Below are 72,089 nucleotides of genomic sequence, written 5' to 3' on the forward strand. Positions count from 1 at the left end.
TACAGATGTGGCCTCTGCTCTTATAGTCCTTACAGTCTATTAGGGGAGATAGACAAGTACACAATCTGCATAGAATAAATTATGATGAGTGTTACCAGGGGGAATATGGAGTGTGCCGTGAACACCCATGGTGGAAGCCACTTGTCTGTAGGGAGTTAGGGAAGGTTTCACAGAGGAAACATGCTTTAGGATTGACGTGCTGGGTGAATGGGGAAGAGAAAGAACTTTCTGAACATCTGGAGCAGCACCAGCAGTATTCTGGAGGCAGAAAAGAACGTGGCTGTTTTTCATGGAAATTCAGTATGGCTGGACACTAAGGTTTTGAGAGGAGGACGTGGGAATACGCCTAAGAATACAATCTGAACTCAGATGCTCAAGGAGGTTTTAGAGCTCCTAAAAGAGTTTGGACTTTATTTTAAAGAGAATGGGACATCCTCTGGTGGTTTTAGTGAGGGAAATGGCATAAACAAATCTGTGTCATAGACATATTTCTCTGTGTGAGGGCAGTGTTAGGGTACACAATACGGGAGGTGAGGTTGGAAGGCTGTTTTAATAACCCAGCAAGACGTCATGGTGTTCTGAACAAGGCCACAGGCAGGACACTATGGACGTGAACGTATGGCAGAAAGTGTTAGGTGCCAATATCCAAAGACTTTAGAGGATAAATAGACATAAGAAGTGGAGAAAAATGCAGAGTTAAGAGTAAGTCTGAGTTGCGTGGTTTGGGTTACTGGCTGGATGTTGTTGTTAATCACTAATATATGGGACTCGGGAGAACTTTGTTGAGCATAACTCTTTCTCATTTTTTCAGCATGTTAGGTTTATGGTATTGAAATGATTTCAAGATGTACTTTTCCTTAACTTGTTGAATGGAAGTACTCAGAGCCCAAGAGAGAGGTCAGGACTAAAGATTCATTTGTTAGCCACCCGGTATGGATATATTTGGACACAAAAGAATTAGATGATATTGTGCAGGGAGGATGTGTGGTGCGATGCAAAAGATAAATGAATGCAAGATAGAATTCTGAAGAACATCAAGTGTTCCCGCACTAAAGAACAAAACAAAAATGATTTTTGTCTACTGCATTAGCTTTCTACTGCTGATATATATATATATATATATATATATATGTGTGTGTGTGTGTGTATATATATGTGTGTGTGTATATATATATCTATATATGTGTATATATATATATACACACACACACACACACACAAAATATATATATATTATATATATATTTTATATATATATATAAAATACCATAAACTTGGTGGCGTGAAACAATAATTTGTACAGTTCTGAAGACCAAAAGTCTGAAATCAGTATCACCGGGCTACAATCAATAGTGTGGTAGGGTCATACACCCTTTAGAGGCTCTGTGGGACAACCCATTCCTTACCTCTTCCAGATTCGTGAGGCTTCCAGCATTTCCTGACTAAAGGCTGCGTGACTCCAATCTCCCTGGTCACGTTGCTTTTCTCTTCTGTATGGTCAAATATCCCTCTGCTTTCTTCTTATAAAAGGCATATGTGATTGTATTTAGGGCCCACCCAGATAATCCAGGTTAATATGCCTATCTTAACGTCCTTAGCTCAACACATCTGCAATGTTTTTGTGTCTGATCAGATAATATTCACAGGTCCAGGGTTTACAATGTGGATTAGTTTGGGTGCCCATTATTCAGCCTATCACACCTACTAAGAAAATTATACTTTGTCTATATGGAGTTCATAAAGAAGATTGAGACAAAAATGAAATTAATTCATGGCAAGTAGTATCAAATGCCATTTAAATTATGCTTAATAATTTAGTGAAATAGAAATGTGATTTTTTTTTAACGTTTATTTATTTTTGACAGAGAGAGAGACAGAGCATGAGCTGGGGAGGGGCAGAGAGAGAAGGAGACACAGATTCCGAAGCAGGCTCCAGGCTCTGAGCTGTCAGCACAGAGCCCAAAGTGGGGCTCAAACTCACAGACCGCGGGATCATGACCTCAGCTGAAGTCAGACGCTCACCCGACTGAGCCACCCAGGTACCCCAAGTGAAATAGAAATGTAAAGACAGAAGGACACTATCTGATTTAAGGATTATAGAAATAGCCCTACATCAAAAAGGCACAAGAGAAGAATATTTTCTTTTTTCTTTTTTAAAATTTTTAAAAAAATTTTTGAGATAGACGGAGAGTGCAAGAGAAGGAGGGGCAGAGAGAGGGTGACAGAGGATCCCAAATGGGCTCTGTGCGGAGAGCAGAGAACCCGATGTGGAGCTCAAACTCACAAACTGTGAGATCATGACCTTGACCGAAGTCGGATGCTTAACGGACTGAGCCACCCAGGCACCCCGATTGAGCCTGCTTGGAATTATCTTATCTCCCTGTCTTTCTGTCCCCCACCTCATGTTCTCTTTCTCTCTCAAAATTAATAACAATAAACTTAAAACGCTAGAATTGCCATAGGATCCAGCAATCCCTCTTCTGGGTATATAAGCAAAATATTTGAAAGCAAAGCCTTGAAGAGATATTTGTATGCCCACATTCACAGCAGTATTATTCACAATAGCTAAAACATACCAATAATACAAGCTTCTGTCAGTGGATGAATAGATAAGCCAAACTCTGTACCACATAAAATGGAATATCAATCAGCTTTGGAAAGAAGGAGAGTCTGTAATATGCTATGACATGGATATGTATGCATGGATAAACTTTGAGGACATTATCCTAAGTGAAATAGTCCAGTAGTAAAAAGACAAATGTGGGGTGCCTGGGTGGCTCAGTTGGTTAAGAGACAGACTGGTTTTTTAAGTGTTTATTTCTTTTTAAGAGAGAGGTAGAGTGCGAGCAGGGGCAGAAAGAGAGGGAGGCACAGATTCTGAAGTAGTCTCCAGGCTCTGAGCTGTCAGCACAGAGCCCAACGCGGGGCTTGAACTCATGAACCGTGAGATCAGGGCCTGAGCTGAAGTCAGATGCTTAACCGACTGAGCCACCCAGACACCCTTAGTGACCGATTCTTGATTTCAGTTCAGGTGGTGCTATTGGGGTCATGAGCTTGAGCCCCGAGATAGGCTCCATGTTGGGTGTGGAGACTGCTTGAGGTTCTTTCTCTTCCTCACCCTCTGCCCCTCCCCTGCTTGTACCCTCTTGCTTACTGTCTCTCAAAAAAGGTACATAAATAAAGTAAAATACCAAATGTATAATTTCACTTATAGGAGGGTCTTACAGTAGATCGTAGAGTCAGAAAGTGGAGCAGTGGTTGCTAGGAGGTGGGTGGAGGAGAAAATAGGTATTATTTAGTACATTTTGCGTTTTATAAGATGAAAAGAGTTATGAAGATGGATGGTGGTGATGATTGCATAACATAATGAACATATTTAATAACATTTAAAAGTGAATTACACATTTAAAAGTGGCTATGATGGCAAATGTTGTTGTGTGTATTTTAACCAAATAAAATTGTATACAATAATTAGGGTTAGTATTTTTAGAGCAGCATGTATGAATTTGTAGCACCATTTATGAATTTCACCTACAAGTGTGCAAAAATATTTCAACTAAATATTTTGTTTGGCCTTGAAAACAGATTTCCCCACTTCAAATGATCTTTTTTCACATTTCCAAGATAAAGAAAAAAATTGCTACTTTATGGAAAGCACACACACACACACACACACACACACCTTTCATAAATGTCTCTCCCTATTTTTACAGCGGTAACCTCTTTTTGAAGGAAGTCTAGAAGGTAAAGTAGCATGATATATGGCTTTATATGATGGCTATGAACATGTACTATTTATTGCATGTATTAAAATCAAAAACAAGAATGACTTTTGCACAATTCCATATAGGATTCAACCAAACAATACGTATCTAGTGAGCACCTATATTGTTCAAAAATTTAAGCCCAGTGCTAAAAAGGATTTCAGGGAATTTAGTACCTATCCTCATGTAGTCTACAGTATTTTTTTGAATGTTTATTTTTGAAAGAAAGAGAGAGCAGGGGAGGGGCAGAGAGACAAAATCCCGAGCAGGCTCTGTAGTGTCAGCACAGAGCTCGATGCAGGGCTTGAACTCCCAAACCATGAGATCATGACCTCAGACAAACCATGAGGCAGATTCTTAACCAACTGAACCACTCAAGTGCCCTGAGTCTACAGTATTTTTTTTTAAACAAGTCATACACACCTCACATTTTGCACATCAATATATAAAAATTTAAGAATTTTGCAATTATTTTTAGAGATCAAAAACCGTAGCTTCAAAAAATTTAAATGGAAGGACTGAATTTCAACCCATGTAGCAAGACTTGTCTTCCGGGACTTTATACAATAGCATGCCTTTGCCAAGTGCTACAGGACATAAATAGTATGATAATAAAGAGTGAAATGCACTTATTCGAGTGAGCACTGATATTCACGGACTTCCTGGAAGAAGTGGGAATCATAACCTGTCATGAGGAAAACAGCAATTACATAGGACAAGAAAAAAAAAAAGGAAGAAAGCAGGGAGAAACAATGAGTTTAGATTGGAGAAATAAGGTAAAGATTCTTATTTATTTTTTTAATTATTTTATTTATTTATTTTTTTTTTTGAAGGAGAGAGAGAGAGACAGAGCATGAGCGGGGGGAGGAGCAGAGAGAGAGGGACACACAGAATTCGAAGCAGGCTCCAGGCTCTATGCTATCAGCACGGAGCCTGACACGGGGCTTGAACTCACAACCGTGAGATCGTGACCTGAGCCGAAGTCAGACGCTCAACCGACTGAGCCACCCAGGCGCCCCTAAAGATTATTTTTTAGAAGCAGCAGCATTTAAGCTACAGAAAATAAAGAAAACAAGACAAAATTGATTAATCACCCTCAGTATAAAGGGCACAGCATCTTATTAAATTTTCTGTGGAAAATAAGGTCTGAATATGGTTACTAAAATGTAACAGATATTCTTTCTCGAATTCATACTTTTCTATTAAATTGATAACCAATGAGCATTCTTAAAGAATGCTGTAAAATAATACTGTATTTGAAATTAAAGATTAAAGTTCATAAATATCAACTCAATATCAATATCATTTCATTATTTTTTAAAATAAAATATTCTCTTTATTCATGAGAAATCTAGCATTTGTAGCAAAAAACATATTGCTAGCTAGACTTTTATTTGGATTCTAGAAAGATAAGCTGTGAGTTCTATGGGGGAGAAAAACAATTTTCCCTTTACTTTTCTGGGTTCTTGGTGGAGATTATCTTGTAATAAAAGACAGATTAACAGAAGAAAATAAAACAGAAGTTTAATAACATGTATACCTCCTGTATACGTGAAAGAATCCAGGGAAACAAAGCAACTTCTGGAAATGGCCCAAACCACCCCTTTAAATACCATCTCTAACTAAAAGTAACTGTTCGAGAAGGAAGAGGCCAATTATGAAACCTACCAAGCAAAGCACAGAAGCGAGGGTATGGTTATTAGGTGGATTTAAGTCTGTAACTCCTCCAATGATAAGAGTTTCTAGAGATTTAAACACCTTCCTCTTTCTGGGACAGAGGGAGCCATGCTTACAAATGGAGATTTTATTTTATATATATATAAATGTAAATTTCTCTTACAAAAGGGTAATTTCTACTGGATTTTCAGAGATTTTCTTGTTTCTGATTTTCTCTGAAATAATCCTTACACCAAATAGATATGTTTCTGGGTAATATATTCTGTCCCACTTCAGTTCAATGCTCCCCTGAACTCATGGTTCCTGAACAGATTCTCTGCTAGAGCTTGTGTTATTTCTCTACTTGGTTCCATGAGAGCATACAGAGACATTATTGGCATCTGATGATATGTCTTTTCGTGCCAACGTTTTATCTTGGTTGACCTTAGGTTTTGTAGTTTATTTATTTTTTATTTTTTTTTTCCTTTTTTGCCCATCAAATGCAGTGTCAAAATGTGTTAATGGCCACCTGAAGATGTTGGACAATTATTTTAGTTTACTTCTGAAGTCTTAGAAATGTAACGACCTCTAAAAATGTATTTAGAATCAGTAGGGGAAAAAGAAGACAAAGAAATAATCTGAGGAAGAGAGGTTTAGATGGTAGAAGGGCAGCAAAAGTGGTTGTCTGTTCTTGGTCGCCGGAGTACTGAATGGATAAGGGTTCAGGGAAACGGAAACCCAATTGAAAATAAAACATGAGAAGGAGAACTGCGAATGTAGGAAGAATGGATTTTCCCTTGAAATTAAACAGTAGAACTCATACTGCTGTTATATCTCTCTTCCTTACTAAATTTAGGGCTCCTTTCCTGGAGCCTCCTGGGCTTCCCCTACCTGCACTGAATGTTTTCCCCATTAAAACTCTCAGTCTGTTCAAGCTGTGGGGTGAAGGAGACTGTGTTATTACTCTACTGCTTAAAGGGAAATTAAATCTTCAGTGGCTTCCAGAAAAGGGGGAAAAAAAATCAAACCAAAGACTCTCCCGTCACAAATGAGAATCATACAAGTAAAGTAAGTCAGTATAAGATTGCTCTGAGCACAAACATCATTTTGCTGAAAGCTTCTTTTAAAAGCAACCATAAAAGAGCATTCGCTAGTCAATATTACAGTCTTTGGCAGTTAGGAATTGAAAGAGTTTGTACTGCTTACTATAATCAAGGAATCTAAACATAAAATGAGTTCTTAATAATCACTTAGTTTAATTCCATTTTTAATTTTTTTTAATGTTTATTTATTTTTAAGAGACAGGGAGAAACAGAGCATGAGCGGGGGAGGGACAGAGAGAGAAGGAGACACAGAATCCTAAGTAGGCTCCAGGCTCTGAGCTGTCCGCACAGAGCCTGACACAGGGCTTGAACTTACCAAGTGCAAGATCATGACCTAAGCCGAAGTGGGACGCCTAACCGACTGAGCCACCCAGGCACCCCAGTTTAATTCCATTTTTAACAAATATGTTCGAGCCATCCAAGGAAGATTAACTCTGACCTACCAGTTCTCAGTTCTATACTCTTTACTGCCTTGGCTATCATAATTTTTATTTTTTTGGATGTTTTACTTTAGACTGTTTCTCTGTCTAGCTAATTCCATAACTGATTCATATAATTTTCCGGATAGTTTTCATCTTTTGCAACGTTTAAGTATTTTATTCTCTCGGATGGTATGTTAATTGCATTATTCCTAACATACCACTGTGACAGGACAATTTATTGAGATATTAACTTGCATTGTGTTGTCCTCGTCCATTCTCCCTCTCCATTCTGAAGCAGTTGTGTCCCTTTGCCTTGAGAATATCTATGTTTCAGGGGCTCCTGGTTGACTCCGTCGGGTAAGTTCCAGACTATTGATTTCAGTACAGGCCGTGATCTCAAGGTTGTGAGATTGAGTCCCAGGTCAGGCTCAGCACTGACAGCATGGAGCCTGCTTGGGATGCTCTCTCCCCCTCTCTCCCACTCATGTTCTCTCTCTCTCTCAAAATAAATGCATAAACATTAAAAACAAAACAAAAAAAAGAATATCTGTGTTTCAAAAGCGGATTGTGACAGAAGGAACAGGCCTAAGGATTTCTGCATATAGTCGCATTAGCTGTCCAGTACACAAAGCTGCACTGTGTCATCCATAGGCTTGGTAATCTCTGTGTGTTACATGGCTTAGAGTCGTTTGGTGCCCAATATGCACCATTCTGTGATAGCCCTGCTACTTCTTCGTCTCTCTGTCTCTCTGTCTCTCTCTTTTTTTTTTTTTTTTTTAAACTTACTTGGTAAACTCAGTAGTATATAAGAATGATAGAGGGGCGCCTGGGTGGTTCAGTCGGTTAAGCGTCCGACTTCAGCTCAGGTCACGATCTCGCGGTCTGTGGGTTCGAGCCCCGCGTCCGGCTCTGGGCTGATGGCTCAGAGCCCGGAGCCTGCTTCCGATTCTGTGTCTCCCTCTCACTCTGCCCCTCCCCCGTTCGTGCTCTGTCTCTCTCTGTCTCAAAAATAAATAAACGTTATTAAAAAAAAAAAAAAAAAGAATGATACAGGAAATGACAGGACCCATGCAGATTGAGTGCAAATGTACACACATTCATTCTCTATAAAGAATATGCATGTAGCTCACATAAAGGTAAATATGGCAGTAAATATTTATCTCCAGGAGAGATTTTACTAGTTTTATGTTACTGGATCTACAGATTCCTCAAAAGAGTACAAAAATCTAGACATTTAAAAGTTGGTTCAATTGATATGACACCGAGATGGTCAAAATAAAATACAGACACAATCTGCAGAAGAAATCCAAAACATACACTTTGGGTTTGCACCCTTCAGCCTAGTCACTTTCCTTGTATCCCAACAGGCATGAGGAGACATAAAGAGGTGGTGAATGACTTTGAGGGAGGGAAGTAGAAGAAGTAAGATGTTAAAAGAAAAGGGTTAGCATCCCACTACTGAGCGCAAGATTAGGGTCCCGATGATTCCAGGAGGGGAGCCCTAGCCCATTACTTTACTGGGCCTCTAGAATGTAGCAAGACGTCTGAGAAGGATGTCTGCATGAGGCACTTTGCAAACTTGAGCCACAAGTGACAAGTCTGCTTTATCAAAGATCCATAGGGAAGTACTAAAGCCACAGAACACCATGCAGACTTGAAAAATATGTGTAAGGAAATGATGAATGTTGACAAAATCCAGAAAGTTCTTTATAAATTTTTTTAGTATCTCAAATCAGTTATGATATCCTGAATAGGATGGAAGAAGTCACCAATTATGAAGACAGAAGGATTTGTCTGTCACAATTGTGAGACATTCAATTTGTTAAGAAGTATACAGTGATGTCTAATGACCAATTGCAATTGTCTGCTAAGGTTGCCCTAACAAAATATCACAGACTGGGTAGCTTGCACCACGCAAATTTATTTTCTCAGTTGTATAGGCTGCAAATACAAGGTCAAAGTGCCAGCAGGACTGGTTTCTGGTAAGATCTCGCCCTTTGGTTTGCAGGCAGCCATCTTCTTTGGGTGTTTCCACATGACCTTTTCTCTGTCTCTTCCTCTTTTTATAAGAATGGCAGTCCTATTGGATTAGGACCTCGCACTTCTGAACTCATTTACCTTAATTTCTGTTTAAAGGTCGTATCTCCAAATACAGTCACATTGGGGTAAGGGCTTTGAACTGGATTTGGGGAAGACACAATCCAGGGCATGATCTCCATAAGCGCTTAAATGGCAGTGTCCACTTTTCTCTGCCCCACCCCCCTAATTTCAGAACTACGGTAATATGATAAAAACAAAACTATAAATCCAAAAAGAATAGAAGAATGTTATAGAGGTGTACTAGATGAGCAATGTCAGCAAAGCTAAAACTTGGAAAGGAGACGGATGTGTACTAGTCGAGTAACAGAGCATGAAATGATCAAGTTCAATGCAACAAGAAGTCTCAAAAGCCTCCAGATTTGGGGGGATCATTGCCTCTGAAGGTGCAAGAGCTGGGTTCAGGGAGACTGAAAAGAGTAGGGTTGACTGAAAGTGTACAATTTAATTAAACCTTCAAAACATTTTTCTCTTCTCATGATGTGAAATTCCTATCCCTCTTCTGACAAGGTAGGGGAGAAATTGATCTTTGGTTAATTTAAACTGGAGATATTTCAGACATGGGGTTATCTGGCGTTACCAAGAGCGACATTAATGCATGAAACCGAAACATAGGATTGTCTTCCAAATAATGGGATCCCCCATATTTTCCCCCCTTCTCATATTCCAGAACAATGACATACAATATTATGTCTATGATAGGAAACTAAAGAATATATTCGGGAGCAATGAATTGACTTAAGATAAATGATTAAAAAAAATCAGCTGACCTGTGCAGCCTGATGCAGGGCTCTATCCCACAAACAGTGAGATCATGACCTAAGCTGAAACCAAGAGTCGGATGCTTAACTGACTGAGCCATTCAGGCATCCCTCATTCAACTTTTAGATACTTTCTTAAATATGAATATATTACTAGACATTAGAGGGCAATTTACAGGAGCACTGTTTTTTTTTTTCTTCACCTTTCCTTATACTTCCTTCCTAGTGGAGAATTTCATTAAAATAGCACTTTGCTTTTCTGTTCCCTTTTTCTCACGTCTCTCCACAATAGGGGAGGTGGCTTTAACGAGTGATAAGTTGGAATAAGAAATTGTCAATGAAAATATTTTGCTCCCCATTTTCTTGGGAAGGAGAAATGGCATTCTTCCCTGGTATTTCGGGCTAGACAAGATTAGGGACCTTCAAGTATTGATGTACAGAACTATATTTGTTACTTTTTTTTTAATTGCAAAGCTGCTGATTTTTATGTGTGCTACAAAGCAGTGTAGGTTATTATTGTTAAGGCTGGTAATAAGCCCTACATCAGCTTCTGAAAATTAATTACTTTTCCCAATAGGCAGATTTCATCAGCCCAAACCATTCTATGGGAAAAGGTAGTAGAAATAGCCACTGTGGCACCATAGTGAAAATGTTTTCTCAGACTAGAGTGTGGATGCTATCTTATGAGACCATTCTAACAAAACAGGGATCTCATAGGACAAGTAGACCATGAGTTTTGCATCGGCTGTGTGGGAAAGACTGGCCCTGTAATAACACCTGGGGACTGTACTTTCAACCAGCAACACATTCTAAACTTTGCAGAAATGTACCAACAATGCAAATGTCACCTGACATTGAAGCTGTTTTTCTATGTAGTTACTCTACTCCACTCCACACCTTCCCAGAATGATATGGTAAATATAAAATGCCCTTAATCTCTCAATGAGAAAGTTCCACAACTAGGTTAAAATTTAAAGTCATGGGTTGTAGGCAACTGACATACATTTCTTGATATCTGCCGAAGCTGCAACCGACATTTTTTTTTCCATCTGCCTCCCTACACTCAGATATGACTGAATCATTGCTTCACATTTTATCAACTGTTAAGAACTGAGTTCTGACTATATAATTTTACTTTGAATAACTACTGTAAGAGCAAGGAATTTATTTGTTTTCTAAATGGATCGTATTAAGGCCAGTGCTTAATAGCATCATGTTAACGATTAACTGTTTCTACTATTTAAAAGTAAAGTTTGTGACAGACCATGTCTTGATTTAACAGGACATTGGCTTCCTTGAATTAACTGTGTCCTTTTCAGTGGAAAGAGTTGAAGTTGCACATCCTAGAGAAAGCCTATTTCTACCTGAGGGTTGAAAATCATTCTAAATGAGATTCTGTAAAATAGAAGTTGGGACAGATAGCTACTTTCTTTAATTTATTGAAATTCAGTTCTTAACCATGAGGTAATATGATTTAGGCATTCATTTTAGAGGCATTTATTTATTTGGGCTTTAATTTGCAACAGGATCTAATTTGTGAATTTTATTTTATTTTTTTCTGTATATCCCACAATGAGAGTAAGTTAATCTTCAAGTCTAAAACATCTTTATAATGTTGAAACTTTATCTCATTGCTTAACCTCTGATAGGCTATGTTGGAAAATGCAGCTGAATCTAATCAGGGCTGCATAGAAGAGTGAATTCTCAGATTTAGGTACAAGGTTGACGTGAAGTTGATTTATTTAATGCACGATCCTGATCTATTGCATAGGCTTTCGAGGGTAAAATCTATACTTCCAATCAGTTTCCTGGATGGGTACCCAAAGCAAATTTGTTGCAGAAGTAAATTTGTCATGAAGCATATAAAGCTTAATCTTAAGGGCTCCTCACTTGCATGGCCTCTTTCCAAGGCCTTGGGAGGGACCCAGCAGTGTGTTCACACGAACATATCTTTTGGCAGGATTTTCAATATTAAATATATTGCTTGCAATCAAGTAAGACTATTGTCTTTTTTCACTTTGACTTCACTTTCATCCCAGTTTCTCTCCTGTTAGATGGCTTTAAGGGTCTGCAGGTATTCCTTGAATCTAAATATAGAGAAAATGATTTGCGAATACATTTAATGTAAGTTTAGAGAGATTGCAGGTATGTGGTTCATAGTAATATTTGTGTTAAATTACTGCTAGCTGCCGTAGTAGAGAGGTGACCTCCAAGAATCCTGATGCTGCCCCCTGAAGTGACTTGCTAGGCATGGTAACAAACAGAGCCAGAGGTAATGCAATTCAAATGCTACCAATGGTGTCAAAACCGGAAGCGTGTGGGCAATGGAAGGGAAACAGAATCAAATGTATGGAACCGATAACCAGTGTAGACCACCTAATTATGAGACATTGTTGGGGGGGGATTTTCTTTGTATTACAGTTTATTCAGAATTAAAGTTTTCCCATGTCAGTAAATTATTTGATAATGAAAGACACTCAATTATAATAACATCATGTATTTTCCATTTTAAAATATAAATTAGACAAATAGATTTTATCAAAATTTATCTTTTTTTCTATAAAAATGATTACCTAAGGATATATTCCAGCTATATATTTCCAACCATGAAGCAAAAAAAAAAAAAAAAAAGAAAAGATACTTCCCATTATTTCTATAGAAAATTATACTACAATTGTAGACACAGACACAGGAAGGAAAAACCAAAGAGAACAAAAGAAAAATTCAGTACGAGAAATTATAACATGTCTTTAGAAATATGAGAGAATAGGAGCACCTTGGCGGCCCAGTTGGTTAATCATCCGACTCTTGATATAGGCTCAGGTCATGATCTCACAAATTGTGAGCTGGAGCCCTGCCTCAGGCTTTGTGCTGACAGTGTGGAGCCTGCTTGGGATTCTCTGCCTGTCTATCTATCTGCCCCTCATCCACTCATGTGCATGTGAGTTCTCTCTCTCTCTCTCTTTCTCTCTTTCTCTCTCTGTCAAAAATAAATAAACACAAAAAAGGAAATATAGACGAATATATTTCCAACATGAAGCAACAACAGGTTTTATTTATTCAGAAAATAAGATCTTAGAACTGTGCATCAGTAGAAACTTCTGAGGATTAAAAATATAATAGCAAAAACACAAATGGTAAAGGAATGTTTTAAACATGAGTTTCAGAAAAATCTCCAAGAAAACAAAACAAAAGCTAAATGTACACAATAGGATGGAAAATATTTTAAATATTTTAGTGTATTAAACTAGACTATCCAATTCCTCATTAACTGAAAAAGAGAACAGGAAAATGAAGAAAGAAAAGTATAAAAGAAATAATTCAAAATTTTTCCAGAATGGATAAACATACATTTTCATAATGAAAAAGGTTAACCAAAAAGTAATCATACTAAATGGGAAAAGTAAATTCAGTATGGCACAGTTTAGGAAAGTTTCAAACCTAAGGAATAAAAAGAATGGCCTTCTAAGGCACAAAAAGCTTCTGGAGAGAGATAGAGAACAAAAGGTTTCATACAAAGGAGCCAGCATCAAAATCACATCGAACTTTTCAATAAGGCTGGACACTGTTTTTCACAATCCTTAAAAAAAAAAAAAAAAAAAAAAAAAAGAAAGTATTTCCAAGCCAGAATTCTATATCCAGACAAATCCTCAGTCAACTTATTATGAAGGGTTGATCAAAATTATTCTCAGATAAACAGTTTCAAAAATAAGAATCCTCCAAGGTTACTCTCTCTCAGAAAGCTATTGAAAGACGCTCTCCACAAAAATGGAAGGACAAAAGGAAGTTCAGATGGTTTAGTAATGAAAAGTGATCATACTGTATTATGTATCTCAGTCATGAACACATGAAGTCTCTGTTGTCTCTGTTGTAACAAATCACCAAAAACTTACCAGTTCAAAACAACACCCATTTATTATCTAACAGTTTTGTAGATAGAAATGTATGATCTCAGTTGGCTTGTTTGAACCCTTAATCTGGAGGATGTGGGGGAGAATCTGTTTCCAAGTTCATTCAGATTGGTGGTCGAATCCAGTTCTCTACTGCTTGTTCGAGGTCATGATTTCTTACTGGCTTTTGGCCATGTCCATTCTGTTTCCACAGGCTACTTGCATCCTAATACTCTATGCTCAAAGCCAGCCTTGGTGGGTTGAGTCCTTCCTACACTTCAAATATCTCTGTCCTTTACTTTTTCCTCACTTCTCATGCCTTCTTTTCTGCCACATCACTGTGACTGAGTCTTCGGCCTTCTTCTTCTGGTTTTAAGGGCTCATGCAATTATATGTGGCTATGCAGATAATCCAGTAAAATCTTCCTACTTTAAGGTCAGCTGATTAGCAACCTTAATTTTGTGTACCACATCATTTCACAGCAGTAGCAAGATTAGTGTTTGAATGAATAACCAAAGGACAGGAATCTTGGGGAAACATCTTTATAATCTATTCTGTCTGCCACAGTGAATAATAGTTAATAATCATCATAATAATGTCAACACTGATTATTGACTTGACTAAAGTTTTACATGTAAAATTCTTGATGGGATTAAAGGGAGGGCATTTTTATGTAAATCTGTAATGGTTTTGTGGTAAAGTATAGGAGACTTAAAGTATTTTCTTATATAGAAATATCTTAATTTGAGTAAGCTTGGAATAGAAACAAATCATTTAGAAACATGGAGGTAAATACTAAGACAAATTGGCTAAATGCCTTAAAAGTGCATACTTCTAAAGCATGGGACAGTAATGATGGAACAGATGCTAATTTTTATAATTATAAACCATGTAATACTATTTTATTTTTGTCAATTGAGTCCTTTATTTTCTAAACTATGCTATTTATTACTTTAATAAAAATTAAAAGAAACAGAAGATACATTAGAAACTGTGTCAATTATTTCTTAAGTTACTGACCCATCTTTAAAGCATGATAAGTGGGTTTCTATTAAGAAATTATGGGTTATGTTTTGTCTTTTCTCTGATATCCATTTTGCTCATGAACATCGGTACGCATTAATAAAAAAGGGCGATGGGGGCCAAGTTTGTGTACAAAGTTAACACACTCAAATAAAGACTCAAATTTTGCTCTCATTAGCTTTCTTGTAAATGAGCTATAATCTAAATTGGGTGACTGAGTTTGAGAGCACCGAACTAATGAACCAAAGTAGTATATATGGTAGTTTACTTAAATAATACAATTTGCCTAAAATATATTGGAAGACATTTACCACTAATTGGCCAAAAATTTAACTCCTAGAACCAATTAGTGTTTATAAGTGTTAATGGCCACTATAGCTCCATGACAAGGAGGCCATGTCTCTCGAGGGAAATAAACCCAGTCCAGGCTCTATCATGAAACTCCTTTGTAAGAAAAGATGATTGCTATGGTACCTTTCTCAGAGTGAGAACTTTTTGACTAACTTACTAATTTGGAAGGTATAATCCTTTGAGTATCATAGTAAATGTTTTTAGAAAGTCACTATTTTACAAGGAAAACAGAAATGATTCTTTTCCAAGGTTATATATAAGAAGATACTTAAATATTTTTGAAAAGCATTGTTTTTATAGAGATAATGACATGTATTTTAACATACATTTTTATTTATCTAAAATTGATTGAAGAATGTAATATGCCTTTTACTGACAGATCGTTCCATTCTAGGGTCATTCCATTCTAGGTTCATCTGTAGTATCAGAGTTATTATTCATGGTTCCAAATAAAATTTAAATTACTAAAGGTGGTGGAAATTCTTCAGGTGAATTTCTGCAATAAATATTTAATGCCTAAAAATGAGAAATTAGTCATATTTAGTAAAAGAAAACAGATGCAGTAATTAATTACTTTTTAAATGGGGATTGAAAGAGTAATGTAAAATTGTAGATGAGTTCCATTGTTTGGTATCTCAGTAATATAGGAACTATAAAAAATTCAGACTAAGCATTAATCTTTCATGGGGCAATTAATTTTAATTAAGGCAAGTACAGAATCCCATATGGTTTTAGACATCATCTATTCATTAATGCAAACAGTCTGAGAGGAGCCGTTTGGAACATTTTGGTTGACAGCAACGGTGGACAGCCCTGGAGGCACCTGGTTAAACATCTTCTAATTTTTATCCTGCTGCGCATCAGTGGGCAAGAATCCATGTTTAACAGTCTTTGGCAAGATGGAGTATGTGAGAGGAATTCATTGTGTCCGTTATTTCTTTGGAAATCCGATATCACACAAGGTGCTTTCTCCTTGGGAAGTAAGATGTGCTCACATCATACATTTTCCTGGTATGTGTCTCCTGATGTTGTTTTGAATGTGCATATATTTCTTTCCCTCCCCCCACCCGACGTATTCACAGGCGTATACACGCCAAACACATTTGTGTTAGTACCTGAATACTAGTGTACCTTTTTTTATATATGCTGTTCTGTGTGTATTAGTTCTTTGAAGGTTGAATCCAACTATATCACATGTTTTCTGTGTGTCAGGAATTCAAGAGCAGACTAATGGCTAGTTCTGGGCGAGGAGTCTCTCATGAGATAGAAGCTAAGATGCCAGCTGGAACCACAGACATCTGAAGGCTTAACTTTGGCTAGAGGAACTTCTTTTAAGGTTCAACTATGGTTGTGAGTAGGAGGCCTCCGTTTCTTACTGGACGTGGCCAAGAGGCTTCAGTCCATTGCCATGTAAATCTCCTTATAGGGTTGCTTTTGTGGATTCACAACATGGCAGCTGATTTCTCCTAGAGCGAGTGATCCCAAAGAGCAAAGTGAAGGTTATAATATCTTTAATAACCTAGCTTTGTCACATTTCTTGGTAGCGTATCCATAGGTAGTCAGTGTGGGAAGGAATTATACAAAGGCATGGATTCCAAAAGTTGAGAGAATAGGCCATGTTGGAGGCTGGTTACAGTGCTGAAGTGTATGGTGTTCCAGCAAGATCTTTAAAATTAGGAACCATATTTTATGCCTCTTTCTACCTCAGCATCTGTTAAACAAAAGCCTATAAATGAGGAACTCTTTAATAGTAAATGAGTTACTTGCAGTTATTATGCCAATATACACCCTTCTAAACTTCTGCATTCCATGTTAATAACAAATTTGATTATCTCAATATTAAACCTAAGAAGCATATTGAATAGGACACATTTTAAATGGTTATCATGCAAAAAGTACTAGATTTTGGCTCTAGCAGTCTAAAATGCATTGTTTTATTGAGACCTTGTTAGGTTTCCGAGGTATTGCTCAGTTATTATTTATTTTATCTGAAAGACACAAAAAATCGTCAACTTGAAAGAGCCAAACTTCTCAACAGAATAAGTGCACTGGAGAAACATTTTCTGATTTGTGTTGGCAAGGTTAAAAACACTTTAATATTAATCAATAGCTTTTTTTTTTCTTAATAAGCCATGTCTTAATAGAATTGATGTCAGCTTATCCTGCATATCAGTAAGCACTGTTAGCATTGCTTTGAGTGATATTCCTTTGAATTTGATTATTTCTGAGAGTTGAAAATTCAGCTCTAAAATTTCATAAATGCCATTTTTGCTTTTTAGTACTAGCTGTAGAAAGTGTCACTTTACAGTCATTGCCTTTATTTTCTCTGTCTCTTGTCTAAAGTGATTTTTTTTTTTTTATCTTAAAAGAAAGTAATTTACAAATGATATAATTCAATGATGGTTGAGGCCCTTTAAAGCATCGTAGCCATTTTGGTAACTTTTTGAATTTCCCTTTGGTTAGGCTTACTTCTTTCAAATGGTAATATAAAAATAATGTGCTAATTGAAACGACAACAAAATTTAGAGTTAGGGTTTTTTATGGGTCAACTGTAACAAGCAAATTATTTTGTCTGGATTAACCAGGTGGATTTTGATAGCACTAATTAGAATAGTTAAGAAAAGATGAAATTTTATTAAACAAAAATGAAAATAAAAATTACTAATTCTACCACCATTTTATAATGCATTTATTTCTTTTCTGCATTTAAAAAGAAAAAAAAATAATATTACTCTCGAAGAAATGAATCATTCGTTCAGTACACATTTGTTAACATTACCCAAGAAACATGTGGCTCCCTTGCCATAAGCTTTCTCTTTAGTTAGTATACGGGACTCTCTAGATCCATGATTTATCTTTGTTATACCGAATTTTAGTGTTTATGTGCATTGATACAGAAATTTTAACACTAATACAAGAATCTGTATCCTGATGTTGTTTATTTTTCTCAGTATAGTTTTATTAAGAGACACTATAAAGTTCTGGGGAAAAAAATCAATCCCTTTCTCCTAGTATCCTGGTTAATTTGATTCTGGTTAAAATTGGGTTTTATTGGGGTGCCTGAGTGGCTCAGTCGATTAAGAGTCTGACTTCAGCCCAGGTCATGATATGGTTCTCAGGTTTGGGCCCCCATCGGGCTCTGTGCTGACAGCTTGGAGCCTGGAGTCTGCTTTAGATTCTGTATCTCCTTTTCTTTCTGTCCCTCCCCTGCTTGCAGTCTGTCTCTCTCTCTCTCCCCAAAATAAATAAACAATAAAATATATATATTTAAAAACTTGAGTTTTTTAAATTTTCTAATAAGTTTCGTACTCATGATCAGAAAATTACATGTAAAATACTGACATTGTACTAGTAATCTATTGTTGTATAAAAACGTAACAAAAATTTAATGTATTAACAATTTTTTTTAAATATTTAATTTTTTTTTTAACGTTTATTCATTTTTGAGAGACAGAGAGGGACAGAGCATGAGCGGGGAAAGGGCAGAGAGGGAGGGAGACACAGAATCCGAAGCAGGCTCCAGGCTCTGAGCTGTCAACACAGAGCCTGACAAGGGCCTGGAATTCAGGAACTGTGAGATCATGACCTGAAGCAAAGTTGGAAGCTTCACTGACTGAGACAGCCAGGGCCCCTTAACACAAATTTTAGAGGCTTAAAAAGACATTGTCGGGTGGGGCTTCAATCATCTCAAGGTTTCACTGGGGCAAGATTCATTTCTAAGCTCACTCAGGATTCAGTTCCTCACAGTTTAGGAGACGGAGAACTTAGATCCTCACCGGTTGTTGTGCAGAAACTGTCTTCATTTCCCTGTCACATGGGATTCTCTGTAGGGTAGCTCACAATATGCCAGCTGGCTTTATCACACCAAAGAAGTGAGAAGAAAAAGAAAAGGATGATGAAAGATATCGGAAGTAAGTAATCCAGAGAAGTAGGTCCTGTGGAAAAATATGTCTTCTCCAGAAATAATAGATGACGCAAGACTCATTTCTCGAATGTACTGACTGTGAACGAGACGCACATCTTGTATTGGAGATAGGACTAATGACAGTGGAACCCTCACCAGAACATTCTTCAGGATAGTGTTGGCTGTCATTTCTGACAGTGTTGTTCTTTACAAGAGTTTTCAGCTATACCATCAATAACATAAACTTATTCAAATTCTTTCATGAATTCCACGTCTGCTTATATTATCCAAAGTCAGTTTGTATTGCCTGCAGCTAAGTGGCCTGATGAATACAGTTATTTTTCTTAGTCGTTATCTCCACATTCTTAAATAAGCAAGAGTTTTAACATAATGTGACTGTTAAAAATTAAGTCAGAAAGTCAGATTTACTTTTTCTTCACAACTAGTACCAATGTTCATAAGTTTTTATGTATTATTCTGTAGACAAAAAAATTAATTCAAATTATACATAACAGCTTATATTTATTACGTAGTCTTTCTATATGCCAAATGATGTTTTATGTCTTTCACAGGATTAATTTTTATAACTTTTCTTTGAGATATGTTGGACATCTTTAAGATTAAAAAAAAAAAAAAGTCAAATGTTGATAGCTTAAAAAACTCCCCCAGAGTGATAAAGCTGGCAAGTAGTAAAAGTAGGATTCAGATCCAGATGGTCAAAATCCCTGAGCCTTCCTCTTAGACACAACACTATTATGCTTTCTTTCAAAGTCCATATGAAACAGTAACAATATGGCACTATTCGAAGTGAGATGAACATATGACATAAGGCACAAAAGGACAAATAAATAGAAAAATAATTATTCATTGGACTAAAGTGAGAACCACTATTCATCAAAAGTCACCATGAAGCTGGGAATGCAAACCGGTGCATCCACTGTGGAAAACAGTATGGAGGTTCCTCAAAAAATTAAAACTAGGACTACCCTGTGATCCAGCAATCGCACTACTAGGTGTTTATAAAAGGGATACCAGGTGTGCTGTTTCGAAGGGGCACATGTACCCCAATGTTTATAGCAGCCCTATCAATAATAGCCAAAGTATGGAAAGAGCCCAAATGTCCATCTACAGATGAATGGTTAAAGAAGGTTTGGTATATATATACAATGGAATACTACTCGGTAATCAAAAAAATAATATCTTGCCATTTGCAGCAACATGGATGGAACTAGAGTGTATCATGCTAAGTGAAATTAGTCAGTCAGAGAAAGACAAATATCTTATGGCTTCACTCATATGTGGAATTTAAGATACAAAACAGGTGAACGTAAGGGAAGGGAAGCAAAACCAATATAAAAGCAGGGAGGGGGACAAAACACAAAAGACTCGTAAATGTAGAGAGCAAACTGAGTGTTGCTGGAGGGGTTGTGTGTGGGAGGATGGGCTAAATGGGCAAGGGGCATTAAGGAGGACACTCATTGGGATGAGCACTGGGGTGTTATATGTAGAGGATGAGCTATTTATTGGATCCTACTCCTGAAATCATTGTTGTACTCTATGCTAACTAACTTGGATGTAAACTAAAAAGTAACTAAAAAAAAAACGCTACCATGAAAAGAGTAAAAAATACAAATTTAGGGTGGACGTATGTGACAAAGACTCATCCTCATAAAAAAGAGCTTCTATAAATCAACAATAAAGACGATGATGACACTATCCAATAGAACAGAACAAGGATATGAAATGGCATTTCACAAAACAAGATACATGAATGTCAAATTGAAAAGTACCCAATTTTATATTTCATTAGGGAAATATAACTAAGACCACAAAGGGATACTACTATATACCTCTTCTCCAAGTAGCTAAAATCAACATAATTGACACTATTCGTAAAATGTGGAATATCTGAAGTGCTCATGTACTGCTGCTGGGGGTGTATATTTCTACTTTGGAAAAGTCTTTGTGAATATCATTCAAAGATAAATGCAAACCTTATGACACAGTAATTCAACTGTTAGATATATTAAAAGGAGAAATGCTTTCATAGCTTGACCAAAAGCATAAACGAAAATGTTTATCACATCACTGTTTTTAGGTGCAAACTATTGTTATTAAAAACAAACATGCAGGGGCGCCTGGGTGGCGCAGTCGGTTAAGCGTCCGACTTCAGCCAGGTCACGATCTCGCGGTCCGTGAGTTCGAGCCCCGCGTCAGGCTCTGGGCTGATGGCTCGGAGCCTGGAGCCTGTTTCCGATTCTGTGTCTCCCTTTCTCTCTGCCCCTCCCCCGTTCATGCTCTGTCTCTCTCTGTCCCAAAAATAAAAAAAAAAAAAAAAAAAAAAAAAACATGCAGAAAAGTACACAAATTGTCAGAGTTCAGAGTGCCAAATTTTTGCAGTGCAAACACATGGGAAACCAGCCCTGGATCAAGCCTTAGGGTGTACACAGAGCACCCACTCCTTGTGTCCTATCCTAGTCACTAACCCTCCAAAGGCCACTGTTATTTTGATTTGTACCAGAGTAGTGTCTCCCTTTTTGGAAAATTGTCTGCTCTCAATAAATACATGCTATTTTGTGTTTTGTTTTGTGGATAAACATTATGCTTGTGAAATTCTCTCACAAAGGCTATGTTTTCGTCTGGGGAGATTGTAAGGGGTAGTTTTTCAAACCAAGTCAAAGAATAGAAATCATATAAAGATCAATTGCTTAATTATATCAACATGATTAAACATTTGTATAAAGTTACCATTATTAAAATAAAACAAGTAGAAAAATAATGTACATCACATAAAACAGGCAAAAGATTAATATGGTAAATCCATAAAGAACTCCTGTAAAAGATATGTACTTCATCAAAATAGAAGTAAAGGATTTACCTGGCAATACATAGAAGATGAAATCTAGTTAGCCAAAAAAAAAAAAAAAAAATTACCATAGTTGTCCTTGGCTGTATAACTAATGATCACAAACTTAGCAATGGAAGACAATCTTTATTATCGCGTAGGTCCCATTGGTCAGGATTCTAGGTACAGTATGGCTGATTCCTCTGCTCAGACTCTCATAGGTTAAAATAAAAATCAGGTGAGCTACAGCTCTGGAGCTCAGGGTACTCTTCCATTATTCGTTTTGTTTAAAAGAATTCAGTTCCGTGCAGGAAAGTCCCTGCTTTCTTACTGGTTGTCACCTGGAGGTCATTCTCAGCTTCCAGAGAGTGCCCTCTGATTTTTGTCTCAAGACTCCCTGCTCTCACAACATGGCAGTTTATGTGCCTCTAGAAGAGCACATGGCAGGGGAGGACCATCTCTGACTTTGAATCTCTTCTTTCTAGAGAGCTCCCACCTAATTAAGTCACAGACAGATAACCTTCCTAACTCAATGTCAGTTAAGGACCTTAATTATCTATACCAAAAATTCCAAACCTTAATTATACCTACAAACTTCTTTTTTGCCAATAGAATGTTGTAAGTCATATTTGAGCACATTCACAATTCTCATCCATACCACAGGCATTATTTAGGGCAAATATACCAAGAAATGGGACTCTTTTGAGTCATTTTAGAATCATGTCTATTACAAACATTTTAAAATGCTTAATCTCTCTATATCTAGAGAAATGAACATCATGCCATACCTAAGCCATTGGTCTGAATATTAAAAGTCCTGGCCAAATTTTGTTAAGAATTATAGAAAAGATATCTCCAGGGTGCTTGAGTGGTTCAGTTGGTTAAGTGACAGACTCTTGGTTTACGCTCGGATCATGACCTCATGGTTTCATGAGATGGAACCCTGGTTTGGGCTCTGTGCTGGCAGCACGGAGTCTGCTTTGGATTCTCTCTCTTCCTCTCTCACTGCCCCTCCTCCACGCATGCTTGCATTCTCTCTCTTTCCCTCAAAATAAATCAACTTTAAAAAAAAAAGAAAGAAAATAGATCTTTGTAACATTTTTGGGGATTTTAAAATTATATAAATATTAAGAAACACTTTATGGAAATATATAGAAGGTAGAAAATGAATATATCTTATGATCATATAATTATACTGTATATACACATTAGACATAACTTTGTGTAAGAATTTAATAGACAATAAAGAAAATGTGCCATATATATATATATACATATACATATGTATGTATATATATGTACAATGAAGTATTACTTGGCAATCAAAAAGAATGAAATCTTGCCATTTGCAACTACGTGGATGGAACTGGAGGATATGATACTAAGTGAAATTAGAGAAAGACAAAAATCATATGACTTCACTCATATGAGGACTTTAAGAAACAAAACAGATGAACATAAGGGAAGGGAAACAAAAATAATATAAAAACAAGGAGGGGGACAGAACAGAAGAGACTCATAAATATGGAGAACAAACAGAGGGTTACTGGAGGGGTTGTGGGAGGGGGGATGGACTAAATGGCTAAGGGGCATTAAGGAATCTACTCCTGAAATCATTGTTGCACTATATGCTAATTTGGATGTAAATTTTAAAAAAATAAAAAAAATAAAAATTAATGTTAAATTACAAATTAAAATTAAAAAATAAAAAAATTAAATTAAAAATTTATTTAAAAAAATGAATCTAATAGAGCGCAAGTAGGATTAAGAGAATAGAGTGAAGTTGATGATAAAAGAAAAGCCAAAAAGGATGATAAAAAGCTAAGAAATTGCTGACCCACAGATCAGAAATAAGGCTTCAGAACGTATTCTAATCTTCCCTCATCCTCCAGTGTAGGGAAAGAGTTAGAAACTTAACTGTAGATCATATCAACAGTCCACTTTGGAGAGACTGTTTAATAATAACGTCAGTGTCACAATACTTGTTGAATCATTAATAAAAAGTTATCATGTTGATCTTTGACCTAACTTCAGGAAGTGTGGCTCTCTGGAATGTTCTGCAATGGTTGTGGTGGGTAAGAGGCATCAGCAAGATAATAAAAACTTGGTATTGTGATAAAGAAAGACCGTCGGGAACTGAGTCAGGCCATCGATAAGGAATTATAAGACATCAGAGATGCTCTACTGAGACTATTTGATGAAAAGGCCTGGTATTTGCCTCCTTGTGTGTGTGTGTGTGTGTGTTAGTATTTATATTTAGTTAAATAGCTATTTATATCAAAATGCAAAGAATTCATAAATGCAGCATTTATTACTTTAGTGGATTACACTGGCTGCCATTATTTTGCATTTAAAGTGGTTCACTACTGTCACATTATTTCTTCCACCGAGTTTGCCACTATTCTTTCAGAACCATTAGCTGACAGTGGTAAAACAGATCTTTTCATCCTTGTATCGTAAACATGTTCGCTTAGAATAAAAACCTAAATACCTGGAGTGACGTCAAGATAGTAGAAGAGGAAGCTTCAGACTTTGTTCCTCCACAGAAACACCAACTTAACAGCAATATATGATCCACAAAGCCTTTATGAGAACTCTAGAAACCAGTTGGAAAGCCACAGTGCTTCAGATAAGCCCCAAGGTAAAAACATCAACATGAAAATGAGGCAGATGAGTTCTATTTCAACCATCTCAGGTCCTCCCCCGAGCTGGCACAGGTCACAATCAGGAGGAGAAGCCCAACTTGTGACTTTTCCCATGGGAGGGAAAGAGAAGAATGGAACATTCATCCAACATTCTGACTTTTCACAGACCTCCTTGAGAAGTTGGTTTCTGTCTCATTTGACTCTGAATGGTAATGGGCAACCAAATACTTTGGATGCCCTGGAGTGGCCAAAATAAGGGAGCACTCTGGTTTATAGTAGTGCAAGAACACTTGCAGTACTGCAGACAGACATCAGAGGGCGCAAAAGACTACACGCTTCGGAGGAAGCAACTGGCAGATCTCTCTCTACATGGGAAATTACATGCATATGCCTAGAGAAGATGTAATCCCCTACAAAGTCCGAGAGTCCCCTCCCCCAGAACCTGTAGCCAGGCTGACTGCTGAAGGTCTTTCTTTGTGTGAAGTCTGTGAAAAAAAACTTGGAGAGTGGCTGTTTTGTTCAGATGCATAAATCACAACAAAATATTACAAGGCACACGAACAACAGGAAAATGTAGCCCAATCAAAGAAAAAAAAAAAAAAAAAAAACTCCAGAAACTGACCTTAAGGAAATAGAGATCTACAAATTACCTGACAAAGCATTTTAAATATTAGTTTTAAAGTATCACAATGCACTACAAGAACACAGATTTAACTAAATGAAATCATAAGATGATGCAAAAGAAAGAAAGAAAGAAAGAAAGAAAGAAAGAAAATCAACAAAGAGAAGGAGCTATAACAAAGAACCACACAAAAATTCTTGAGCTAGCTAAAGAATACAAAAACTGACTTGAAAATTTTATTGGATGGGTTCAACAGCAGATTTATGCAAGCAGATGAATCAGTAAATTAGAACACAAGTCATTTGAAATTATTGAGTTAGAAGAAGAAGAAAAAAAGAGTAAAGGGAAGTGAAGATACTCTAAAAGACCTAAGAGACACCATCAAGATACTCTAATCTATACATTATGGGAATCCTGAGAAGAGAATAAAAACAAAGAGAAGAAAAGAAAGAGAGAAACAGAAATCTTATTTAAAGGAAAAAAAAAATGGCTGAAAATTTCCCAAGTCTGAGCAAGCAGATGGATATCCAGTTTCTAAAAGCTCAAATAATTCCAACTAGTGTGAATTCAAAGAGGACCGCATTGAGATATGTTATCACCAAACTATCAAATTCAAAGACAAAGAGAAAATTCTGAAAGAAACAAGTAAAATTGACTCATCATACATAAGGAAGCTGTCCTAAGTTATTAGTGTTTTTAGTAGAAACAGAAGCCACGAAGAAGTGGGATAAAACATTCAAAGTGCTGAAAGGAAACAACAGTAACATAACACTAACCAAGAATACTGCATCTAGTCCTTCAAAATTGAAGAAAAAATTATTTTCTCAGATAAACAAAAGCAGGGGAAGCTTCTCACCACTGGTTTTGACTTACAAGAAATGCTAAAGGGAGTCCTTCAAGTTGAAACAAAAGAACACCAGGCAGCAACATGAGCACATAGAAAAGTATAAAGCTGTCTAGTAAAGGTAAATATATGGAAAAGTACAGAATCCTGTGATACTATAATGAGGACATGTATATCACTTTTAATTCAGTTATAGAATTTAAGAGATAAAAGCATAAAAATAACTATAGCACTGTTAGTGGAAACAAAATATAAAAGGTATACTTTGTAACATAAATAACAAAATGGGGGGAGATGTAAGAGTACATTGTTTTATATGCAATTGAGGTTAAGTTAAATCAGTTTAAATAGATTGTTATAACTATAAGATGCTTTATGTAATCTCATAGTATAGTCATGGTAATCTCATGGTAATCACACAAAATATCTATAAAAGATGCTTATAAAATAATGAGAAAGGAACCAAAACACATCACTACAAAAATAAAAACAGAAAACAATAAATGAAACACAAAGAAAATCAATGAGAAAGAAAAAGTAACAAAGATCTAAAGATGTTCAGAAAACAAAAAACAAAATGGCATAGTAAATCCTTGCCTATCAGTAAGTACTTTAAATGTAAATGGATTAAACTCCTCAATCAAAAGGCATGGAGTGGCAGAATGCATATAAAACCAGATCCACCTATTTGCTGTATACAAGAGATTAACTTTTGAGCTGGGATGGTCATGCTTATATCAAACAGTATAGACTTTAAGTCAAAAAACTGTCATAAGGTACAAAGAGAACATTATATAAACATAAGGGTTAAATCACCAAAAAACTATTACAAATATAACTATATATGTACATACCAGCAAAGCACAAAACTATAGGAAGCAAACACTAGTAGAACTGAAGGAAGATATGGACAGTAATGCAATAATGGTAGGAATTTCAAGGGGTGCCTGGGTGGCTCAGTCGGTTAAGCCTCTGACTTCCAGTCAGGTCATGATCTTCAAGCCCCGTGAGTTCATGAGTTCAAGCCCCGTGTCAGGCTCTGTACTGACAGTTCACAGCCTGAAGTCTGCTTCAGATTCTGTCTTCCTCTCTCACTGTCCTTCCTTGCTCACACTCTGCCTCTCTTTTTTCTCTCAAAAATAAAGATTACTTTTTTTAATTCAAAAAAATTTCAATACCTCACTTTCATTGAGGGATAGAACAATTAGATCGAAATGAAGCAGGGAACTTGAACAATACTATAGACCAACTGGACCTAATAGATATATACAGAACACTCCATTCAGCATGAGAATACAAATTATTCTTAAGTATGCATGAGAATTATCCCGAATAGACCATATTTAGGCCACAAAACAAGTCTTAACAAATTTAAGAAGATTGAAATCATGCCGATTATCTTTTCTAACCACAATGGAATAAAACTAGAAATAAGTAGCAAAATGGAAACCATCAGGAGAAGGAAGTAAGTACCAAAATTTGAAATGAAATATGAAGACCTCTGTTCACAGATGAAATGATCTTATATATAGAAAACCATAAAGATATCACACACACACAATCACACACACACACAGACACATGCAGACACACACACTTATTTGAATAACCAACTTCAGCAAAATTGAAGAATAGAAAATCAACACACAAATATCAGTTGTATCTCTATATACTAACAATGAACAATTGAAAAGGCAGTTAAGTAAGCAGTTTTATTTACAATAACATCAAGAAGAAAAAAATACTGGAGCACCTGGGTGGGTCAGTCGGTTGAGCGTCCAACTTCAGCTCAGGTCATGATCTCAGGGTCTGTGACTTCAAGCCCTGCATCAGGCTCTGTGCTGACAGCTCGGAGCCTGGAGCCTGCTTTAGATTCTGTGTCTCCCTCTCTCTCTGCCCCTCCCCTGCTCATTCTCTGTCTCTCTGTCTCAAAAATAAATAAAAAATATTAAAAAAAAAATACTTAAAAAAAGAAAAAAAATACTTAGAATTAACTAAGGAGTTAAACTATAAAAAACTATAAAACATTGCTGAAACAATTTGAAGACACAAATAAATGGAAAAAACAACATGTGTTCATGGGGTAAAAGACTTAGTATTATTAAAACGTCCATACGTGATTTACAGATTCAATGCAGTCTTTATGAAAATACCTATTTTTTTGCAAAGATAAAAAAAATACCTAAAAATCATGAGACTCAAAGAACGTCAAGTAGCCAAAACAATCTTAAGAAAGAAACACAGTGACTTTTTGATTTCTAAACATATTACAAAGCTACGGTAATCACAACAGGATGATATTTGCATAAAGACAGACTCATAGATCAATAAAAGAGAACAGAGAGTCCAGAAATAAACCTTTGTGCATCTAATCAAATGATCTTTGATGAGGGTGTCAAGTCTCTTCAGGAAACGGTGTTGGGAAAATTGGATGTTGACATACAAAGGAATAAAACTGAACCCTTACCTTACACCATATATAAAAATTAACTCAAAATAAATTAAAGACCTAAATCTAAGACCTGAAACTCTAAAACTCTCAGAAGAAAAGGTAGGAGAGAATCTTCATGACAATGGATTTGGGAAAAATAATGAGTCTTGTGAGTACTCATTGAACTGGTATAAGATTTAAGGGACTCAGATTAGAAGTATTGTGTATCTGGTCCTCAGAATGTGTCTAATCTGGATTACAATATTTTTAAGAACAATTGTGCTGCAATTTATTGTATCCCTTGTATTGATTGTATGCTTTAAGCTTTTAATATAAATTTAGAACATTCGTGTAGTAAAAGGTAATTATTATTTTTAAAAAATTTTAATGTTTATTTTTGACAGAGAGAGAGAGAGAGAGAGAGAGAGAGAGAGAGAGAGAATGAGGGGGGAGGGGCAGAGAGAGAGGGAGACACAGAATCTGAAGCAGGCTCCAGGCTCCGAGCTCTCAGTACAGAGCCCGACGCGGGGCTCGAACCCACAGACCCTGAGATCATTACCTGAGCTGAAATTGGATCCTCAACTGACTGAGCCACCCAGGTGCCCACAAAGGTAATTATTACTTGACCAAGAGTATTATGTGTTGGACTCTGCATTTGGGAAGATAAGAGTTAGAATAAGGTTTTCAAAGATCCATTTTTATTAATGCAGATAAATGATTTATGTTTTTGCAAAGACTAACAATATTTATACATAAAAAAGAATAAATATATCTTATAAGGAAATCTATGGTGGCCTGGGGATTATTCTTAAATTTAAAAGCAGCATGTACTCATTCTCTGTATTTTTGTAAGGATGCTAAGACAACATCCCTACCATAGTAGAGTGTACAATGGAGTGACATACATAGACATATAAACATTTTACTGCTATACAATTAAGAATGACATGATTATAAGAGTTTACATGGTAAGAAAAAAGATGCACTAATGCTTTATTTTTTATTTTTATATTTAAAAATTTTTAATATGAAATGTATTGTCAAATTGGTTTCCATACAACAGCCAGTGCTCATCCCAACAGGTGCCCTCTTCAATGCCCGTCACCCACTTTCCCCTCCCTCCCACCCCCCCATGAACCCTCAGCTTATTCTCACTTTTTAAGAGTCTCTTATGGTTTGGCTCCCTCCCTCTCTCTTTTTTTTTTTTTTTCTTCCCCTTCCTCACTGTCTTCTGTTAAGTTTCTCAGGATCCACATAAGAGTGAAAACATATAGTATCTGTCTTTCTCTGCCTAATTTATTTCTCTTAGCATCACACTCTCCAGTTCCATCCACGTTGCTACAAAGGGCCATATTTCATTCTTTCTCATTGCCACGTAGTATTCCGTTGTGTATATAAACCACAATTTCTTTATCCATTCATCAGTTGATGGACATTTAGGCTCTTTCCATAATTTGGCTATTGTTGAAAGTGTTGCTATAAACATTAGGGTACAAGTGCCCCTATGCATCAGCACTCCTGTATCCCTTGGATAAATACCTAGTAGTGCAATTGCTGGGTCATAGGGTAGATCTATTTTTAATTTTTTGAAGAACCTCTGCACTGTTTGCCAGAGTGGCTGCAACTAATGCTTTAGACAGATAAGAAATTTGTTCTATTATTGAAAATATTCTAAATATTCTGCTGTGGAGGGAAAATAATAAAATCAGGGTGAAGAAATGATAGAAAGTCTTTCTTTTTTTGGCAAAAAGAATAGATATAAAATTAAAATAAAATAAAAAGTTTGGTGCTGGACAATACCAACGGCAAATGTCATTGTGAAAATACCTGGCATATACATGTCCCAGGGCTTCTGGCTGAACACTTATAAATGGGAACAGAGGCGCCTGGTGGCTCAGTTGACTAATGATTCTGACTTCAGCTCAAGTCATGACTTCACGGCTCGTGAATTCGAGCCTCATGTCAGGCTCTGTGCTGACAGCTCAGAGCCTGGATATTTCTTCAGATTCTATGTCTCCCTCTCTCTCTGCCTCTCCCCGCTTGTACTCTGTCTCTCTCTGTCTCTGTCTCTCTCTCTCGAAAATAAATAAACATTAAAAATTAAAAAAAAATGGCAATAAAACTAGAATGCTAATTTAGGACCAAATGAGGGATAAGATTAAAAGCCACAAAAAGCAACGGAACTTTAGGCTATTGGTGCCAAAAATTAACCCCAGATTATTCTTAACAGAAAGACATGGGATAATAGAATAGCTCTAAATATTGAAGTTCCAGGAAGTGGTGAATGTTAGTGACAATACATGGAAAAGGCAAATTGCAGCTCAGGAATCTTAGCACTTTCTCTCTCATCTTCCTTATAAGCTCTTTTTCCAACACCTGAAACTACCAGCCAAGCAGCCTAGTTGATATCAAACTACAGCCAAAATTTTGAGTCTGAAATCCAGGCATTTTGTCAAGAGATTTTGCAAGGAAAGAGATTATTTGTAGAATCCCTGAAGTCTTATCACTAAGAGAAAATACCACTCTTACTATGTTTATAAATATGTAAGCAGATACATACACATATATGGTGTATATGTGTGTATAGGTGTATATACATATATTGATATTTTATATGTGTGCATATGTATGTATGAGTGTATGTGTGTATGCAAAAGTAAATTGTGAAAGCCATAGTTTTAAATATAGAACTAAGTAATTAAGTTTTAGTATTGGATGATGATTTTCACAACTATATATAAGCGAATACAATGTAGATTTTTAAGCATATAAAATATAATTAGTAAGAAGCAAACTGGAAAGTTGGTAACAATCTATTGTGCATCTACCGTAGGCTAATTATATTAATCATTTTCTTTGAAACAATAAACTGCAGGTGCATAGGGACTTCAGTGAATTTTACTATACCTGTTCAAGTTTCCAAAAAATTCATGTCAGTAGCTTTAAAAATAAATCATCAATATGAAATTCAGCTGCAGAACATAAAACAATGTTGCCAAGCAACTAATGGAAATCTATTATCCACTTTCTAGACTTCAGACAACATAGTTGTGTCTGAATTTCAGAAAATTTTAAAGAAAAATGTAAGTATACGTATATTCTTTTCAATGTCCAGAGTTTTAGAAGTGTCAAATGTTAACTTTGGTCTTTTTCTGTGGTAAACAAAAAAGAAAAAAAAAAAAGAAAAGATAAAAATACACCTTTTATTATAGGGGTTTGTAAATTATCAAAAATCCACATAAAAGTAAAAAGACAACTCAGTGCATTATGAATTTCATTAACCTTATTTCATGTAGAAAGTTCTATCTTACACTGTCACAGAAGAGAATTTATCTTCAAATACGATACTCAATTTATCAAAAGAAAGATTTTAAATAGGCTACATGTGAATTATTATTTTGTGAAATATTGTGACTTTTGGCCATACCACAACTTCATTTGTTTTTAATTTTTGTGATAAAATATTAGATACGAATTTATTTATCATCTGGAAAGAACAGCTAAGCTGTCATACTGCAAAGGTTCTGCTTACAATTTTTAACACTACATAGAATGCTTGATTCAAAAAATATTTTTATTGCAAACTTATTTAATTGTGTCACCATTATAATCATGAACATAGTTTTGTTTTGTCTTTAAACGGTTTATTTGCAGACCGCAGTTTATGTAGGTAATTGAACTCTTGTGATTTGGGAAAAATTTTGTAATTATATCTTGTGATGTTCAGTTTCAAATATTCTGCATTTTATTTTTTATTTTTATTTTTTTCAAATATTCAACATTTTAAATTACCTTTAAAACATGTGGTTTTCTATTTCTATTCCTTAATTAGCTTATAAATAGCTTTTTCTTGGATATCTTAAAATTAGTGGTAAAAGGATGCTCTATCTCTTTTACATTTAACATTATACGTGTTAATAAAGGTTAACAAGGGTTAATAAAGATAAAGTGCTAACTTGGCTCTCTCTTTCAGTGCAATATCAATATCACTCTTTGGAAGTACATCGGTATTACACATTGATTTGCAGTGAAGACATTGAAGTAATATTAAACAAAAATGACCACATTGTATTAATTCCACAATATTAATATAAGCAAATGATGTATAAAATTGTCCTAATGTAGATAATCATGGAGAAATATTTGGAAAACAGAAATCTGTACTTGGATGAGAAGAGACTCTAAAACAGAGTTGCAATCAAGACTAGAGAAATAAGAAAATTATCCCTCCCTGTGGCTCTCACTTAGAACTTCTATAGAACAACTCAGCAGCTGAATCTTCATATCTCATTTGTAAGAACTGAATCAAATGGCCATTTATGGATCATTTGACATGAGTAGGGCTATGATTAACAGTATTGGTTCTGATGAATTATTTTAGATAGAAAGGTTCTCATGGAGTAAAATATATTTCTGCTAAAGTGCCCATTTCAAAAAATATACCCCCACATATACACAATTCAGGTCCAACTCCTAGTTTGTCTTTATTTGACCATATTTTACTTCCACATGGGAGTTTTTTGCCTCACTCGTTTTGAAATCCTCTGTTTTTATTAGTTCGTGTCGCAGTGGATCTTAAATGCTGAATTCATAATAAAGTAATAGAGTCAAATGAAGCAAGATAAAGCAAGGAGTGTATTTGAAGTTGCTGGAGAAGTTGGCTGACAGGTTAGTTGAGATAGAGAAGAGGAGAAATAGGTCTTACTTCTTTAGTGATTAAGAGACAGTGTGTCACTTTTTGCTTCCTAATTTTGAGATGCTTCAAGATACTTGCATCCATTTAACCAGAAGAAGGATCAAAATACATCTCTAGAATGTAAGAAAGAGGGGTGCTTGAGTGGCTCTGTCCATTAAGCTTCTGACTGTTGATTACTGCTCACATCAGGGTCCTAAGATGGGTCTCCCCATTGGGCTTTGCACTGACAACATGGAACCTGCTTGGGATTCTCTCTTTGCCTCTCTCTCTGCCCCTCCCCACCTTCTCAAAATAAATAAACTATTTTTAAAAAATGTGAGAAAGAGGCTATGTTTGAGTAAATATTGGATACTCATTGATGAGTAATATCATTTATTTGTAAAAATTAATGAGTTTTCCCCAGCTCTCTGAAAAGACATGAAAATGCAACACTTTACCATGTAGGGTGTCAGCCAAAGAGCAAAACCTCATTTAAAAAAAAAGAAAAAAAAAACAACAGAAAATAAGTCGTCTCAGAAGGAGTAGATGAAACTCCTACATAAGTAGTAGCGAGTGAGTGAAAAGAGGAAAACTAAAAGCTTTCAAAGAACGTTTATTCAAGAGTGACTATGTGAAAGGAAAAAGACAAAAGCATCTGACTCTATTTATGGAGCCCTCAATAAAGTTATTGAGGTTATTTTAGGCTGTGGGGAATAAGCAGTAACAGAAGCAAAACAGTCCATGTTTGAAGGAAGTTTGATGTTGAAGAGGAAATGAGTTATGGAATGTGTGTGAATAGTACAGAAACTGTTTACTTTTTTTTTTTTAACATTTATTCATTTTTGAGAGTGAGAGAGACAGAACATGAGCGGGGGAGGGGCAGAGAGAGAGGGAGACACAGAATCCAAGCAGGCTCCAGGATCTGAGCTGTCCACAAAGAGCCCAACGCGGGGCTTGAACTCATGGAGAATGAGATCATGACCTGAGCTGAAGTCGGATGCTTAACCGACTGAGCCACCCAGGCGCCCCAGAAATTGTACACTTTTAAAGGAAGATAATGTATTTTACATTGAGAGACACAAGCAGTTTAGGAGGTGAACTCAAGAGTTAAGTTTGAGAGAAAATGATGGATCCTTATCCCAGAGAAGCGAAGACAGCTTAAAGCAGACAGCCTAAGTGCATAGGGTTTAGCTATAGCTCTGAATAGAGACACGTTTCTTTTGAGATAGAAGGAAGGATAGGTACATTAATAAACTTGGGATAAAAAAGGAAAATAGTTGGACATATTTGCACCTGAAAGTGTCTATTTTTTCTGTGAATTAACATATTGTCCAAGTAAATAATTATAAAGGAGTTCATCTTTTTTTTCCCCCCTGAGTTCTTACTATGTACCACGTTCACAGTAAGTACTGCATTTAGTTTTCAATAACAGCTCCACAAGGCAGTTAAAGTTAGCTTTACTCATTTTACAGATGAGAAAGCTGAGTCACAGATGCTTGACGTAATTTATCCAGGGTCACTCAATTTGCAGGTGACAAAATCAGATTGACTTTTAACTTCATGGGAAAAAGTCATGTCAATTGAATAGAACAGATTGGTCCAAATGCCTTAAAACATATAAAATGAAGCCAAAGCAGGCATAAATAAACCAGATTTTAAGAAGCATTGTAATGTCACCTAAGAGTGGAAATTCAACAATTTATTTATATAACATATCCAAACTCTCCCCTCTTCCTAACCACAAAAAAGAAAAGTGAAATATGTTCAAACCTTCAAATTCATATCAATAGCTTTAAATTTTTTAATGTTTATTTATTTTTGAGAGAGAGACAGAGTATGGGGTGGGGGAGTGTGCAGAGAGAGAGAGAGAGAGAGAGAGAGAGAGAGACAGAATCTGAAGCAGACTCCAGGATCTGAGCTGACAGCATCGAGCGCTCGGGGCTCAAACTCACAAACTACGAGATCATGAAATGAGCTGAAGTCAGACGTTTAATTGACTGAGCCACACAGGCACCCCAGGAAAACCAACTATTATTTAATGATAGTGGAAATTAACAGTGAAGTTAGTTACAAGGTGAATTTAAACCTATGCCTCACTTTCTGAACCTATATTGTACCTCATTCTCAGTTCACTTTAAAAAGTAATATTATTTCATTCTTTTGTTTCTTTCTTTCTCATTCAATCCCTGCTCTGCTGCTATAATATCGTGCTCACCCTTCTATTTGTCACAATCAATTGTCAAAAATAGATTGTGTCCACTCCAGAGTAGGAGTCAAAAATGAATTGTTCAAGGTTGATAATGTAGTTGTAGGAAAACAAGGGATAAGTCATCAAAGATACTGATAAGATCAGTGTGATGTACAAATTTCCTTTTGCTATTTTAACAAATTACCACAAGTTCTGTGTCTTAAAACAACACAAGTATATTCCTAGAGTTCTGTAAATCAACAACCCCAAATAGACTCTACAGGGCTAAAATCAAGATTTTAGGGGAGAGTCTGTCTTGTGCCTTTTCTAGCTTCTAGAAGCTGTATGCATTCCCTGATTTCTGGACCCCTTCCCTCATCAAAGTCACCAAAAGCCGCTGGTGTATTTCCCACATCACGCCATTCTGACACTGACTTTTCTTCTGTATCCTCCTTCCACATTCATGGATTACAGCAGGCCTGTGATTACACTGGGCTCATTGGGACTGGGCAGGATAATATCCCCATCTCAAAGTTATCAGATTGAGCAAGTTTAATTTGATTTGCACTTTTAATTCCCCCTTGCCATATAATCTAACGTATTCATAAATTTTAGGTTTAGGATGTGCACATTTTAGGAGGAAACATTATTCTCCCTGCCACACATGCTGAATTATAAAAACGAACATTGTTAGTCACAGTAGAAACACCATAAAGGGCTATAAAACTGGGAGTTTAAGTACCTTCAAATAGCTTGAGATGAAAGACTATGGAAATTTTGAGTTTAGGATGACTCTTGTTTTTCCCCAATTTTTCTTTGTTTTTATTTGCTTTCACTAGGTTCTGTTACCATCTATATGGTTTAATGTATGAAATCTAAAGTCCTATCATTATTGATGGGTGGTAATGTTAATCTTTATCATCTTCCTTTGTGGGCCAGGCTTATCAACAGTTAAAACAGCCAAATAACAAAAAAATAAATAAAAGTATCACATGTGAGCACTGTAGTGCAGAATGGTTTGGACCATTCATGTCAACTTCTTTGTCAACATTTTGACCAAATTAATTGACTGCTTTTACAGACCTCAAACATCTTGATAATAGCATTACTAAATTATCTCCAGTTTATTTAAGCGCACTCTGTCTTGTGTGCAGTTGAAACCTAATATTCAGTGTAAATAACATATATTTTGCTTCATGATTTTTATAGAATTAAGCTAAAGGGAATAAAGATAATTTAAGGTCTGTATCTTCTGTCAGTTTACCTTAGCACCTCTCCTAGAGGTTTCTTCATTTATTATATCAAGTGTCTGTAAAACATGTACAGTCTGTGTGTATGTGTGTTTTCACGCTTAAATATAAGCAATCACCTCTGTATTAAATACAGTGGGGACTATGATATCTGTGCATAATCAGACAATGCCAACATTTAGGTACTAAAAACGAAATAATGGAGTATCCCAGAAAAACCTAACTTAGAGCAGAAAAGTTGGGTACAAGTTAAAATTAAAAACCTATGCCTCACTTTCTGAACCTATATTCTTCCTTATTCTCAGTTCGCCTTAAAAAAGTATTATTATTTTATTATTTTGCTTCTTTCTCATTTTATTGTGCTGTAGAGATAAACAGGCTCTGCAATGATGAGTCACAGAGCTTTATCATCTCCACTCATTTGTCAAAAATAAGCATAGCTGAAATACAAGGCTTCTGCTGCTCAAATGAATATCTTTGATAATGCAGAATGCACAATTCAGTCAGTACGATGTTTGCACTTCCTCTGCAAATGAATGACATCAGTGTCTTCCATAATCAGAGTATTCACTCCATTTGCATACTGGCAATCCAAAGTCATTGTCAAACCCCGTGTGGCCTTAATAACAAATGGAGTCGGCTTAGAACATCAAGGCATTTTAAACAGAATATTCCTCTTTATCTCTTTGGTTCTTGACAACAGCCTCTGAGCTTATTGTATGTTAGGTATCTAACTAAAAACTAAACATTTATTTTCATGGAAAAAAATACAATGAAACATCTTAGGATTAACCTGACATGCTCTGTGTCCCTTCAAGGGAGAGGGGAAGAGAGGGGGCAGGTACTGAGTGAGCACATATATTCCAGATCCTTTATATGTATGATCTTATTCAATCCTCACAACAAAAGTGGACTAGGTATTGTTATCCTCATTTATATGATAATGCATTGAAGATAAATGTGAAATAATATACTTGCCCATGATGACACAAGTAATTCAAAAACCACTTAGGAACTTTTATATAGATGTCTAAATCCAAAGTCTCTGTTTTCATTTTGTACCCATCCTGCCAACTTTCACATGGTTAAACCCATCTTCCAGGAATATAAAGTTTATAAATAAGGAGAAGAAAACACCCACAAATAACTTTTCTGTTGATATCTCTAAGAAAGCTATTCTTAGGTAGCAAGCATCGAAAAGCAACATAAACACAAAGATAATCCCCAAGAGGAGTCCTTCACAGTGTATTGTTATATCGTCGCTAAGGAATATGGAAAATCAAATTAAGACTATTTCACATAAACTTGGTTCTATTGGTCCTTTAATAGATTACTACGGTTCATGATAGGGTCAATTGAGATTAGTTCCTCAAAAATCCTTAGCACAAATTATAATATTTCCTGCTAAATTTCCCCATGTAAGTTTGGGTTTGTAATAGATAAGAAGACAAAAGGGAGGGAGAAAAAGCAATTCAGGGGAGAAGTTAACTGGTACCCAATATGACCTGTATAACTTTGATTAGCAAAGCCAGTGATTCGGTAGATAATTGAGAGTCAATATCACCCCGAGAAAGGCAAACTTTCTTATGTATGACTCTAGTGGCTCATTATGAGTTGTAGAAGGATATAGTGGCTAGAAAGGACTATAAAGAGTGATTGAGAAAATATTTTAAAATCATCCAAACTTGATATCATTCTCTACCAGATTTACTAATGCTCCATTTTGTTTGTGGCTAAGAATCACCCAGTTGCAAAGACAATACACAGAGAAGATCCTTTCTTTCCAAAGAACAACTCAATTCTTTAGACAAGGACCAAATGCTTAAAAAATGCTATTTGTTGAATACAAGTAAGTGATAAATGTGAGGAGTTATATTCTCATGATTGGATCAACATCACTTAGAACTTTCACTTGGGGATGATTTCTCTAAGGAATTAATGCAATTTGGGCTTGATGGTAACAGAATGTGCTAAAGGAATAATAATTAGCAAATTTATTGTCAAGGAACTGACAGACTGAACAACTTGGGGAGAACTTATTCAAAATAATAGAAGTAAATAGGACTTACACTACGTCCTAACCTAAAACTGCTTAGCATTGTGAAATCTGCAACAAAACTGAGCCAGAGAGTTAATGAGTTGTCCCTATATTTCATGAGTTAAATGAAAACTTACAGGGCAGTATTTAGTATTCTCACTGATCAGAGAAGAGTTAGAGAAGAGTGAACACTTTGTGATTTCCTCCCTTCACCCCTTACTCAGATATTCTGTTGAGTTCTTGGGGAGTTGCAAGGGTTACAGAGGTCACGTGTATTTGAAGAGACCTGAACTTAAGGTAGAAAACAATTGACTTAAATACTCTTTCCTCTTTATCTAAACGTTGCCCTTATCCCAAAACAGATAAATCCAGTATATTCCTGTTTACTAGTAGAGTTATCTGACATTAGAGGGTAGCAATCTGAAGGCACTTTGAAATTTTGCTTGGGTTTTGTTTAGGCTCCTAGAATTGGGTTATAGGTGATAAAAAGGTGAAAACACTCATGTTTTCCATTGTTTCCCTAGAAGAGCTTCATAATTTATAGTTTCTAATGAAAGGATGCCAGACAGGAAGATTTAGAAGGAATAACATTTCATATTGGCTTCCGGGAAGGAACAAGTCCCATAGGCCTCCTGAATTTTATAGCATAAGTCTGTGATTTGGTAGATAATAGAATGCCAATATGACTCCAGGGACCCCAGAAAAGGCAAACTTTCTTGTGTGCAACTCCAGTTGCTCATTATGGGTTGTGCAAAGATGTAGTGGCAAGATTGGGCCGGTAGCATTGAGAAGGAATTGAGAAAATATTTCAATATAGAGAAAGAGTTATTTGTAAAAGCTTCATAAATTATATTTCCTAGTTTGAGTCAGGTTTGAGACAGAGCAGAATTTTGCGTATGAGTGGGCTGGCAGACTTATGAGGTCAATTACCTAAGCCAAACTTTCGTTAAACAGAATATTCTTCTCCATTTTATCCTCAAGTCCCAAAGGGCAATGGCTGTAAGAGTGAGTTCTGGAATTGACAGCAGGGTAGCAAAATGAAGATGCTATTATGAGAAAAATGTATTTAAATGGAAATTCAAATACTTAATAGTTATGTCTTCTTAGTCAACTTACTAACTTTCCTTAGGCCTCTGTTCCCTCACTATCTTGTACAAATTTTATGAGAATTAGTTTATAACTACATAAAACTGATTCTGAGTATTTACCCAATAAATATTTGTTCTATTTTCTTTCTTCATTCTTAGAGAAAGCAATTAGAAAAAGACACTAAGTTAAGCTCTAAAAATCTCACAGGGCAGAAGAAAGAGAAGAAGTAGGAGGACTTAATGATAAATTATATGCAGTCATGTATAAAATTCTGGCCATTAGAAAGAAGGAAAAATAACTTATTTTTATGAATTCTGCCCTGATTTTGAAAGTGATAAAATTTGAAAAGAGAAGATGATTTTTAACCGAATACAAAGTAGGAAATAAGATTTGCAAAAGAAAGAAAGAGGAAGAAAAGAAGGAGATGAAAAAAAGAAATAAGAGGTGATTGATTGCATATAGTTGAAGGAATGACTTCTAAGTAGAATAGTGAGATTCACCTACAGGAGAAGGAACATTTGGCAGAATAATTGGAAACCAGATTAGGGTCAAATTGTAAAACATCTTGATGGCAAATACATAGGTCGTAATTAAGACCTAAACAGTGAATGTGAATTATGTGAACATAAAGCAAAATAATATCCAGTTATCTCTTTTTCTAATAGGCTTCAGAGGATGCTTTGTTCTCTCAATACCACTAGTGAGCAACCAGTCAGGCAAGAAAGGACAGGCTCAATGTAGTCTTGGTAGATGAATGAGCAGATGCTGATTCAAAGAGATTTTCCTTGGGGTCCCTGGGTGTCTCAGTCGGTTAAGCATCCGACTTCAGCTCAGGTCACGAACTTACAGTCTGTGAGTTCGAGCCCCGCGTCGGGCTCTGGGCTGATGGCTCAGAGCCTGGAGCCTGCTTCCGATTCTGTGTCTCCCTCTCTCTCTGCCCCTCCCCCGTTCATGCTCTGTCTCTCTCTGTCTCCAAAATAAATAAACGTTAAAAAACAAACAAACAAACAAACAAAGAGATTTTCCTTGAAATGAAAGCTATTTGGATCTTGATAAGATGATATCTCATTTAAATAGCTCTATGTCCATCATCTGTCCCAGAAGTATTAGAATGTCAACTCAAATATCCACACATGGCTATTTATATTTATGTTTAAATTAAGTAATGGCATGTTAATTTAATGTAAGTGTAGTTTAATGTAAGTATCAATTCCTCAATTGCATTGGTCACATTTTAAGCGTTCAATAGCCACATGTGCTTAGTGTCTACTGTATTGGATAGTTCAGATTATATAAAATTTCTTTTCTCAAGGAAAATTCTATTGGATAAAGATGAATCTAAGACAGCTAATCACAAGGATATACATGCATCCCATTATGCCTCTAAAAACGTCTTTCCTCACTATTGATTTATTCATCCGTAGGGTGACCAACTTATCCCAGTTTTTGTTTTTTTTTATGTTTATTCATTTTTGAGAGAGAGAGAGAGAGAGAGAGAGAGAGCATGAACGGGGAAGAAGAAGAAGGAGAAGAAGACATAGAATCTGAGGCAGGCTCCAGGCTCTGCACTGTCAATACAGAGCCCGAGCGGGGCTCAAACCCAAAAATTGCAAGATCACAAGCCAACGTCGGACCCTTAACCAACTGAGCCATCCAGATGTCCCAACTTTCCCGGTTTTCCCTGGCCCTGCCCTGTTTTTAGCAGGGAATTTGCACTGGGAATTTGAGTATGTTCTATGTACTTCTATGCTGCTTACTCCATAGAACTAAGAGTTTATATTGATGTCCTACTTTGCATCTTGATCTTTTCTTTTGTTTGATACTCCTTCATCCTTCCACCACTCTATGAGAAATAGAGCTTTTCTCCAAAGACAAGATTGTGCATGGGCTGTAACATCATATCCATCCTCTTTCCCATGGGGCTTTTAATACTTTCCGTATATATTCCATACAATGGTATATTAGTCTTCTCATGAAGAAATTCATCTTTGTAGATTTTATCATTTTCTCGTGTTTACTTGATATATTTCATGATCATTGGCAGCTTGAATAATCACTCTTGTGGAGAAGATTGCCTTGTGATTCCAAAAGCTTTATTCCCATGGAAATTAAGGCCTTGGAATTTCCATTCAGCATTACCTCTGTAGAATTTTTTTTTTTCAATCTTTCTTGTGTCAACTCAAAATGAGTTTTTTGCTGTTTCATGCTGATGTGACAGGGACAAAGTGTTCTATCACTGTACCAGTTAAGTGGGCAATTTCACAATGATTCTACGTTGGTCACAGGCAAGACTGCTTTATAATCCCAATAACATATAAGGCATTTGAGTCCTCATACCCTATAACAGGGAGAGGAAGAAGATTTTGAGGTGTCCTAAATCACCAGAAAATGAGTGGCCTCTTGGGAAGGGATGGACAATGGCTGAGCAAAGTCTAGAAACAATGACTGACCATGGAAAATAGGAGCTTTTATTATTTGGAATAGACTGGATTGCAGGAAAATGAAATAAAAGTACATATGGAATGGCTGAGTAGGATAACAGTTTTTTTTTCTTTCTCTCATTACTTACTCTCTTGGGGATGTCTAGGTCTACAAGAATTGGGGTGGGGCTATAATTTATCATCTGATTCACTCAGGTGATACAAGTAGATAGATGCTCCACCACCTTCAAGTATTTTCCAAGGTTGCCATGGTTGCTTTGGTTACCTACTGCCATATAAAGTACCCCCAAAATTTAATGTCCAAAAAAGAATAAATAAACCTGCAATATATTTATAATTTATCAAAAATCTCTGGATTTACCTGTGAGATTCTTTTCTTTAAATTTTTAATATTTATTTATTAATTTTGAGAGAGAGCAGGGGAAGGGCAGAGAGAGAGGGAGAGAGAAAAATAATCCCAAGCAGGCATAGAGCCCCACTTGTGGCTTGAACTCATAAACCAAGAGATCATGACCTGGGCTGAAACCAAGAGTCAGACGCTTAACTGACTGGGCCACCCAGGCACTCCTACCTGGATGATTCTTTACCTGGTCTCATCTGAGCTCATTCATGTGACTACTGTCATTTCTAGTCTCAACTTGGTCTTCAATCCCAGGTCCAGAAGCTCAGAGTAAATAGTTGGAATAATTCCAGGCTGCCCAGGAGTCCATGATGGCTACATTCAAACATTTGACAGCTCAGCCTTGCTGAAGTTGGAGGTTGGCAAGAAATTTCCCTCAATCCACATGGTCTAACAAAGTAGATAAAACTCTACATGGTGACTCGGGGTTCCAAGAGAGTAAAAGTTGTATTTTTTAAGACTCTTAATGGCTAGGCCTTGAATTGGACATACCACTGCAACTGCATTTTATTCACCCAAACAACTACATGGTCAGCAGAGATCCTCAACCTGATGGAAAAAGTGGCAAGAACTTGTGACCAGTTTAATGCCCCAAAGAAACTGTCTCTATCAAGTTAACTGAAGGGGGAAAGACCATGAAAAGAGCATGGGAGATTTCAAGGAGCAGGTCTGGAAGTGGCACTATTCATTTTCTTGTGGTATATTACAAAACTGGGCACTGATTATTGCCATCGCTGTCTGCATGTCCCTTTGTAATGGGACTTACCAGTTTCTTCCATTATGAGATCAATTATATTTTCATGAATCTTAAATTTGGACTTGGCTATTGTTTTTTCTTTTTCAATCAAGGGACACAAATAAGAACCTGAAAAAGCAATTGAGCTTTGGGGTTTACTTTCTTTTGCTGTTCTTGGAAACTCCTGTTGTGTGAAGTCCCAGGGAATCTGTTAGATGATGAGTAACCGAAGGGTCAGAGTTCCCCATGGCCCCAGGTGACAGCTAAACAACTTCCAGAAGTAGATCCAAAGATGAGTGGATGGGACAAGAAACTCAAAAGAACTTCCCAGGTATGCCCTGTCCAAATTTCTGATTTATAAAACCATTAACTAAACAAATGGTTGTTGTTTTAAGTCACTTAATATCAGAGTGTTTTGCTACGTAGGAAAAGCTAAATGTACAATGTACATATTGTATTATTTAGAACTCAGTCCAACCCAGCCACAAGTGAAGCTAAAATATGTATTTGAGATATATGTCAAAGATAAAGAGTAATTATATTTTGATGAACTTAGCAGTGTGTCACAAGAAAAACTTCTGTTCACCAAATATCCATTTGTACCCTACTTTCCATGCACTCACATAAAATTCAGTCAACCTCCTCTACCAGTCTATCCAGTTACTGCATTCATTTCAAAAGTCCTGAGTTTGAGTTTCCTGCTATTGAAATGTCCTTCCCAGATGGCCTGCATATGTGTGTGTGTGCGTGTGTGTGCGTGTGTGTGTGTATGTGTGTTTAAGTAAGCTGACTTATAAAATGAGAAAGCCAATTATCTCTCCCTGAAACTTTCCCACTTCCAATATATAATGGTGGAACAAGGAAAGATGCTATATAATAAAAATTTTCCATTAATAGACATCAAAGTAAACATATAACAGGCATTTACCCAGAGACATGATGCATTTCTTCTGGGAAAGCACTGTGTGACCCAGAAAAGGGGGGTCTTTTAATATACTTGGGATCTTCTGTGTGGAAATTGCTTGCCCATGTTCTATGTGGCCACTGGCCCCATACTCTGGGTGTTTCCATTTTGTCCATTAATTGTGCGGTTGGTTACATTTGAAGTGATCATTAGGGAATATAATGTGTATTAGGTTATACTCTGTTTACATTGACCCAAGTTTTTATAATCACAGCCCTTCTTAGATCAGACTCATGGTTTTCCTCAAATCAACTCAGTAGGCCTCTGATCCTTTTAGCTTCCATTCAGTTCCACATGTCAATAATTTCCACTTAGTTTATTTCCAAGACAGAGTTCTTTAGATTATTTTTATCTTTGTCTCTTGTCCTCATGTTTGCTTTATTTTCATAGGAGTCATTCAACTTTGGAGCTACATAAACTAATATGATTGGGTAGAAAACCTTATATTCTACATTTTGGATCCAGGAGCAGTTGACTTTTCCACTTTTGCAAAACTTTATTAAATGTATTGAACCTTATTTCCTTTTAGCTGTGCTCTCAAATAGCCAGTTCTTACCTAAACTAATTTATTTTTATTAAAATCTTGCAAAATGCAGCCATTAAGTCAACACATGCTAAAATTCTATCTGGATGGCTCTATTTGATTTATTCCCTAGAACTACAGTAATAGTAGACTATTTGCCTTCTGAGTTACTGAAATCATAGTGTTGCAAAGTGCTTTTAATCAATGCATGACGTGGGAATCTTTTCCAGTCTCTGATACCAGTTTTATGATTGCTTGCCATATGATAGCCAAAAACCAATACTGATTTCTATATTAATTAATATAGACTAGACAATAATACCGATTAGATTAAAATTTATAATGGCCCTACGCAGAAGTTTATTTCTGGCTTACATAAAATTATTGGGCAGTATCCAGATGAAGAAGTTGGTTTGTTTCACATATTCAAAAATCCAGGATAAAGACTGTTCTCTTATCGTCAATATGTGACTTTCTAGATTAACGTGGTTTTTTGGTTCTCCATTCAGCAAGGAGGGAGAGGGGCATGGAAAACTCTTTACGGGATGTTATTTACTTGGGGAGAGGGTAAGAGGAGTCAGGTAGCTTCCTCTTACCTTTCACTGGCTAGATGAAAGGGATATGATCACACCTAACTTCAAGGGAGTCAGGAAAATGTAGTCAAGTGTGTGTCCAAGAAGACTCGTATTTGATTATTGTTAGCAGCCTCAGTTATAGAAATCCTCACAAGTAGGTAACAAGTAACTAGTAGGTTACTCCGTCACTGGTAGGTAACAAGTAGGGACATAGTAACATATCAACTCAACACTTACTTAGTTTCCACAGCATCTATCAAATACTGCTTTCCAGCCTATTCCTGTTCCAGAGTAAGGCTGTGGTTTCTTAGTTTACCACTCCATTGACTACATTTTCTTTCTCTCTCTTCTTTTCTTCCAATGTTAATTTTAACCTTGTACGTGGGGGTACTTGTAAACAAGTACTTATAAACTTCTGATCTTTTTACCCTGGCTTAGGTCAGTGGTTTTTGTTAATATAATCCACCATATGAATTTGTCTATGGTCTTACAATAATTAATATACCTACCTGCTTGCACTGAGGGAGTGTTTAAGTTGAGTTTGTTGAAGTTGAAATGATTTTCTGCCACACTGTTTCCATCTCCCTTGGTAAAAGGCATGGCGAACTTCCTGAGCAAAGGAATCAGCAAATATTCTCCTACCCTTATAAAATATAAGGATATTTTTATATACTTTTATATAAAAATCCTATATAAAAGGATTAATGTACCTTGTAACACAGACAGATCATTTCTCTCCCTCAACTATAAAATTAGGACTCCCGGCAGGACAATTCAATAGTATTGGGGTCTGCTGGCTACATTACGAATCTTTGAACTTCTTAGGATTAAAAAATAAATCACACACTATAGGGGCACCTGGATGGCTCAGTCAGTTAAGTGGCCAACTTTTGGTTTTGACTCAGGTCATGATGTCACAGTTCATGTGTTCGAGTCCCAAATTGGGCTCTGCACTGACAGCATGGAGGCTGCTTGGAATTTCTTGAGGTCTCTGCCGCTCTACAGCTTACTCTCTCTCTCTCTCAAAAGATAAATATATAAACATAATAAAAACAATCACACTATAGAACTAACCACTGGGGTCATGGAGTAAAAATAAAATCGCTTTGCAGGTGAGAATTTTTCTACCTGGGACTGTAAACTAAAACAACTGGGTGAAATAATGTGGGATGTTGCAAAGTTTGAAAACTCTGGGAGGTGGGAATTTAAGGAGAGGTAACTTGAGATTCAAAGAGAAACCTAGACCCATATATCTCTTATAAACCCTTAATAACTCTAATAATTTAATTGCTAAATACTAGTATTTGTGATAAATAGGATCATTTCGACAAGATAACCTGAGTGCTGTTTAGGGGACAGGTGCAAATTATTACCCTTATTTCCAATTTCCTCTAGGCAGGCAGGGATTAAAATGTCAAATTCCAGGAAAATTAAGTCTGAAGAAATGGACAAAGAACAACAACAGCAACAACAAATGCTTTAAAAAGAAATTCAACATGCCTGTTCTAGACTAAAAGTTACAACTGAATTCCTCAGAGATGAATAAAACAGAAACCTACTCAGGTTTTCTACAGGTTTTATTGTCAGGGACAGGTCAGCTCAGGCTGTTAGAGTATCTGATTGCTTAACTCCTAAAACAATCCCTAAACCTTAAAATTTGAACAAACAAGAAGTGGCCTATCAGTAAGAACAGTGGCTTGGAGATGGAGGCAGTTATTTATAAATGTTTCCCCAGGAAAGGAGAATCAGCAAGAATGAAGTGCGGTAGTCAATGCAGATTCTTTAACAACAGAAAACAAAACGAAGCGAAACAACCCACAATGAAAACCCCCATATTTTTTTTTTAATTTTTTTTTAACATTTATTTATTTTTGAGACAGAGAGAGACAGAGCATGAACGGGGGAGGGTCAGAGAGAGGGAGACACAGAATCTGAAACAGGCTCCAGGCTCTGAGCTGTCAGCACAGAGCCTGACGCGGGGCTCGAACTCACAAAGCGTGAGATCATGACTTAAGCTGAAGTCAGACGCTCAACCAACTGAGCCACCCAGGAGCCCTGAAAACCCCCATATTTTAAAACCAATAAAATATACTTAAATGATAGCATAGAAAGAGCTTGTTATTCCATTCTGACATGATACGTGTTATGAACTCATGGTCATTATGTGTTTCCAAATGGGAGTTTTTAATATTCTTGCCTTACACTTCTTTTACATGAATATATTGGCCATCTTAGGCTCAGTTACATTTATTATCTGATGTTAAGTTGTCAGCCCTTGGGAAGCTACAGCTTACATATCATCCAGAGACCCTGAGCACAAAATTGAAAGTAATAACATATCAAGTTGTGTTTTCCTTTGGAGGAGGAGTTTCGTGTACATATTTCTATCTTTTGACATATTTTTTAGAAGTCTTTAATGACAAGAAGGAATTTTTTTAATTGTGTGCTTAAAGAATTGGACTGAGATTGATATTTATTGGCTACCTGTCTCTTGGTGATCGTTTGTATTTTTCAGCCATGTAGTTTTGTTGAGATTGATCCTCCCTTCTATATTCAGAATTGTGACTGATTGGCATAATCCAGTTAAAGTGCCCCATCCTGTGGTTTCAAAATTAGATTTATGGAACTTTAGTTTTTCTTTCCTGCTAGATTTGAATATGGGAGTGTGTAGTCTTGAGAAGAACTAAAAAGACATTTCTCAGAAAGATGGGTGCTTTTTAAGAAAGGATCTAAAACGAAGCTATTGAGCTAGGAAATGTGTATGCAAACTGAGTCCTGATTACATTATTTGACCAAATGATAATTCAGTTTTCATTTGTTTTAAGTACCTATTGAATTTATTTTTGTCTCTTTTTAAAATGTTTATTTTTGGGGGGCGCCTGGGTGGCGCAGTCGGTTAAGCGTCCGACTTCAGCCAGGTCACGATCTCGCGGTCCGTGAGTTCGAGCCCCGCGTCGGGCTCTGGGCTGATGGCTCGGAGCCTGGAGCCTGTTTCCGATTCTGTGTCTCCCTCTCTCTCTGCCCCTCCCCCGTTCATGCTCTGTCTCTCTCTGTCCCAAAAATAAATACAAAAGGTTGAAAAAAAAATTAAAAAAAATAAAATAAAATGTTTATTTTTGGGGCGCCTGGGTGGCTCAGTCGGTTAAGCGGCCGACTTCGGCTCAGGTCATGATCTCACAGTCCGTGAGTTCGAGCCCCGCATCGGGCTCTGTGCTGACAGCTCAGAGCCTGGAGCCTGTTTCAGATTCTGTGTCTCCCTCTCTCTGACCCTCCCCCGTTCATGCTCTGTCTCTCTCTGTCTCAAAAATAAATAAACGTTAAAAAAATAAAAAAAATAAATAAAATGTTTATTTTTGAGAGAGAAAATGCAAGCAGGGGAGGGGCAGAGAGACAGGGAGACAGAGGATCTGAAGTGGAATCTGCTCTGACAGCAGAGAGCCTAATGCGGGGCTCAAACTCACAAAACAAAATGTGAGATCATGACCTGAGCGGAAGTCAGACGCTCAACAGACTGAGCCACCCAGCCGTCCCAAGTTCCCACCATTTTTAAAAGTAATTTGAAACTAGGCATATTCTAAATGGAACAACTGATGAGGAAGAGAAAATGATTAAGATTTTGGCATGGATAATGCATAATGTGATAATAATGAATAACATGATAATACATATTGCTAAATTTTTGCATAACCGAAAATATTTACACTTTCAATTAATATTATTGACCTTGTCAAAATTTGCCAAGAGAAAAGCATCCAAATCTAAATATCATGCACATAAAGATTTCTTTACCTCATTCCAGACAACACAATTTTAAACAACCTTATGAATCGCTCCTGTAGAAATGCAGTGCTCTGAATCAAAAGAAGTGGCCAGGGGGAGGTGGGAGAAGGGTGAACAAAATGGATGAGGGGGATTGGGAGGTACAGGCATCCAGTTATGGGATGAATAAGTCACTGGGATGACTATCATGTTACATTATTTCTCACACTTGATTTCTTATTTATTTATTTATTTATTTATTTATTTATTTATTTATTTATTATTTATTTACTTACTTACTTATTTACTTACTTGCTTACTTACATCCAACTTAGTTAGCATATAGTACAACAATGATTTCAGGAGTAGATTCCTTAATGCCCCTTATCCGTTTAGCCCATCCCCCCGCCACAACCCCTCCAGTAACCCTCTGTATGTTCTCCATATTTAAGAGTCTCTTCTGTTTTGTCCCCTTCCTTGTTTTTATATTATTTTTGCTTCCCTTCCCTTGTGTTCAACTGTTCTGTATCTTAAAGTCCTCATATGAGTGAAGTCATATGATTTTTGTCTTTCTCTGACTAATTTCACTTAGCATAATACCCTCCAGTTCCATCCACATAGTTGCAGATGGCAAGATTTCATTCTTTTTGATTGTCGAGTAATACTCCATTGTATATATATACCACAGCTTCTTTATCCATTCATCCATCGATGGACATTTGGGCTCTTTCCATACTTTGGCTGTTGTCGATAGTGCTGCTATAAACATCGGGGTGCATGTGTCCCTTTGAAACAGCATACCTGTATCCCTTGGATAAATACCTAGTAGTGCAATTGCTGGGTTGTAGGGTAGTTCTCTTTTTAATTTTTTGAGGAACCTCCATACTGTTTTCCAGAGTGGCTGCACCAGCTTGCATTCCCACCTCACACTTGATTTCTAACAATCCTTGCTAATCTTCAGGGCAGTTGAGGGTTTTCTTTGCAGATGCATTCGGCAAATACTTGGGCCCTTGCTTGTGTCAGATATTTTGGGGGCTGTAGTGTTGGGTATGTAACAGGGGTCAGTCTCTCCCCTTTGCTTGCTATGTCAGACTTTACATGGTTTGTTACCTAGCCCTAGAGTGCAGCGTTGGTAATGAAAGGAGCTGAGGTTTAAAGCTAGATCTGCATGTCTGAAGCTAAATATCTTTTTAATCCCCCTAGAAAACCCCAAGAAAGCTATGAAGAATATTGAGAGGGTCACTCCAGTGTGTGTTCCCACCCAGACCACTAAAAGACTGATCTTAAAACAACAAACACTAAAGCATATGCTCTAAGTAGAGACTTCAAAGGCAGAGATATACTATGAGAACTGAATGCACAGAACTGTCCAGAAACGACTTACGATTTTAGTTTTTTAACCTAATAATTGAAAAGGAGGTCAAGAAAGTATTCTAAATATCATCATTTTAATTCACCATATAGCTTCACTTTTGCAAAGTAGTTGCATATATATATTTATTTGTGATCATTATAGTTATTCTTTCTTAGGCATAACACCAGTACCGAGCATTGTAATTAAACTTCATAAGCAGCTTTATATGGTGAGTTCATTAATATCCCTCAATGACAGGTGTGCTGTTATAAATATCCTATTAGAGGCATATGATTCCAATAGTTCATATGGCTGTTGAGATGTTAGAGAAAAATGAAAATTTCATGAAGTTTTAAAAGTTTGGAGCTTCTATTTTTGTTTTTAGATATTTGGTGAGGAGGGGAATATTATTATACTGTATAGGAATGTCGCTGACTCAGCAATGTCCAGGCAATCAACATAACTTCTTATATTTGCATTTGCAATTCAATTAGATCGTCAATCTAGAGCAAAAGCTAAAAATAATCATCTCCTCCTGATGTTCTAAAAAAACTTACCAAAGTTACCAAAAGCCACTTATTCTGGTCCTATAGTCTCTCAAGTATCATAGAAATAACCCAGTATTTTAATTTCAAGGATTTATTTTTCTCTTATTTTGTAAGGATTCATTTTCTTAAATTTTATGATTTTAAAAGATTCTTGAGTAAAGAAGAGAATGAGTTGAAAGAATTAGAAATTTAGAATTCAGACAATGTATGTATTTAACATTTTTATTTTTCTTATTTTTTTAATGTTTGTTTATTTACTTTGAGAGAGAGAGAGAGAGAGAGAGAGAGAGAGCGAGCAAGCAGGGGAGGTGAAGAGAGAAGGAAAAAGAAAGAATCCCAAGCAGACTCCATGCTGTCAGTGCAGATTCTGATGTGCGGCTCGAACCCACGAACCATGAGATCATGACCTGAGCCAAAGTCAGACACTCAACCGACTAAGCCACCCAGGTGTCCCTTAATGAACATTTTTATTAATATAAATATACAAGAAATCTTGATATTTTTATCTATAGAATTATATATAGCTTATGTTGGTAATGGACATGTTACAACACATTGTGAGTGAATTTAATAAGTATATAAATTGATTTGCATATGTATAAAACTATTTATTTGGGTCCTATTTATGCTCACTTAATTTCTGGTTGACATAGATATTCTTGCCCCTGGAACTCAATTTGAAACAAGAATTCTCAGTGAGTTGACACTTTATGTGGACTGGCATACAGGGTATTCATTAAGTGTGGACGTGGCCACTGAAGAAAAATGAATGTGCAAATACTAAGTTTTACACTGAGTAGCTGCATAATTTTGGACAAGTCATTTAACTTTTCTAAACCGCGGTCTCCTCATGTGGTGATGATACTGACCTTAAAGAGCTAGTAAAAGGATGAAGTAAGGAAGCACATATTTGCCATAGCGCCTGGGACAAGGAAACACTCAGTGAGTATATTTTCATATTTGCATTAGGAAGAGCAGAGTGTTATTTTTAAATGATGAAATTTTACAGGGCCCAAAAGAAAGAAATAACAAACGGTGTCTTAAAACATTCGGTATTGAATTAACTCAGACAACAGAATTATTCTATATTCTAATTTCATTGAAATAAATTCTATCTTAGTCCGCTAGTAAAAGAAATTCTTACTCATTCCCAGCTTGATAGCTTCACATAAACTATATGACAGTATTCTAGGGCTTACAAACGACTATAAAATGTTGGAGATTTTCATAATTATGAATGAAAAATTAAGTATATGTGAACCAGAACCTACAGCTTTTTGACTGGCCAGAGGTCAGAGAATAACAAATGCCTTAAAAAAAGAGATTTACTTTCAATTATTTTTTTTTTCTGTTCTAAAAACCATTATTCCTAGCTGCTTAATGCAAAACAGAGAATAGTGGCTCCTTTTGCAGTTGAGTGGGACAATTTATAGATCTAAAAGGTTAATATTGCCATTCTCTTGGAATCCGCTTCAGCGTACCTCTGAGCATTCACATTCACATGTTCTTTACTATCCCTAGATCGCCATTGTTATCTAGGTCAATGATTTGGAAATCATAGAAGGAATACTTTTCCTTTTAAAACAAGAAGTCATTGCTTTCTGTGTTATTGCAGCTTTCATTAATCATGAATATAAAGGAAAAAGGCGAAAAATTAAGGTCACTGATTTTTGCATTGAGGAACTATCGGTATCAATGATTTATATCATAGGTTATTATTAAAAAGATATCAAATAATGTCTGTGAAATAATACGGAATGGTTTAGTCATTTTCAATTTCCTGCTCTATGAGGGTGAGGTTTGTAGGCAGAATAAAGGCTAAATGGTGTAGACCACACATGCTGATTTCCTGTTTCTGGAAGACTCCTTTTCTGACTCTCCTAAGTCATCATGGCAAGAGAAAAAAATAATTTTCACGAGAAAGAATGGCAAAACCCTCATTAATACACTGGATGTTGATTAATTTCTAGTGTCAGCTGGTGCTATTTGCACTGTGTCTGAGTCACAGATCCTACTGGTTGATACTCTTTTCTACATTTATTAGCTTGTGTAGTTCATATCCATTTGGCAAGTGGTGACGTGGGTTGGTCTCTCATTACACTTTGGCACCTTGAATAAATACATTCACGTTAATCCCTGATGTGATAAAATAGTCTATTTTGCATATAGATTCCAATGAGACTAAATACCATTCTTAGAGAGATGTGACTTTGAACTGACAAAATATAAGAAATTGGCTCTGGGAATAAGTAGCTTTTATGTCAAGGTTGTCAAACCAGTTGTGTGTGTGTGTGTGTGTGTGTGTGTGTGTTCCAGTTCTTGGCTAGAAGACTTCTTTATACCAGATGGCTTTGTTTTTTTTTTTGGTTTTTTTAGATGTTTGTGAACATAGTAGAGAAGAATTCCCCCTGGAATTTTTTTGTGTGCCTTATCCTATGATGTATTTTATCCAAGTTTCTAAATAAATGGGGATAATTACTGTGTTCCTATAAAGAGTTCTTAGTGTATTTTGCACTGAATTAAATTGTATCATCATGTTACTTAATTCAAACCTAAGTTGAAGTCATTCATTTCCATAGTGGTATATTTGTTGTTTCTGTCTTTGGACATATAAAGATGAAATGACATAGTCCCAAGTTACAAAGTTTATGCACAAAGAACCCATTAATTATAATACATATGATAATTCTATAACAGCACTTTGCATTGGATTTAATACATCTATAGAAGACTAAGAGAATACAGCTAGATATGGAATGATGAAATGTTTCATGGGAAGGACCTTTAAATTTAGATTTGGAAGATGAAGATTTTTGACAGTCAAGACTGTGGAAGGAGTGGGAAAGGAGCAAGAGTAAGTAGATATATGAATGAGTAAATAAAATAAAAACGAATTAGAAAAAAGTCCTTTACTTTTAGTACTTGTAAATAACATGTATTAATTATAAATATAGATGTAATCTATTGAAGTCCCCACTTTTTTGGGAAAATACAATTATGTTTGTAAGACATGACTTCTTTAGAATTGAAAACTTGGAATTTAACAGTATTCTTTGGATACATTTATAGCTATGATGTTATTATTAGAAACTTAGTACATAAAGGTGACATATTATTATTATTAGTAAAAATATCTGTAATAATTCAATCATATGTGAGCTTAAATTAGAATTTTTCCAAAATATTTTTGCATTATATTGTTCTGTATGCATATATATTTCTCTCAAAAAATAAAAAGAAAGGACAACAAAACTATCAATGAGATCATGAACTTTTTTAAATATGCAATATGAACAGGATATCCTCTGATAATTTACAAATATTACATAAATTAAGTTTGTGCTATTACTTATAGAGTTCATCAGAATCTCTTGGTTCAAGCTGTGCTTTATTCGGCTGTTCTAGTGTTCAAATTCTATTCTGTAATCCCAGATTTACGTGAGATATATAACATATAATCTAGTAGTTTAAAGGAAAAAATGCTCATGTTATCAAAATATCAGATATCTTATTTGTTACAACTGGGAGGTCATTTTCTAACAAGTTTTCCTGTAGTCCCCATGAAGAAATGTAATAGAAAGCAATGAAGAGCTAGGAAAATCATAGATTACTGAAATTAGAAACAGGTCAGGAAACAGAACAGTGGAAGATAATAGCAAAATCTCCAAAAAGTAAGAAATGAAATTTGCTTGTGAGTTTATTTTATTATTATTTTTTTAAGTCAGACTTTTTTTTTAAGTTTATTTATTTATATTGAGAGAGAGAGAGAGAGAGAGAAAGAGAGAGAGAGAGACTGAGAATGCAAGCAGGGGAGGAGCAGAGAGAACCCAAGCAGGCTGTGCACAGCCAGCACAGAGCTTGATGTAGGGCTCGAACTCACAAACCGTGGGATTATGACCTGAGCGGAACCAAGAGTTGCACATTTAGCCGACTGAGCCACCCAGGCGCCCCTGCTTGTGAGTTTAAATTAAAAATATGTACGGCAAACTTATCATTTTAAGGGCAGTCATTTCAATGTTGGTTATTGACTACAATTGATTATGATAAAATTTAATTGGTCTTATATCAGAAAAAAAATTAAAAAATAATAAAAAAAGATTATAAATTCAGTAAAAGAATAACCTGTGTTTTGATTTGATTTCTTTTTTATTTATTTGGTATAAAAATGGGGATACTAGATAGCAGTTATTTGCTGCATTACATTCCTGCTCATTTCAATACCATGTTTTATCCTATGTTAAAAAAAAAAAACAAACCCTCATCCAAAAATTTCAAGCACACAGAAATCACTATTATAGGAGACAGAACAACAAAGCATAAAATAAACCATTTCAGAAGTTTAATCATGTGAGCCGGTTTTAGTGTAAGGTATCTATAATATAACTTTGTTTAAAAATATACAGGACAGTTTCCTATTATGACTCAAAAGCCTTCTTCATCATAATTTTCTGAGGTGCTTGCTGGAAAAGATCCCTGAGAACTCGCTCAGAATTATTAATCAGCATCTCAGTGCATATGGTCTATTACTTTAAAGTCGTGCTGTATGATTCCCATAACAATAGAGTATTAATACTAGTGAAACAGGAAAAATAATTTTAAATTTACACATATGAAGAGGGTATGATAACAAAGACATCAATGCGAGACCCAAATAACATGATTTGTCAATATTTTCTAGCACTGCTAGAAGATAAGAGTAGAGAAATGGCTTATGTGCATATTTATATCCCACCTCATTTGGGGATAATCATAATAAACCATTAATAAACAAATAATAAACCACTGAGCTCCAAATATATCATATCTATTCCTCAAACTCTCTAAATGTCCATCTTGCTAAAAGCAACTAAATAGTAATTTACTTCCTGTTTGCTTGATATGGAAAAATAGATCCTATATATTAAATTGTGAAAGTATGTTACTATAAAAGTATGTTCCTTATTCTAGACGATGGGTCGGCAAACTTTTTCTGTAAAGGGCCAGATAATAAATACTGTAGAGATTGTGGATCGTAAGAGATGTGTCACAATTGCTGAATTCCACTCAGGGAATGTGTAAGTAGTCATATACAATATGCCAATTAGGTTTTAGGCTATATACCATTGGGTCAATATCATTGTATTTATAAACAATGAAATTTGAATTTCATAAAGTCAGGATGAACTAGTATTCTTCTTGTGATTTTTTGAATAATTTCGAAATGTACAGACAGTTTTTCTTTTGTGAGACATACAAAAACACGCAGTGGGGCAGGATTGATTGCATCATGGGTAGAAGTTCTCCATTCCGTGTTCTAGATTAATGAATCAGCATTTGTTTTTAATATGGTTTCTTAAGGTTGAATTTAAAAAAGTCTGTTTTGGGAGCACCTGGGTCGCTCAGTCAGTTAAATTTCCAACTCTTGATTTCGGTTCAGATCATGATCCACCGTTCGGGGGTTCGAGCCCTATGTCGGGCTCTGTGTGGGTAGTGTGGAGCCTGCTTGAGATTCTCTCTCCCCTCCCCCATCTATCTCTCTGCCCCTCCGCCCCCTCAAAACTAAATAAATAAACATGAAAAAAAACATTTAAAAGAGTCTGTTTTGAAGTGATCAAGTTTTCCTGAAAATTAACTAAGTTTCTTGACTTAGCAACTTTGAGATAAAGACTGTGAGCCATCACAGTAAATCAGAGCCAAACTGCTTCTGTGCATGTGTTTGCAAGACAATTTCTTCCTCATTCCCTTTGAATTCAAATGAGAATTAGATATTTCTGCAAATGCTTCATAGGTATACATTCATTTTATGCTGAATAATTAACATATTATGAAGACTCTACTCAAGCTAACATTGAAAGCCTCTGGGATATTTTAGGTATCTTTAGGTGTCCGAAGAGACAGGCCACTCTTAAGGCATTTAACCCAATGTCTCACTAGTTGTATGATTTTAGGAAAGTAAAAATAAATGGTCTAAACCTTAATTTTATTATTATAAAATATTGTTATTTTCATAACACAAATAATACGCTCACAGCTGATGTTATAGTAAGACCCAACTCAACATGAAAATACTTGTAAGTTCTTCTTCCACTTGTATCTCATACTTTAGTTTATGGCCTCATTTTCCATCTATTCACAGATTTCAGACACCTATGGATAGTTCTAGATTCCCTCTTCCAACATATCTCTCAATTATACACTAAATTAACGAATTTATCAAAGTCGTGCTTCCAAGGAGACTACAGTAGTTGGAGAGGGGGATCACATAACCAGGTAATTAAAATGCGGTGTAATGATGCCTATGTGGTGGCTTATATGCAATTATATGGGGATATACAGGTAGAACACTTGACCCATTTTCATCCAGAGAAAACAGCGGTAGAGTAGCAGGATTTTTCAAGTATTAAGCATCCTCTAAACTGCATCAGAAAAAAAAAATCTGAACCCCAGTGAAACTACTGTACTGTCTTCACATTTAAGGTAATCAATATCTACATGCTTTGGAGGAAGGACTCAAATCATTAGTTTGTCTCTCTACACTCTAACTTACTAAATGAAGAGTCCCTAGTTTGCCAACAGGAAGCAAGACCAAAAAGAACACTTGTTTTTATTTATTTTATTTATTTCATTTGAAGATGGAAATAAAATCAAACTGAGTGTGAAGATCATAAATGGAATATATAATACATTGGACAAAGGAAACAAATAGGTAGAAATATTAAAGTTCACAGGTGAATAGATGTTTGAAGGGTCTATGGAAAACTTGTATGCTTACTTTGGTCATTAAGACAGAGCGATAGGAAGAGACCCTTCCTATCAGAGGGATTACTCAGAGGAATTACTGGAAAATTCCCCAGTTTGAGATTGAAACAGGGAACACACCTTAAGAGAGTTAAGAAGCTCTCAAAAATACATTTCTGATTGTGCAATTATACTTTGCCCTTATGGTGGAAAAAAAGAGAAGGCACCTTAATGCAATTTATGAGAGGCCGGGGAGCTCTCCAACAAGCACAGCTTTTGAAAACTTACATGAAATGTATAAAGGATAGAAGCAAGAACACATAACCAAAACAAATGGAAATGAGGAGCACATGGCTCAAAAAAACTAAGGGTTCCAGAAGTTTAAGAACAACAAGTAAAAACTACTTATTTTTTTAAATGGGAGCTTGCTAACAGAGGTGGGAAGACTTTTTTATTATTATTATTTTTATTTTTTATTTTGTTTATTTATTTGAGAGGGCAAGAGAACAGCGAAGGAGCAGAGAAAGAGGGAGAGAGAAACCCAAGCAGGCTCTGCACTGTCAGCACGGAGCTGGATGCAGGGCTTGAACCCATAAACTGTGAGATCATGACCTGAGCTGAGATCAAGAGTTGGATGCTTAATGGACTGAGCCATCCATGCACCCCAAGAAAAAGTTACTTTAATCTCTGTTCAGGCTATAAAGTTGGAGGTGGGGGGGACAATAGATCTACTTCTCAGAACAATGTTGCACAGTTAACGGATGGCAAAGAGGGGGTAGAACAACTAACTAATAATAATGTGTCCATCAGTTGGTGTTACTTGAATAGAGAAAATAGACTATTAACAAAAGAAGTCTTACAGGTAAAAATCACTGCTAAAAGAGCACCGGTATGCCCTAGAGCCCTAAATCCATGCCCTCGATGGATTATATTCCAAAAAACTGTGAGAAGATGTAAAATGTTATATAATTCTAAATGCAATATTCCTAATCAGCTTGTTCACCTTCTATCATGGTGTTCTATACTAAATACACAAAGGAAAAACCCCAGAACAAACCTAAGTGTAGAAAGTGCTTAAATAAACTTAATAAGAACACTTGTAAATTAGTGATCCATGAGCCTGAATCAGGTGTTTTTTTTTTTTGTTTTTTTGTTTTTTTGTGATTCTCCCAGAACCAAATTTCTTAACCTTAGCTCAGAACCTGTTGATTTCCAGGGTCAGGTCACTTTGCTAAGCTCAGTGGATCCAAGGGATATGATTACATTGTGTTTATGTTCAGAGAAGTTGTCTCATATTGGAGGTAGTCATTAACATCTAATGTATTTATGAAGAATCTGTATATTTCATGAATAAAAAGTATACAAGGAATACAATGATTTTCCATGAAATTTGAATTTGTATTCCTTGATGGCTTATAAAAGTGCCAAATTTCCTTGTGAGAAAATAGTGATAGGCTTAAAATAACTGTTTTTAATAATTTCTTTTTAAAATGTTTTTTTTTTTCCAGCAGCTCTAGGGTTCCACATGCATTTGGTTTTAACTACAATAATTAAAACTTAAATTGTATGTTTCCTTTGGTTTCAACTTCTCTCCTGCTGTTTTCTCTCTCTTTCAACTTTGTTGTTTCATTTTGTGTCAGACATTTTATATAATTAGTAGATTATATAGCACATATGCGGTAAGCATTTTCTGAAAATATTTTTCAAGAATTCAGCAAATGATGTGATGTTTAAGATCTTTGCTTTTCCCATATGCCTATATATACAAAAGATTCAGAAGGATTAGCCATGATTTTGGACCATGTGCCATAAATATTTACATTTATAAAATAAAAGACTTGCCCAACACCGAAACCTGATCTTATAAGTATCAAACTGTTAAATAGAAGTTTCTCTTAATTCAGATTTTAGGTCATCCTATTTTATGATTTGGAGCTGGTGAGGTTTTTTTTTTTTTTTCCCCCAAAATGAATTCATGCTACACTCTGGTTTCTCTTCAGATCACATAAATCTTTCGCCTTTTCCCAAAATGAATTCATGCTTTCAGGAGGTAAGATGCATTAGATTCCTATTACAGCAATGACATATTAGCACCAACTTGTTAGCTTAAAGGAAATAGGTTTCACTATGCTGAAATCAAATGTCATTAGAACTTAATTCCTTTCTGAAGGCTCTAGGGGAGAATATGTTCCTTCCCTTTTACAGTTTCTAGAGATCTCCCCCACTTTGTCTTCAGAACCCACAATGCCAGCCAATCTTTCTCATATCATATTATTCTGATGCACGTTCTTCGGCCTCACTCTTCCACCTTTAAGGACTCTGTGTTTCCATTGGGCCAACCCAGATTATCTAGAATCATCTCCTTCCATTAACGTCAACTGAATAGCAACCTTAATTCCATCTGTAATCTCACTTCCCCTTGCCAGGAAAGGTACAGGGATCACAGGTTCTGGGGATTACAAAATGGATATCCTTGGGATGATATTTTTTTGCCTGTGACAGAAGACAATTGTTTTGATGTCTTCTAAAATACATATTTATATTACATAGTGCCATCCATGTTTGTATGAAAATTATTGCATATACAATATGATTTAACTTGAAGTATTTAATAAAAATGGGTCAGAACACCTGCAGGGAACAGGCCTTGCTTACAGAATGGCAGGGTAAGTTGCTCAGTGAACTCTCTCTACAGCAAAACAACAATTTAACCATTGAAATGGTATCTTTAAGAAATTCTTTAAAATTCTTAGAAACTTGCTGAAATAAGCAAACTTATAGAGACAGAAAGTATATTAGTGGCTACTTAGGGCTGAGGTCAAAGTGGGGTTGGGGCAGAAAGTAAATGCAGAAGGAAATGCTAAGGGATCCGCGCTTAATTTAAGGGGGATGGAAATGTCATAAGATTTGATTCTGGTAAAGGTTGAATAGTCCTGGGAATTTACTAAAAAAATATCGAATTATACCTTTTAGATTATGAGTTGTATGGTATGTAAATTGTATCCTTCTATTTGCTTTCTTACCAGGCTGCAAAACTTTCATGTTGAATCTTTTGCCTCTTATGTCTTTACTTGCTTTTTTTTCTTTTTTTTTTTTGAGAGTTTAAAATTTATTCTTTATTATACAGAGATTCAGTGGTAGAGCTAGAATTAGCTCTCCACACACTAGAGCTTTCTCAAAAATACAATATTATATTATTTAATCCAGGCCTACTAAATATCATTCAATATTTAGTAAAGACACATTCCACAGAATAATACCTCAGAAAAACAAAAGAAACTGAAATAAAGCTAATACCTGATTTCCCAATTAGTCTGTACTACCTTGTAACTCTCGAAACAATTCATCATTTCAGGTCCTGATCCAGGTGATTTCTTATTTTACATTCTATTATTTATTTCCAGGGAACCAACTTCCAACCAGAATTTTATTTAAATGCTTAGAGAAGAGACAACAAAAGTGATATTTGGTTATAAAAATTAGGAAATTTTGGCCTAATACAAAGGGAATGATACTTTTTCAATTATACATGAACCATTTGAGTGCATGTGAGGCCAGTTTCATCATTTGGTGGGATGGGGAAAAGGTTTTGAAATAGCCCAACTACCTGGAGTCATAGCATTTTCAACTTGCTTTTCCATAAAATAACCCCTAACGGATCCTATAGTAGGTTTGTTGTTGCTGTTGTTTTGTTGTAAGTACAACTACATATTGAGTATGTAAATGAATTTAGCTATTATATAAAATACTTAGGGGTGCCTGGGTGGCTCAGTTGGTTGAGTGATCGACTCTTGATTTTAATTCAGTTCATGATCACAGGATCGTGGGTTGAACCCCCTGTTGGGCTCCATGCTGAATGTGGAGCCTGTTTAGAATTCTCTCTCTCTCTCTCTCTCTCTCTCTCTCTCTCTCTCCCTCTGCCCCTCTTTCCCACTTGTGTTCTCTCTCTAAAACATACATATCATATATATGTCTTAGATAGATAGATAGATGATAGATAGATAGATATAGATATGATATATACAGACATATATATATCCTATATCTATCTATCTATCTATCTATCTATCTATCTATCTATCTATCTATAGATAGATATAGGATAAATAGATAGGATATATCTATCTATCTATCTATCTATCTATCTACCTATCTATAGATAGATATAGGATAAAATACTTAGTAATGTTCATTTTCATATAAGAAAGTACCTCATCTAAATAATTTTCAATTTTTGTTAACTGATATTAAGTTATTTGTTACATCATCAGCCAAAAGAGAATTTAAAACCGTATGATATGGCAAATAACACCAATCTAATCTGAGACTTAAAATAAATATAAGAGGATAGAAGTTGGGAATTATCAGATAATCTCCTAGCACAGTTTATTTGGTAGTATATTTAGAGTACTGGTTTTTAGAGCATTAATAAAGTGGTTTCTAGTTCAACATTTTACTTTTCATTTAATTAAAAGATAGTGAGTGATAAAAATATTATGAGAAAAATGTTACATTGCTCTTGGTAGTTTTTCCTATTAAATAAAAAATACTGAGTAGTGATCAATACTGGATTATTTTTTTTCTAATAACCTACTTGTTCCTTATAAAAGATATTATGGAGGAAAAAAAGTTTAACTGGAATCACTTTCAGAAGAAAGCCACCAAAGAAGTTTGAATGAATGTTCAGCAAAGAACCTATGATTTTTATTTGTAATTTAATAGAGTTAACTTTTCAAATTTATGAAGCAGTCTCAAGAGCATATAGGAAAAAAAAAGCATATAACAGAAAAGAAAAAAAAAAAAGCAGCTAAAGACTCTGACTTAAACATGAGTGTTGATCATTTAGCCTTTCAGAAAACCCACTGAAAGGATATTTTAAAATGAACAAGACATTAGCATCAAAAGAAATCACCATATAAGACAAAAATGTCTACATTTTTAGATGAAGTAATTCAAGTAGAAGAGAGATAACTGATAAGAATGTGAAGAAAGGCTGGGGTGCCTGGGTGGCTCAGTCGGTTGGGCTTCTGACCTCAGCTCAGGTCCTGACTTCACAGTTCACAAGTTCAAGCCCCACGTCCGGCTCTGTGCTGACAGCTCAGAGCCTGGAGCCTGCTTCAGATTCTGTGTCTCCCTCTCTCTCTGCCCCTTCCCAGCTCGTGCTCTCTCTCTCTCTCTCTCTTTCTCTCTCTCTCTCAGAAATAAAATGAAAAAAAGAAAAAGAAAAAGAATGTGGAGAAAGGCACAATTTGATTGGCTGTCTGGGTGGAAAAGAGGGTAAGCTAAGTCACTTTGTCCCGTAAATCTTGCAAAACTCTGCTTTTACACACACTTGCTCACAGAAGACAGAGGTAGGAGAGGGATTTGAAAGTAACAAGACTGGTCGACGCTTTTCATGCTGAACAATGGCAAGTCAAGACTGCTGTGGGCAGCGCCTCTTCTGCTTTAAACAGCTAGGCAACTGCCATTACCCATCCCAGCCCACCCAACTCGTTCCCGTCTTAACGCCCCAGTTAAAAGACCAGAGGCAAATTCTCCAGAGAAAGTCGATCAGAGAGGCACAGCACACCTGTTTCAGCAGAGGTGAGCGAGAGACATGAGACTGAAAAATAAGGATTCGGAGAGGGTGTCTGTCTTCCACATACACGCACCCCACTCAACTTGGGGGATAGAACTCTTCTTTGAAGGAACTGAAAGATTCCATCATCATTGTCGATATTTGCCTAACTGCTAGCTGGACTGCTCCCTTTCCTGCTTTCCTGGTACAACACACAGCTGTAGGAATATTGTTCTCAAAATAATAATAACAACAACAATAATAATAGTAATAATGCAATTTAAGACAGGAAAAGGGATTTCAATTTTCTTTATTCTCCGGATGGTTTCCCTTAACCTTTATCAAGCTCACACATTGGCTCTGAGCCACATTTATCATGTGTGTTTCACGCAGGGCTTCTCGTCGCTTCTCAGTATCTCAATTCCCTTTTGAAAATGCTGTCTGCTCTGTCGCGGAAAAATAATCTAATCTTATTCTATGCAAATAATTTCTTTTTTAGACATATTTACTTATTTTGGGGAGAGCACAAGTAGGGGAGGGGCAGAGAGAGGGGGACAGAGGACCCGAAGCGGGCTCTGCGCTGACAGACTGACAGCAGCCAGCCTGATGCAGGGCTCGAAACGAGCCATGAGATCCTGACCTGAGCCGAAGTTGGACACTCCACCGACTGAACCACCCAGGTGCCCCAAAAGAAAATCATTTCTATCTGGGTGCTACGTTTTTATACTTAGTCTAAGCATGTGACGTCCCTTCGGTGGATTCTGCATGGGAGTAAGCGTCCTCAGCAAAACTTCCATATGTTTTAGGGTTAGCACTTACACCATATAGCGTGGGTGGTTTCAATGTTATCCTACACCATGTGTTTCAGAACTCAGAAAAATAAAATATGTTGGACAGCAATATGTTCATGGAAACAATTCCCAGGGAGAAATAGAGGGAAACATTGCTTTGGCATGGAACAAAGGATATTTCATGAAAATTAGAACATAGGCACACCTTAGAGGTATTGGAACGTCAGTTGCACTGCAATAAAGCAAATATCACAGTTAAGTGACTCAAATAGTTTTTTCTGGTTTCCCAGGGCTTATAAAAGTTAAGCTTACACTACATTGTAGTCTATTAAGGGGTCAATAACATTATGCCTAAACAAACAATGTGCATACCTTAATAAAAAATACTTTATGGATAAACAAATACTGATCATCCCTGAGCCTCTAGTGGGTCATAATCACTGCTCACAGAGCACCATGAGACATCCAATAATAATGAAGAAGTTTGATATATTGTGACAATTACCAAAATGTGACCCAGAGGCACAACGTGAGCAGATGCTTTGGGAAAAAAAAAAAATTGTGCTGGTAGACTTGCTTCATGCAGGGTGGCCATAAAGCCTCAACTTGTAAACACTGCAAAGTACAGAAAATTGAAGATATGCCTACACACTGAACTGGCAGGGGAATGGATTCTGTGCATGAAAAGTAATCACATATGTGTAGTTAACTGTCTTGTTGCTTAAACCACATACTATTTCTTCTTCTTTTTTTTTAAGTTTATTTATTTATTTTTGAGAAAAACAGAGCAGAGGAGCAGGGGAGGGGCAGAGAGAGAGAGACAGAGAGAGAGAGAGAGAGAGAGAATCCCTAGCTGGGCTCGAACTCAAGAACCGTGAGATCATGACCTGAGCGGAAACCAAGGGTCGGATGCTTAACTGACTGAGACTCCCAGGCACTCCCACCACATGCTATTTCTTGTCCTCTTTTCAACACATTGTCCGTTCTTGGAGCTACTCGGAAAAGGAGTCTTCAATGATCTCCACGGTGTCTGGTTTCCTAACGTGCCTCCCAATAAACTGTTATTGCTAGCATTTATTCCATTGATGAGCCCCTCCTGCAGTGATTTGTTAGATGACTCAGGGATTTGCTTTAATCAATAGAAGGTAGGGATGAAGGAATGGATTAAAGTCTATACTAAAGTTCCTTCTCTTTTACACAAAAATCTCTTTAAATATTCATCCGGGGATTCAAAACAAGATGAGTAGAAATATGGGTCGACAGCACGAACACCTTAGAAACTTTAAAGCCATTCAGACGTGAAGATGAAAAATTAGATATAGTTAGTATCATATAACTCCAACTTACATATATAGTACAGATGATGTTTTGGCAATCAGCCTGGGGACGGACAGTCAATGTGATGTGAGTCATCCCCAAATGATGTATTATTTGGCCAAACACATATAAGAGTAATTGCTAAGACCTGAACCACTCTGAGTTTCATTATTTTCCCCACCAGAATCCTGGCCAACTCCCCAGTTTTTTTGTTTGTTTTTTGTTTTGTTTTGTTTTGTTTTGTTTTTTTCCTGTAGCAACCAGCACAGTTAACAACATCCGAGTCACCTGAATTCTACAACACCCCTGCTCCCTGTACCGCCACTGTCTCTCTCGGGTGTTTGCTGAAATTTTTTGCCACTGCTGCTCCATCTTGGCATTCATTTACTTGATGAGGTTTCTCCACGCCCCGTGCTGGGGAAGAGTCACTTTTCCTTCCCCCACTCTCCCCCGCAGGAGCAGTAGACTGCACCAATTCTCCCCTTTCCTTGTGAAGAGGAAAATAACTGAGAAAGTCTCTTCTTGACTGGGGAGGAATACTTTTTGCTTCTTTTCTCCTTTCCAGTTTAAAGGGACAAAAGAATGTCCCTTTCAAATGGTGGAATCAGAGCCTCTGACTATCTCTCTCATTTCTCTATCTACCTCTGTCTCTCCAGCTCTACCAAGGAACTTCCCCATCCTGCCCCATTCCGTTTTCCTCTTGCTCTGTCTGCCCTATCTGCCTCACAGTTGTACACGTGAATCTTTATAATGTTGTCATGCACCTTTGTGGTAACATTAAACAAGGTGCATTCACAAATATCAGTCTTAATTAATCCACACAACAGCTTTGGTGCAATGTGAGTAGGTCTGTACTGAAGAGAATCTTTCATATTAGAAATAAAACATTTGGGGCACCTGGGTGGCTCAGTGGATTAAGCATTCGACGTTGGCTCAGGTTATGATACCGAGGTTCGTGAGTTCTAGCCCCAAATCGGGATCTCTGCTGTCAGAACGGAGCCCTCTTTGGATCCTCTGTCCGCCCCCCTCTCTCTGCCCCTCCTCCGTTCTTGCTCTCTTTCTGTCTCTCAAAATAAATAAATAAACTTTAAAAAAAAGAAATAGAGCATCTGTACACTTTATAGCGTGGTGCCTGATTCATGCTAGGGAATATATAATCTAGTAAGGAGACAAAATATATAGTTTGGTTCAAACCAATGTCCCTTGAAGATTTAGACAAAAAGGAATCAGTCTAGAGGCACCCAGGTGACTCAGTTATTCAAGCCTTGGACTCTTGGTTTTAGCTCAAGTCACGATCTCACGACTGGTGGATCCGAGCCCTTCATCGGGCTCTGCGCTGATAGCATGGAACCTGCTTGGGATTCTCTTTCTCCCTCTCTCCATCCTCTCTCCCTCTGCCCCTCCCTTGCTTGTGTGTAATTTCTCTCCCTCATAATAAATATATAAACTTAATTTTTAAAAAGGAAAAGGAGGACACAGTTTGGGTTGAGTTGTACTTCAGCCATCAATACAGCTTGAGTTCAAACTTGCAGAATTAATAAGATCTATATAGAGAAGAGCACATTGAGATAAAGTGAGATGTGTCATGAACTGAGTTGGGAATAAAGCCCCACAAAGTGTAAGGGCAGCATTATATATTTATCAGAAGAACGACTTCAATAACTTATTTATCAGTCTGACCATTCTCTACCTTATCTCTGAAGTGAATACAGTTTTATAAATATTGACTCTCTAACATCTCTTATTATCACAGGCTCTACTAATTATTTTAGAACGTTAGATAACATTGTCTTTATTAAATATATATATATACTTTTTTTTTTGGTTTAGAGAACGGAGATTGCTAGACCTCTCTGCACATTGCATGAAATATTTGTAATAAGGAGACAGCTTGGGAATCACCTCATCCACTTCTTCCTGCACAAACCCATCTTCTATTTGGGCTTCTCCCACTTCACATGAAGTTTCTGTCTGTCCAGATGATAGATAGATGGATGGATCAATTTTTTCTCTGTGTTGATCAAGGGCAGATATCCAGAGAAAAGAAACCGGAAAGCAGACCTTCAGTTCTGAGAATCCAAATTATTATCATTATTTTTTAGTTTGCCTCTCCACCCCATGTACATGCACATCACACTATTGGCAAAGGATGTTGTGCTTTTCTCACTGTATAATATAAAAATAATAATGAGGAATTGGGAAATAAAGCATAAAATACCAGATAGAATGCTGAGACACCAATATTGCCCTATTAAAATTGTCTAATACTAATAAAAAATCAAGGGGACAATTAGCCTTTCCTCCTCCTGCTACTCTTTACCTTTAAATATTGGAAAGATAAACTTGGTTATGAAGACAAAAAAAAATCTTATCTGAGGCTGAATTAAGTCTGGCAATTATTTTTTTAGTCTCTACTAAATCTTGCCTTTTAGACTACCTTTGGCCAATTAGTGTAACCCAGCTAAACTGCTGACTTTCCTGTTCTTAGCAATGGAGCAGATCTGGTTTCATCAGAGTCCCTAAGGTCTCCAGATAACTCTTGGAAAAAACTTCTTTATGATAACATTTTCAAAGTATGATTAATAAGAAAGATTTTTCTGAACCCTAGCTAAGAATATTTGCGAAAAATGTTGAGACCAGAGACTAATCAGTTTTCTTGTTTTGCATAATAATATTTAGTATTGAATTGAAATCTCTGTGATGCAGTTCCAGGGTAGTGATCATTTAGATTTTTTTTTAAAAGCTTATTTACTTATTTTTGAGAGAGACAGAGACAGCACAAGTCGGGGAAGAGCAGAGAGGGAGGGAGGGAGAGAATCCCAAGCAGGCTCTGCACTGCTTGAACCCACAAAACTATGAGATCATGAGATGAAACCAAGAGTTGGATGCTTAACCAACTGAGCCACCCAGGCACACCCAGTGTAGTGATCATTTAGTACCTTAACCTATTAAATAGTGGCTGGGGTAATTGCATAAGGCAGATCATTTCAAAATCATTTTGAAATAGGTACATTTCTTGAAGTAGAATTCATTAGCTAAAACATAAATTCCTATGTCTAGATTGATCTCAAACTTTCAGTACAGATGGAGGGGCATGATAATTCTAGATAGGGATTTACCAACCACACTAATACAGGCACTTGGATTTGACAATTCTTTATGTTGGGATACTATATTGTGCATTATAGACTGTTTTTAACAATATCTCTGATCTTTAGTCATGAAATGTTACTAGCATGCCCTTGTAGTGATAATCTAGCGTCTCCAGAAACTTGAATATTCCTTCAAGGACAAATTGCCCCATTGTTAATAACCATTTATTTAGATAAGCATATGACTATAGGATACTAAGTCTCAAAATTATCCTAAGGGATAGCAATCATTTATTGAGCATCAACTATAGGCTATCCCTCGTCTTAGGCATTTTATGTACAATAATTTCATGCGGAAAACAACTTTGACACAACGGTGGCTCCCGCATAAGCTATACCACAGAAACGGAACAGATTCATGGACAAAATTAAAGTGCTCAAATTACACGGTTAATTAATTCAATGTAAAACAACCACTGAAGAAAGAGGGAAAATGAATGAGATATGCTAACAGATTTCATAGGGACCAAGTGGGCAGATCTGAAGGCAAGATTATGCAAAGTTCTTATGGACTGCCTTTTTCTCTGCCATGTTACAACCTGTTCTGCCGAGGACGTGGTTAACAGGATTGTGGTGGATGCTTGAGCTGGGGGCTCACAGAAAGTGTTGTGTGGGAAAGACACACGGTCACAGATGCAGATCATCAGTTAGCTGCTAATGAGTTATGGTATATTCGTGCCTTTTCTGAGCAAAGTACAGATGGATGCACAATGGAACTATACTGGGTGTCATCAAAGAGTGACCAATTTAAGAACATAGCTAGCAACTCAAATCTGGCATGATAGAATCTTACTCATTCCATAACTTTCCAGCTGAAAGTCATGCATTTGTTTGTTGCCTCATAACTTGATTCTATCTTCAGCGTGTCTTACCAGTTATTAGCTTGCTTATTATTTACACTTCTCAGAAGTTACTGGGATATTTATTGTCTTTCTTTTTTTATCTCATCCTATGAGTTAGGTTTATTATAGGCTATGAGCTTTACTTACTATCTATGCTTAGCATTTCTTATACATTTCATCTACACCATCAATTTTCTTTCCTTTAAAAAATTCTAAAAACAAACAAAAAAACTTGCATTATAGCAACTACAATGATAAAAAAACAAGTTTTAGTGGAAAATTAACTCATCTTTATTAATGTTATACAAAGAGTACATTTTATGGAGAGGAGTCAGGTCCATCTGTATCCAAATTCTTTTTTGTTTATTTGTTTTGCTTCTGTTATTCCAACACATCATCTTTTGAACAGGATTCCTAAAACAAATGATAATAATGTTTCTCTTGATTTTTTTTGATCAAACACCCTTTTTTGTTCCATATACAATAATTAAGAAAGTTCCTGAAAGCAAGAAAACCCATAAGATAAATAGAATATATGCATAAAATTGAATCTTACACATTAATCTTGCCTACCATGCTTTAGGGATCTATCTATCTATCATCTATCTATCATCTCTCTCTTTCTCTCTCTCTCTCTCCCTCTCTCTCTCTCTGTATACCCCAAGACAGCTTCAGCCTTGAAGTTTTCTTCAGCTCTCTTAAACTTTAGCCCAAACTTCTTGGCTCTTGGCCCTAAGCTCCCTTTTCTTAGAGCACTTGTTTTAGAATACTTATAATTATAAATTAATTCTTTGCCCCCTTAAGATGTAAATTTTTTTAAAAGACTCTTGCCAATTTTACCAGCCAGAGATGTCTTTTCAATAGTTGTTGAGCCAACTATTTGAAATGTAATTTTCATGGAGGATACAGCCTCTATTTCTAAGTTTCTGTGGGAGAGTAGGAGTCTAATTTGGTAGGCACTGTACTCCAAACTATAAAACTACTTTCTGTCATGAAGATAAGCAAAAGCATACTTTTCCTCTGGGCAAGATCCATTAGCAAACATAGATGGCTTAAGATTTCCTCACCTCACACTATCCCAGCTTTTCTTTTTTTCTTTTTCTTTCTTTTTTTTTTTTTTTTTTTTCATTTATTGGCAGTCTTTTGTTTTGGGGACAATAAAAAAAAATAATTTATTTCCAAGTTTAGTAATCGTTGGGAGTCTATATGTGTGTGTGTGTGTGTGTGTGTGTGTGTGTGTATAATATTGTCAAGTTAACTAACATACAGTGTATATAGCATGTTCTTGGCTGTGAGAGTAGATTCCCGTGATTCTTCAGTTACATACAACACCCAGTGCTCATCCCAACAAATGCCCTCCTCAATGCCCATCACCCATTTTTCCAACCCCTTCCTCACCCCCCTCCCTTCCATGCTCGGTTTGTTCACTATGTTTAAAAGTCTGTTGTGGTTTATGCTACTCTCTGTTTTTCCTTCCCCCATGGTCTTCTGTAAAGTTTCTCAGCTTCCACATATGAGTGAAAACATATGATATCTGTCTTTCTCTGATGGACTTATTTCACTTAGCATAATACCCTCCAGTTCCATTCACGTTGTTGCAAATGGCACAATTTCATTCTTTTTCATTGTTGAGTAGTATTCCATTGTGTGTGTGTGTGTGTGTGTGTGTGTATATATATATATATATACATATATATATATATATATATATATATACCACCTCTTCTTATGTCTTCATCAGTTGATGGATTTTTAGGCTCTTTCCATAATTTGGCTATTGTTGATAGCACTGCTATAAATATTGGGGTACATGTGCTCCTATGCATCAACACTCCAGTATCCTTTGATAGATTCCAGCTATTGCTGGGTCATAGGGTAATTCAATATTTAATTTTTCGAGGATCCTCCACAATGTTTTCCAGAGTGGCTGCAGTAGTTTTCATTCCCACCAAAAATGCAGGGGGGCTTCCCTTTCTCCACATCCTCACTAACATCTGTTGCTTCCTGAGTTGTTAATTTTAGCTACTCTGACATATGTGATGTGGCATCTCAGTGTGGTTTTGTTTTGTATTTCCCTGATGATGACCGATGTGGCTGTTTTTGCCAATAGGCTTGATGAAAGTCTTCCTTGTCGTGTTAGATAGATAGATGATAAATGGATAGATGATAGATAGATAGATAGATAGATAGATAGATAGATGATAGAGATAGATAGATAGATAGATAGATAGATGATAGAGATAGATAGATAGATAGATAGATAGATAGATAGATAGATAGATAGAATGTAACATTATGCCAGGAACACAACATCTCCAAGTTCAGGAATATCAGGAGATTGGATTAGCAATACTCATTCTCTCCAGCTGCTATTGGACTAGGATGTTGAAGGAGTGACCCTGAATTTGCCAGAATCTAGTGGATGGTTCAAGAAGCTGATGGTCCCAAAGACCAGCTGATCTCCCAGCACCTACAGTCCACACAGAGGTGGAAATGCACAAGCCATCCACCACAGAGACTCTCATCACTGCCCAGCTAGTCTAGTCTGAGGGTACAGACTGAAGTCACTCAGGATGGAAGAGGCCTTGAGTGATGGGGCTCTACATACTGCTGAACCCAGCATTCTGGAGTTCCTAGGGTCCAACCCAGCACTGCGAGCCATCCTGCTAAGAGGTGCCCTGAAAGGTGTGTGCCGGGCCTTTCTTAAGAAGATTCTAGACAGTGAGGTTCAGAAACAGTTGGTACAGATGACTGGTCAAGTGCAGCAGAAGCAGAGGTTAGAGTTGCTCGAGTATCTGCTGGAGCTGGACCACTG

This window comes from Panthera pardus, unplaced genomic scaffold (assembly GCF_024362965.1).
Source record: "Panthera pardus isolate Hobbes unplaced genomic scaffold, ASM2436296v1 HiC_scaffold_13, whole genome shotgun sequence".
In the NCBI taxonomy this organism is placed as follows: Eukaryota; Metazoa; Chordata; class Mammalia; order Carnivora; family Felidae; genus Panthera; species Panthera pardus.